Source organism: Amblyraja radiata, chromosome 15 (genome assembly GCF_010909765.2).
Source record: "Amblyraja radiata isolate CabotCenter1 chromosome 15, sAmbRad1.1.pri, whole genome shotgun sequence".
NCBI classification, from domain to species: Eukaryota; Metazoa; Chordata; class Chondrichthyes; order Rajiformes; family Rajidae; genus Amblyraja; species Amblyraja radiata.
The window spans coordinates 40,279,134-40,351,222 of NC_045970.1; the positions used below are offsets into that span (position 1 = coordinate 40,279,134).

The following is a 72,089-nucleotide window of genomic DNA, read 5'->3' on the forward strand; positions in this document are numbered from 1 at the left end:
TTTATTGTATTGTTAATTACTCTATATTATCGGTGTTATTGTGTCTACGGGCCTGTTATGTTGCAGCAAGTAAGAATTTCATTGTTGTATTGCCGGTACATATAACGATTAAACACAGTTGACCTTTGAGGGAAGATCAACACTGCTTTTCCATTGATAACGTGATTTCACTGGAGAGGGTGCAGAGGAGATTCAGCTCTGAAAAGAGATTGCATGGGCTGGAGACACAAGAGTGCAGACACTGGAATATTGTGCAAAAAAACAAACTGCTGGAGCAGGTCAGGTGGCAGGAGGCTGAGCGGGGACCCAATAGAGGTGTATGAAATTATGAGGGGCAGAGATAATGTAGATGGTATTTATCACAAGTATCCATGGCCAGAAGACACAGCTTTAATGTGAGGGTCTTCCCAAAAGCTAGAGTGTAGTCCCAATCTTCCCATCTACCTCATTGTGCATCGTGGACTTTTTCTCTGTAATTGCAACGCTGCAACACTACATTCTGCACTGTATTTTTCTGTTTGCACTACCTGTTGTACTTGTGTACAGCTTGTTGTACTCACGTCCGGTATGATTTGACTGGATAGCACGCAAACAAAAGCTTTTCATTATATTCGGTACATGTGACAATAGTTTGGTTTATTTTAATTGAGATATAGCATTGAAACAGGCCTTTCGGCCCACTGAGTCCATGCCAACCATCAATCACTCATTCACACTAGTTCTATGTTATCCCACTTTCTCATTCACTCATAGGGGTGGGAGATTGCAACCTTCACGTGGTCCACCCTGTTTCGACTAATGCAATCAACCCGACGTGCACAAACAAGATCAAATAGAACAAGTTGAGCTACAACTTTAGGCTGTGCATGCCATATGCAAGAAGAAGAAGATTCACTCCCTACACACTAGGGGCACTTTACAAAGGGCCAATTAACCTCCAACCCCACATGCCTTTGGATGTGGGAGGAAACCGGAGCACCCGGAGGAAACCCATGCGGTTTCATTTCCATACAGACAGCACCCGAGGTCAGGATGGAACCCGGGCCTATGGCACTGTGAGGTAGTGGCTCTATCAGCTGTGCTGTTGTCAACCAATATACTTATGCTATAATAAACCAATACCAAATGGGATTAATGCAGATAGTTAATTGATGGTCGAGATGGAGGTGATGGGCCAAAAGGCCTGATTCTGCGTTGAGCAACTATGAGGCTTCAAATGCCATTCTCACCTCTCAGCAGTAGAACAACAGTTATGAGGATCTGGCCTGCAATTAAAACTAACCGACCTCTAATGTAATGGAATTTTTAACATGCAACTTATCTGGGAGGACAGGTGTTGTGGGGAGGGATGGCCACGGTAATGGCTGCAGAGGCAGTCCACCGCTCATGCAGAGCACCACGCTGGGAGCATGTGTCGAGGCTGGAAAGCTTCCTGCGGCTCCCGGACCAGTCACACTGCTAACACTGGCTGGTGTTGTGCCAGGAGAGATGGTCACGGACGGAAGAGCGCTGTTTCAGAGCTCCGTTAGACATTGGAGCGCTCCCGACGAGCTGGGGACGTCAGATGTGCGGACAGATGTCTGTTTTGAGGAGTGGAGCAGCGTTTGGTTTAAACTCAGACCTGGGAGCAACTATCAACGAGCTGGTGAAGAGAGGGAGGATGTTGCCGGGTCTGTGTGCCAGCAACACAAGTTCTAATCACACCATCGAGTTGAATTGGGTTTTCAAGATGTCTGACAATAAAAACCTGGTCCATAAATACCCCTGTGAGGTTGAAGGATTAGTGTACAAACACTCCGCGGGTCAGGCAGCAGGAGGAACAGAGCTAATGCCTCATGATTTTAGACTTTAAAGATACAGCATGGAAAAAGACTGCGCATTCTTGTTAACATTCTTGAAAAAGACTGTATATTCACCCTATCTATTCCCCTCATGATTGTACACACCTTTAAAGATCGACCCTCAGCCTCCTGCGCTCCATGGAATAAAGTCCTAGCCTGCCCAAACTCTCCCTATAGCTCAGGGCCTCAAGTCCTGGCAAGACCCTCGTAAATCTTCTCAGCACTCTTTCCAGTTTAAGGACATCACTCCTGTAGCAGAGTGACCAAAACTGAAAAACCATCCTCCAAGTGCAGCCTCACTACGGTCTTGTACAACTGCAACATCACATGCCAACTTCTATACTCATTACCCTGACTGATGAGGGCTGACATTCCTAAAGACTCTTGATCATCATGCCCACCTGTGGTGGCACTTTCCGGGAACCATGTACCAGTTCTCCTTGATCCTTCTGCTCTGACAGAGAGCAAACATGTATAATTGTGTAAATACGTAACATTTTATGTTTCAGTATATGCATTCTAGTCTTGCCCAAGCAAAATAATTCATTTACCGCAGGCTCATTTGCAATCACAAAGATCGTAACATCTCTAAAAATGTAACATTCACAGAGCAATAAATAGGCAAAGTCACAAACTGACATGTCATCTGCTCTTTCATGATGCTGCCTGAACTGCTGAGTTCCTCCAGCATTTTGTTTTGGTGCTTGTACGCTTTAGATATTATACAAATATAACAGAAATGCAGGTCAAGCAGCATCTGCTGAGAGAGGAGGTGTCAATCTTTCCTGAGCTTCAAAGTACAGGAGTCACTCAGCGGGTCAGGCAGCATCATGAATGAACAGATGACGTCTCACTTCTGGACTTTTCCTATATATTGCCTTGTGAACGTTATATTTTCAGAAACATTACGATATTTGGAATGTAAATGTGAAACCAGCAGTAAATTAATAATTTTACAACTATAGAATAGAGCTAAACATTCATCCCTGTCCTGTGATTATATACTGTACTGCAACTGTTGCGTTTCATCGATTCACAGAGGTTCTGGGCATTGGTGTTCCTCAATTTTCTCTTTTTCCTGTACAATCAGAAGAGTAATAATGTTTGTAAAATTGAACAAGGACTTGCTTCCCAGCAATCAGTCACTCCTTTATATGACAGCTGATCACATCAAACCAGCAAAAATGACTTTTTCAGGACAGGATTGTTCTTCCCCAGAACAAGAATCTGAAATATAACAGAAAATGCAGGTCAGGCAGCATCTGCAAAGAGAGGTGCAGTCAGCGTTTCCTGAGCATCACAACAAAGTGCTGGAGGAACCCAGCAGGTCGGGCAGCATCATGAATGGACAGATGATGTCTCAGTTTGGGACCTTTCCTCGTTCGCTACCCTTTCTTCATCTCTCTGGCCCCATCAGACAATCGAGTGACTTCAACTGCTAATGCCCCTGTCCCACTTAGGAAACCCGAACGGAAACCTCTGGAGACTTTGTGCCCCTCCCAAGGTTTCCGTGTGGTTCCCGGAGGTTGCAGGTGGTTGCCGGCGGTTGCAGGTAGTGGAAGCAGGTAGGGAGACTGACAAAAACCCTCCGGGAACCGCACGAAACCTTGGGTGGGGCACAAAGTCTCCAGAAGTTTCCGTTCAGGTTTCCTAACTGGGACAGGGGCATAAGTCACCACCTCCCACCTTGTCTCCTGCATGGAGTCTCAAGAAGGTTCCTGACCTGAAACGTCGTCTGTCCATTTCCTCCACGGTTGTTGCCTGATCGAGAGTTCTTCCAGCACTTTGTAGATACAAGGAAATGCAGATGCGGGTTTACAAAGAAAGACACAAAAGAACTCAACAGGTCAGGCACCATCTCTGGAGAACATCGATAGGTGACGTTTTAGGTTGCGATCCTTCTGACATCACCTATCCATATTCTCCAGAGATGCTGCCTGACCTGCTGAGTTACTCCAGCACTTTGGTCTTTCTTTCTTCCATCACTTTGTGTTTTACTCAAGATTCCAGCATCTGCAGCTCCTGCATCTTGAACGTCAATTTAAAGCAGCAAATCTATTTAACTGTCCATAAATGCTGCCTGACCGCCTATTTCAAGCATCTTCTATAATATTTCAGATTTCCAGAGTTATTTATGAAATACTGACTGGTTGCATTACAGCCTGGTTCGGTGTCTCAAATGCCCCAGAACAAACACTACAGGGAGTGGTGGACACTGCCTGGCCCATCACAGGTACCGACCACCACACCATCGAAGGGATCTACAGTAGGCTCTGTCTCAAAAAGGTAGTCAGTGTCATCAAAGACCCACATCACCATGGTCACGTTCTCATCTCGCTGCTACCATCGGGAAGAAGGTACAAGAGCCTGAAAACCGTGACCTGTGGGTTCAAGAACAGCTTCTCCCCAGCAACCACCAAACTCTTGAACATTGCACAACACAAACCTCAGCAACTATGGACTTTGTTTTAGTTGCACGACGGATTTTGATTTTGCACTATTAATATCTGATTACTCAGCATTCCTGATTATTTTTTTATTGCACAATTGGTTACTGAGCAGGTAGTTGAAGCAGGTACATTAACAGCATTTAGGGCACTTGGACAGGTACATGGATAGGAAAGGTTTAGAAATCTGTGCTATTGCATTGTGGACTTGTAAAACTGCAGCAAGTAAGAATTTCATTGTTCTGTTGCTGGTAATCATGACAATTAAACACTCTTGAATCTCATTATTTACACATCTTTCGACAAATCAGTATGAGAAGAAATGACAACATGTGGCACTCAAAAAATAAAGCCTATATTGTTTATAACTAAACATAGATAAAAAGCTGGAACTGTGTGCAATGAGTGGACTTGGTCCACACAATTTTTCACTGTATCTCGTTACAAGTGACAATAACAAAACAGTGCCAGTACTAAAGTGAAATTATTTTCTCTTTCCCGGTTTCTAAAGTGTTCAATAAACTTAAACTCTGAAAATCTATCCCCAGGCTTTTCATGAAATAATTCTGCAAAACCACAAAACAGATATTTAAAAACTGAAAGTAAATGTTCTTGAATTGTTTGACTCAGCTGCTGTGCATCAAAAGTGTTTACTTGTCATATGTACAGGGGACAGAACAATGACATTCTTACCTGCTGCAGCTTAACATGCCTGTAAACACAATAATGCACAGATAAATATACATTAATCAATAATAAATTAATAATCATAATACAAGATAACCATTTACAAAAATGTTGTCAGGACTTGAGGCATTGGAGCACAGGAGGCAAAGGGTGGTCTTATTTAGGTGTACACAAATATGAGGGGATAGATAGGATGAATGCACAAAGTATTTTACCCAGGGCAGGGGAATCCAAAACAAAAGGACATATGTTTAAGGTGAGAGGAGAAAGATTTTATACAAACTTGAGGGGCAATCAGAGGATGGTGAATATATGGAACGAGTTGCCAGAGCAGGTAGTTGAGGCAGGTACATTAACAGCATTTAAGGCACTTGGACAGGTACATGGATAGGAAAAGTTTAGAGATATGGGCCAAACGTGGGCAAATACGACTAGCTTAGGTAGACGAGTTGTGCCGTTGGGCCTGTTTCCATTCTGTACAAATCTATGACTCTATAATCATAATAGTACAAAACCGAAGTCAGTAGTGCAACCAGAGACACAGTCCACAGAAGCTCGAGATCGCAGTGTGGTTCAAGAGCCTGATGGTTGCTGAGAAGAAGCTGTTCTTGAACCTGGAGGTCACGTTTTGTAGACTTCTGTACCTTCGTCTCGATGGTATCAGGCGATGAGTGTGGCCAGGGTTGTTGTGTGGGTCTTTGATGATGCCTTTTTGAGGCAGCGCCTCCTGTAGATCCCTTCGATAGTGGGGAGTTCAGTACGTGTGATGGACCGGGCAGTGTCCGCCACTCTCCGTAACCTCCTTTGTTCCTGAACATGCGAGTTAGCAAACGGAGACGTGATGCAAACAGTCAGTATGCTCTCCACCGTACACCTGTACTAGAGATTTGAGAAAACTTAACTGCATATATTGCAAGGAAGCCGTAAATTCTCACAGCTCATAGGAAGAGATGGGGTATTTCAAGAAGCAACAAATAATTAATTCATTGGGTAAATTTGTTTTTTATAAATACTATTTCAAAACATTGTTTTCGGACGTTAGACTTTTAGATACTTTAAAAAGGAATGTTCAGTCAGACTTTCCAACAGGTTCAACATTACTACAGCTATCACTGCTCATTTACGAGTGGTTAAGTTTGGATTTCCTTCGTTTTCTGTTGGAAATTTTCTGGGCAGTTTCCTTACTTTTGGTTTATATATTCTGTACCGTATTGGGTCTCCAATGTTCTGATGTTTTATTTTATTTTGGTTTGATTGGTGAAGTGTGAAGGCGAGAGTGGTACAGGAAGCGAGTGCTACATTCTCACAAATACAAGGCTTTTAATATATTACTGGTCGCCTTGCACTTGGGAAATCAAGTCCATGTGCATCCTTGAAGTAAGGTACCCAGACAAGCAGGTAATTGGAACATGGAGTGCAAATGTACTTCAGACCTGGCTTTTAAAGTTGTGTGCGCTGATCAATTCCCATGTCAGTTTGAATGGAAAGTTCCAACACACTTTCCCACTGTTGCTTCAGTCTCTTGCCAATAGTCCCTGCTGGATAATCCTTTATCCAAGAGTCGAAGAGCACGGAAACAGGTCCTTTGGCCCAACTTGACCATGCCATCCAAGATGACCCGTCTACGCTAGTCCCATCACTCTAAACCTATCCTCTCCATAAACTTGTCTATCTTAAATATTCTGATACCTGCCTCAACTACCTCCACCAGCAGCACCTTCCATACACCCACCACCCTTTGCGCAAAAAAGTTACTTCTCATTCCTCTTAAATCTTTCCCCCTCACCTTAAACCTATGTCCTTTGGTTTTTGATTCCCCTAATCTGGGCAAAAGACTCTGTGCATTCACTCTATCCATTCACCCTGTGCATATATCCGATCTACCTCTCATGATTTCATACACCTCTATAAGATCACCCCTCATCCTCCTGCGATCCAAGGAATAAAGTCTTAGCTTATTCAACCTCTCCCTACAGCTCAGTCCCTCGAGTCCTGGCACTCCCTTGTCTGCTCTTTACAATGAGGATAGTAGTAAAGAGATTCTTACCTGTAAGAATGGCACAGCACAGGATGGCATGGTGGCACAGTAATAGAATTGCTGCCTTGCAGCGCCAGAGACCTGGGTTTGATCCTGATTGTACAGAGTTTCCCCGTTCACCCTGTGACTGCGTGGGTTTTCCCCGGGTGCTCCGGTTTCCTCCCACATACCAAAGACCTGCAGGTTTGTAGGTTAATTGGCATCTGTAAATTGCCCCTAGAGTGTAGGATAGAACAAGTGTAAGGGTGATCGTTGGTTGGCGCAGACTCAGTGAGCCGAAGGGCCTGTTTCCACGCAGTTTCTCTAAACCAAACTATCCACTTACACATCCAAATGTCTTTTTCAGATGTTCACTGGGTAAATGTAATCAAGAGATGTAATTAGATTTACAGCAATTCCTTAATTTATGAACATTTCCAATGAAGGTATGGACGAGTTGGGCCAATGGGCCCGTTTCCTCATTGTATGGCTGTTTCAGTACGAACAACACTTAATTTTCAAAACTCCAAAGAGAACAGGTGTAACTGTTTTAGTCATTCATGATAGACAGACCTCTCACGCCAGGCACTAGCCTGGTGAATCTTCTTTGGATTGCCTCCAATGTTACATGTTTAGGTAAGGGGACCACACCTGTGTGCAGTATTGCAGGTGGGGCCTCACAAATTGCAGCGTTGGCTCAGTTTTTAAATGGCAAATCCCAGCAACAAAAGACCAACGAGTTATCTTTGTAATTACAGCTGCACCTGCACACTAACGTTTAGTGTTTCAAATACACAATCCCTCCATCTACACTTCATCATTTGCAGTCCATCGCCATTTACAGAACAATCTGCCTCACTGAAGTGCAGGACCTCACACTTTCCCACGTTGAACTCCATTTGTCAAGTTTCTTCCCACTCGGTCAACCTATCTTTATCTGGCTGCAAAGCCCAAATGTCCTCATAATTGTAATATTACAGAGAATGTTACATTACATTTGGCAACTCTGGTATTTTTGAATTATTTTTCCTCTTTACACTATTTGTTGCACTATACTTATGTATGGCTTGATTGCATTCGTGTCTAGTATGATTTAAATGGACAACGCAATAGGTTTTTAACGGTATCTTGGTGAATGTGACAATAAACCAATACTTGAGGGCCAAGGACTAATGGTTGTGGTACTTATTTTGTTCTGTTTTACCAGTCTGAAGTAGACCCAGTGATTCCCACACTTATTCCCACAAGTGTTCGATCCATGTTCACACACACCCACAACACCATCTCTCATCTTGTGCACGAGACTTTAATGATGCACTTTATTGAATGCCTTCTGAAAATCCAAATGCAATGCACCAACGAGTTCCCGTCCTTTAACTCTACTGTTGATTTCCTCAAAAAACTCCAGACAATTTGTTAAAGAGTTTAAGAAGGAACTGCAGATGCTGGAAAATCGAAGGTAGACAAAAATGCTGGAGAAACTCAGTGGGTGAGGCAGCATCTATGGAACGAAGGAAATAGGCACGGACTAGAAGGGCCGAGATGTGGCGGGGCCTGAATGCAATCACCTCCTACAAGGCGAAACCAGGAGGCAGCTCGAATGTCGGCGAAACATCACTCCCTGACGAGCTCAATGCGTTTTACGCACGCTTTGACAGGGAGAATACTGATGTGCCTTCCCGATCTCCCATTCGCTGTGATGGCATTTCAGTCTGTCACAGAGGCCGACGTCAGGAAATCCTTCAGGGGTGAACCCACGAAAACCTGATGGTATACCCGGTCCTGTTCTAAAAACCTGTGCAGACCAACTGGCTGGAGTTTTCACGGACATTTTCGACCTCTCACTTCTGAGGTCTGAGGTCCCCACCTGCTTTAAAAGGGCATCAATTATACCAGTTCCCAAGAAGAGTAAGGTGATGTGCCTCAATGACTATCGACCAGTGGCACTAACGCCGGTGGTGATGAAGTGCTTTGAGAGGTTGATCATGGAGCAAATCAACTCCTACCTCGACAAAAACCTGGACCTACTGCAGTTCGCTTACCGCCACAACAGATCAACGGTGGATGCGATCTCGCTGGCCCTCCACTCCACTCTGGATCACTTGGGCACCAAAAACTCATATGTCAGGCTGTTATTCATCGATTACAGCTCGGCATTTAACACAATCATCCCCTCCAAGCTGGTTACCAAACTCGCAGAACTGGGTCTCTGCGCATCCCTCTGCAATTGGATCCTCGACTTCCTCATTCACAGACAACAGTCTGTTCGTATTGGTGGAAATGTGTCAGCCTCGATAACAATCAGCACGGGAGCACCTCAAGGCTGCGTGCTCAGTCCCCTGCTGTACTCACTCTGTACTCATGACTGCGTAGCCAGTCACAGTGCGAACTCCATCATCAAGTTCGCTGACGACACCACTGTTGTGGGGCGTATCACTGATGGGGATGAGTCAGAGTATAGAAGAGAGATCGAGCAACTGTCCATGTGGTGCCAGCGCAATAACCTGGCCCTCAACACCAGCAAAACCAAGGAACTGATTGTGGACTTTGGACCAAGGAACTGATTGTGGACTTTGGAAGGAGTAGGAGAGGGACCCACAACCCCATTTATATTGATGGTTGAAAGGGTCAAGAGCTTCAAATTCCTGGGCGTGCACATCTCTGAAGATCTTTCCTGGTCCGAGAACACTAATGCAATTATCAAGAAAGCTCATCAGCGCCTCTACTTCCTGAGAAGATTACGGAGAGTCGGTTTGTCAAGGAATACTCTCTCTAACTTCTACAGGTGCACAGTAGAGAGCATGTTGACCGGTTGCATCGTGGCTTGGTTCGTCAATTTGAACGCCCTGGAGAGGAAAAGACTACAAAAAGTAGTAAACACTGCCCAGTCCATCATCGGCTCTGACCTTCCTTTCATCGAGGGGATTTATCGCAGTCGCTGCCTCCAAAAGGCTGGCAGTATCATCAAAGACCCACACCATCCTGGCCACACACTCATCTCCCTGCTACCTTCAGGTAGAAGGTACAGGAGCCTGAAGACTGCAACAACCAGGTTCAGGAATAGCTACTTCCCCACAGCCATCAGCCTATTAAACCTGGCTCGGACAAAATTCTGATTATTAATAACCCATTTTCTGTTATTTGCACTTTATCAGTTTATTTATTCATGTGTGTATATATTTATATTATGGTATATGGACACATCTGTTTTGTAGTAAATGCCTACTATGTTCTGTGTGCTGAAGCAAAGCAAGAATTTCATTGTCCTATCAGGGACACATGACAATAAACTCACTTGAACTTGAACTTGATGGCCTGTTTCCGTGTTGTAATTGCTATATGTTATATGTTAGGCAACGTTTCGGGTCGAAACCTTTCTTCAGACAATTTGTTTATCTGTATGCCCTTTCAGCAAACTGCATCAACTTGGTTTGACTGCTTTAAGATCCTTTATGTTAGTGCCACCTTCACATCATCCAGAGCTCGGCAAGACAGGCAGTATCATGTATGTGATGGATGCTAGGAATAAAGTATCATACAGTCTTTGTATCTTTTATCTTTGTATGATTCGTTGTCAGCTTCCCCTAGCTAACAATGATCTATTCTACATCTTTCTTGATCTTGGTCCCCTTTGATGTCTCGTTTTCCCACCCCAACCGTCCATTTCTCTCTCCCTCTCACCTGACTCTCAGTCTGAAGAAGGATCTCGACCTGAAACTTCACCCATTGCTTCTATCCAGAGATGCTGCCTATCCCACTGAGTTATTCCAGCATTTTATGTCTATCTATCACACTTTGTACATTCATGCTATCTATTTCCCTTGTGATTTTAAACAGGTCAGATTATCCTTCGGCCTACTGCGCTCCAAGGAATAAAGTCCCAGTCTGCTCAACCTCTCCCTGTAGCTCAGGACTTTGAGTCCTGGCAAAATCCTTGTAAATCTTCTCTGCACTCTTTCCAGCTTAATGGCATCTTTCCTCATTAGAGTAGGGGAACCAAAACTGAACACAGTACTCCAATGTGGCCTCACCAACCGTAACTTCATTGACTGTGAGTTATCGACCACATGAAGGCTCTGCAGAAATACAATGCATTTGATTACATTGGGGCGAAGGGGAAGAGTCAACAAGTGTACATGGCCGTAAATTGCTGTAGAAAGGTAACGCCTTAGACTACACTTATTACAGACTTTTGCTGCGTACATTCACTCAGAGGGTAGTGGTATATGGAATGAGCTATCAGGAGGCAGGTACTATAACTACATTGAAAAGACATTTTGACAGGAACATGGATAGGAAAGATTTAGAGAGTTATGGGCCAAACGCAGGCAAACGGGACAAGTGTGGATGGGGCATCTTGTTCGACATGGACAAGTTGAGCCGATGGGGCTGTTTTATGCTGTGTAATTCTATGACATGAAAATATATAACAGATAAACTGGACATTAACCACCATGTCACGTATATGTCAGTGCTGGCTTAAAATATCAGCTACTTTCCTCGGGATATGCAGTTTAGCGTTCGACATGTGGCATTGCTAAATGATGGCGTGAATTTCCCCAGTGCCACCATTACCAGTCCCAAAGCAAATCACTGCCCAGTTCCTCAGCTCTCACTGCCCCTGTCCTCACTGAGCATTTCTCACTTTCCCCGAGCCCAAGAGACACCTCACTCAAAATTGCTACACACACCCAAATTATTCTGACACACCATTCCACTCTAAGCTCCTACAAGGCCTTATATATAATGCCTCACAAGCTTTTCCCTCATTTCCCGTCAGGCAGCAGATACAAAAACTTGAAAGCACGTACCACCAGATTCAGAAACAGCCTCTTCCCAGACTAGCCCCTCTCCCCTCATTTCACCTTCCCCCGCTTCATATCTGCTCTGCCCTGCCCCACCCCTCCTTCCCTCTCCACCTACCCCACCCTCTTGCCAACTCCCTCTCCCCCGGCCCTCGCCCTCCCACCCCAACCTCCCTCCACACCACACAACCTCCTGTGACTCTGCCCCCTCCACATTTCACTATCCCATCCCCCTCCTCACCTCCCCTTCACCCTCGCATCCCAACCTCCTCACTCTGCCTTCTCACATCCATCCCTCCTTACATCACCTTCCCTTCCCATCCCTCACCTTCCCTCTCTCTCTTCTCTGCCCCCTCCCTTTCTTCCCATCCTCCTTCTCGCCCACCACCGTGTGTGTATCAGCCCGCGGCCTTGGCCCTGTGTACATCCCCGGTGTCGGGGCCCTGTGTATATCCCCGGTGTCGGGGCCCTGTGTACATCCCCGGTGTCGGGGCCCTGTGTACATCCCTGGTGTCAGGGCCCTATGTACATCCCTGGTGTCTGGGCCCTGTGTACATCCGCGGTGTCGGGGCCCTGTGTACATCCGCGGTGTCGGGGCCCTGGTGTCGGGGCCCTGTACACATCCCCGGTGTCGGGGCCCTGGTGTCGGGGCCCTGTGTACATCCCTGGTGTCAGGGCCCTGTGTACATCCCTGGTGTCTGGGCCCTGTGTACATCCGCGGTGTCGGGGCCCTGTGTACATCCCCGGTGTCGGGGCCCTGTACACATCCCCGGTGTCGGGGGCCTGGTGTCGGGGCCCTGTGTACATCCCTGGTGTCGGGGCCCTGTGTACATCCCTGGTGTCGGGGCCCTGTGTACATCCCTGGTGTCGGGGCCCTGTGTACATCCCTGGTGTCGGGGCCCTGTGTACATCCCTGGTGTCGGGGCCCTGTGTACATCCCTGGTGTCGGGGCCCTGTGTACAACCCTGGTGTCGGGGCCCTGTGTACATCCCTGGTGTCGGGGCCCTGTGTACATCCCTGGTGTACATGTGAGGTTATCCATTTTGGTGGCAAAAACAGGAAAGCAGACTATTATCTAAATGGTGGCCGACTAGGAAAAGGGGAGATGCAGCGAGACCTGGGTGTCATGGTACACCAGTCATTGAAAGTGGGCATGCAGGTGCAGCAGGCAGTGAAGAAAGCGAATGGTATGTTAGCTTTCATAGCAAAAGGATTTGAGTATAGGAGCAGGGAGGTTCTACTGCAGTTGTACAGGGTCTTGGTGAGACCACACCTGGAGTATTGCGTACAGTTTTGGTCTCCAAATCTGAGGAAGGACATTATTGCCATAGAGGGAGTGCAGAGAAGGTTCACCAGACTGATTCCTGGGATGTCAGGACTGTCTTATGAAGAAAGACTGGATAGACTTGGTTTATACTCTCTAGAATTTAGGAGATTGAGAGGGGATCTTATAGAAACTTACAAAATTCTTAAGGGGTTGGACAGGCTAGATGCAGGAAGATTGCTCCCGATGTTGGGGAAGTCCAGGACAAGGGGTCACAGCTTAAGGATAAGGGGGAAATCCTTTAAAACCGAGATGAGAAGAACTTTTTTCACACAGAGAGTGGTGAATCTCTGGAACTCCCTGCCACAGAGGGTAGTCGAGGCCAGTTCATTGGCTATATTTAAGAGGGAGTTAGATGTGGCCCTTGTGGCTAAAGGGATCAGAGGGTATGGAGAGAAGGCAGGTACGGGATACTGAGTTGGATGATCAGCCATGATCATATTGAATGGCGGTGCAGGCTCGAAGGGCCGAATGGCCTACTCCTGCACCTAATTTCTATGTTTCTATGTTTCTATCCCTGGTGTCGGGGCCCCGGGGCCGAGGCGCGCAACCGCCACCTGGGAATTGTAGTTCCCGCCGCCATGGACCAATGGTATCGGGCGGACCACAGCTCCCAGCAGGCAGCGCGCGGGGAGCAGCGGGCAGTGGCCGCTGGGAGTTGTAGTTCCATGCGCTGGCAGCGTCGCCGACATCGGTCTTCCCAACGAAGGGAGACTGTGTTAATGAAATGTAGTTCCACCCGTGTGTCCTGGTTGCCTTTGGCGACGGGGGCAGAAGATGCGGGAGCCGGTGTGGGGCGGGCCCGGCCTGCGCAGGCTGCCCGAGCGGCGGATCCGCAAGGCCCGCTTCAAGCAGCGCGACCTGCGGGTGCTCGTCGACTCGGTGATGGAGCGGCGGCGGGACATCTTCGGGCAGGGCGGGCGGCCACCCAGTCTACAGAGCCGCCGCCGGGCCTGGATCTTCGTCATGGAACGGGTCAACGCCGTGTCCGGCACCCGGCGCTCCTGGGAGGAGGTGCGCAAGAAGGTGCACGACCTGAAGAAGAGCACCAAGGTGGCGAGGGGTTGTGTGTGAGCGAGGGGAGAGGGTGGAGGGGGAGAGACAGGGTGGTGATGATGATGATGGTGGTGGGCGAGGGCTCATGGCGAGTCGGGGGTGTGTTGTGGGAGGAGAGAGGATGGAGATGGGAGGGGGTAGTGTGGTGGAGGGAGGGGAGGAGCGAGGGTGGAGGTGGGCGAGGGGTGAGGGGCGGGGTGGTGTGGAGGGGCAGATGTGGTGAGGGAGGGTCAAGGATGAGGTTGGGGAGAGGAGAAGTTGTGGTGAGGAAGGGGCGAGGGTGAGGCAGGGAGTTAGAGGAGAGGGATTGTAGGGTGGGAGGAGGATGTGAGGGATAGCAAGGTGGAGGAGGGGAGGGGGCGAGGTGGTAAGAGAGGGGTGTGAGGGTGAGATTGGGGGGAGCAAGGCTGAGGTGAGTGAGGGAGGGGCAAGGATGCAGAGAGGTAGAGTGAGGGCAGGTCAAGAGAGTGTGGGGTGAGGTAGGGTGTGGCAGTGTGAAGTGGAGCGAGGGGGTGGGGCGAGGTGAGGCGAGGGTGGTGCAAGAGGGGATTGGGTGTGGTGGGGACATAGTGATGTGGGTGGGTTTAGGCTCAGTTTTATTATTGTCTCGTGTGCAGAGGTACAGTGAAACAATGTGATTGCGTGCCATGTAGTTAAATAAAACAAACCTCAACTGGGAGTCAATTAACAGAACTTGCCATTATCATTCGGGTTTAGGTTTATTATTGTCACATGTACCATGCTACAGTGAACAGCTTTGTTTTGCATGCTATCCAGTCAAATCAGGTAATACTCTACATGGATACAATCAAACCAAACTCGAGTATAAAAAGTTCTTTGAAGAGTAAAGATACCAGAGTGCAGAATGTGGTTCCCAGCATTGCAGTGTATTGAGAGTGAAGCATGTTTAATTGTCATATGTGCCGACAAAGGAACAATGATGCAAACTCCAATGTCTACAATAAGACCTTAAGACAGGAGCAGAATTAGGCCATTCTGCCCATCGAGTCTACTCCACCATTCAATTATGGTTGATCTATTTTTCCCTCTCAACCCCATTCTCATGTTCACTCCCAATCGATGGACGGCGGGCCAAAGGGAGCATTACTATGCTGTAACATTTAATCAATTCAATCAATCAAAAATCATTCTATGTATAGGAGGGAACTGCAGATGCTGGTTTAAACCGAAGATAGACGCAAAAAGGTGGAGTAACTCAGCAGGACAGGCAGCATCTGGAGAGAAGGAATGGGTGGCGTTTCAGGTCGAGACCCTTCTTCAGACCATTCTATTCTAATCTGCACTCTTTTATCTTCAAAGGAGAAACTGGCCTATAATAGGAGGTCGCGCCAACTACCAGGGGGCGGCCGGCCGGTTGTCAAAGCCCTGACCGAGTTTGAGAATGACATGCTTGCTCTCTTTGGAAAGGAAACCTTCGAGGGATTTGACCCAGGAGACCTTGCAGTAACATCGCAACTGAGCGGTGAGTATGTGTGGCCGCTTGCGGTGTGACAGGAATGGGTCCACTCACCGTAGACACAAAGAACTGCAGGTGCTGGTTAATACACAAAACGACACGAAGTGCTGGAGTAACTCAGCGGATCAGGCAGTATCTCTGGAGAACATGGACAAGTGACTTTTGGGTCGAGACCTTTCTTCAGGCTGAAGAAGCGTCTCAACCCGAAATGTCACCTATCCGTGTTCTCCAGGATGCTGCCTGACCCGCTGAGTTACTCCAACACTTTGTGTCCTTGAGTCTATTGAGCGCATTGGCATCGCATAGGTTCATCTGCTGGTTGTACTGAAGCGGAAAGGGTGTGGACTTCCGCACTCACGCCTTGCCTTCTCCGTCTCTCCGCAGACCAGGGGGAAACGAGTGGATCATCCACCGTTGCTGCAAATCGTCGCTGCACGCCCGAGTTCCAAATATCCTCAGCCCGCCCTGAAGCAGGCACCAGTACAGGCACGCCCACCGCAGGAGATGGTAGTGCGGAGGATGAGGAGGCACTGGGTGAGTCACTGGATGTTGGTGAGGAAGGAGCGGGACCGATCCTAGTGGAGGAGGATGAGAGGTCTTCTTCATTTGAAGACTGGAGACCCACTGTACTGGGGTCACCGATGGAGGCAGATGCAGACACTGATCTGAGTGGGCCTGCCTTCAAACGCAGGCTGTTGGAGCACGAGTTCAGTGTCGAGCAGAGGTTGGCCTCCATTCACACCACCGTGGAAGATGGCATGGTCATGTTGGACCAGCGGCTGAGTGCTCTGCAGTCTGCCATCGTGCAGTTGTCAATGCCAGTGGCCTCTGCAGTGGAAACCTCCCTAACACAGGCCTTGGAAACAGTCGGCACCTCGCTCGTGAATGCCCATACCTCTGCCATTGAGGCTTTAGGCTCCAAGCTCCAAGAAGCCATCAAGGCGGGCTTCGTCTCGCTGGGAGAAAGTCTGCAGGAGACCATGGCGGAAGGGTTCCAGAGTTTCATCGAAGCCCAGTGCTCGGTGCTCACACAGGTTATGGGTCAGCGTGACAAGATGGCCTCCAGCAGTGGATCAACGCAATCTCGGCCTGCAGGCGGTCACTCCGGCAAAGGCTCGCTGCCGACCAAGCATCCTCCACAGGCGGCTGGAGGTGCCGCCCCGGATAGGTTGGAATCCAAAGCAGCTCAGCACCAGAGACCTCTGGCACAGATGCAGGTTCATCAGGGTTAGATGCCGGTACAATTTGCAGGACCTGTGTGTGCTCTACGTGGCTCCCCAGTTGGTCGGGTGGTGCAGACGAGCTGAAGGATCAGCACTGTGTGACTCTGCCTCCTCCCGGCCTCAGTCTCGCTGCCCTCAACCCCGTCGCAGTCCCACTGACCGACCCATCGCTGGAGCTCGGCGCAGTGAGTTCACCCGGACCGCTCCCCCACCAAGCACAGCCTCTGCTCGGTGTGGAGCTGTTGAAGATGTGCGTTTGTTTTAAAATTGGAGTTTTTAAAGTTTTTTGGGCAAGGTCAGGAAAGTAAATGCTGGCTGGCGGTGTGACTTGCTCCATGGTCAGGCCAGTGGGGCAGGGAGAGTGAAACTGGAGCGGGCAGGTGAGGCAGGGAGGTCAATAGCAGGCTGGATGTGGTGCAGGTGAGTGGGCAGACATAGAACGGTGTAGGATAACACGCCAGACATTCACCCTTCCCCAGTTCCCATTACTAATTCAAATCTTTTTATACCTGGTCGATGCTGCTGGGCTTGGGAATGCCTGACTCTGCTTGTCCAAATAGAGGTATAATGTTGTTTGGTAAAGCAAATGCTTAAAGCTTCCTTCTGATATTCGTGGACTTTTACTACCTGGGTTTTATTTATCTATTTCATTATCACATGCAGGAGTATTCTATGGGAGCTTTAAGCGTTTATATTTCACAGGCTAATAATATCACCCTAAAAAAATGACTCGATGTGCTTAAGGACGGCACAGTGGTGCAGGAGTAGTGGTTGAGTTGCTGTTTGGATGATTTCATGGTGGTTTGAGCAGATGAAGCAGGAAGGTACCGAGAAGGGTTGCCACGATTTCCTGTATTAGTTACGCTGAGCAGAAGGAAACAGAAAGATAGATGACATATTTGCCCCCATTGAAGTAACCGCGTGGCCTTGAGATTAGCGGAGTGTTGGCAGGTGGATTTAATCCCGACAAGCTTAAGGTGTTGCATATTGGGAGTCAAATAGAGGTAGGACTAACAGTAACGGAAGGACATTAAGGGATGCTGATGAACAGAGACAGCTTGGTATTCAAGTCCAAATCTCCCCAAAACATAGATAGGGTAGTGAAGGAGTTGTGTGGTATGCTTGGGTCAACTTCTGTTGCAGCTGGGTGGATGTGATGGCACAGTGAGGGCACCTGCATGGTGCCATCTTGGGAAGGTCACAACTTGACCTGCTTCACTCAAGTTGACCTCAGTATCTTAGGACAGAATAGTACAGGCCCTTCAGCCCACACTATATGTGCTGACCACGATGCCAAGATAAACTAATCTCCTCTGCCTGCATGAGATCCATATCCCTCCATTCCCTGCATATTCACATGCCTATCCAAAAGTCTCTTAAACGCCACTATTGTATGACTCCACCACCACCCCTGGCAGCAAGTTCCAGGTAACCCTCTCGAAACATAGAAACAGAAAATAAGTTCGGGAATAGTCAGCACTGGCTTTTTCCCCATATTCCTTGATTCCACTAGCCCTTGGAGCTAAATCTAACTCTCTCTTGAAAACATCCAGTGAATTGGCCTCCGTTGCCTTCTGTGGCAGAGAATTCCACAGATTCACAACTCTCTGGGTGAAAACGTTTTTCCTCATCACAGTCCTAAATGGCCTACCCCTTATTCTTAAACTGTGACCCCTGGTTCTGGACTCCCTGAAAATCGGGAACATTTTTCCTGTCTCTGCCAATGTCCAATCCTCTAAGAATGTTACATATTTCTATAAGATCCTCTCTCATCCTTCTAAATTCCAGTGAATGAAAGCCCAGTCGACCCATTCTTTCATCATGCGTCAGTCCCGTAATCCTGGGAATTAACCTGGTGAACCTACGCTGCACTCCCTCAATAGCAATAATGTCCTTCCTCAAATTAGGAGACCAAAATTACACAAAATGCTACAGGTACGGTCTCACAACTGCAGTAGGATCTCCTTGCTCCTAAACTCAAATCCTCTCGCAATGAAGGCTTTCTTCACTGCCTGCTGAACCTGCATGCTTACTTTCAGTGACTGAAGTACAAGCACACCAAGGTCCTGTTGCACCTTCTGTTCTACTAATCCCTGTGATCTTCATAGGTCAGTGTATAAGTTATAAAAGTTGGGAGGTTTTGTTGCAAGTTTGCAAAACATTGGTTAGGCTGCACTTGAGGTACTGTGTGCATTTCTAGTCCAGAGGAAGGATAGGAACTACTGGAGAGACTGGAGGAACTTCACCAGATGCTCTGTCGATTGGAGGACTTCAGTTAAAGGGAGAGCTTGGACAGGCTAGGATTGCCCTTCCGAGATAAAGAAGGCTGAGGGGAAGGTATCTAAACTCATGAGAGACATACGTAGGGTAGGTGCTCAGAACCTGTTTCCCAAGGTAGGGCTATCAAAAACAAGAGGGCATCGGTTTAAGATGAGAGATAGATGTTTTAAAAGGTATCGAAGGGGAAAGTTTTTGACACAGAATGGTTGACATCTACATCTGACCGTGAGAAGGTGGTGGAATCAGATACAATCACCATATTTCTTTCAAGATGGCGGTGGTGGAAGGCAAAGGTGAAAGTCGGCGGCTGTGAGCAGTCCGTGAGCTCACTTCCCGCACCCTTGGAAAGCACCCTAAAGTTCCATGAGTGGCTTGGGAAGTGGGACACGGCGACCTAGACACATGGAAGTGGAGGGGCGGGGTGGTTGGGGGCGGTGGTGTTGATGGAGGAGACCACTGGAGACCCTGCAACAGCCGGGCAAGCGAGCGGATGGAGCGCAGCCTGCGCCAGCTGCATTGAGCGGTGGTGGAAGGAGCCGACTGCATCGCGCTGGGCCAGTCCGACCCCTACTTCACCCATCCTGTGCCGCCCAGACACCGGGCCTTAAAGTGAGAAAATAAGAAACTGCTGATCTCCTTGGACCAAGATTGGACTTTTCGGAAACTTGGAAGTTGCAAAATAGTGCCGGAACTGTTCCAGAAGAGGATCTGAGGAAGGGTACCGGCCCAAAACATCGTCTGTCCACTCCCTCTACAGATGCTGCCTGACACGCTGAGTCCCTCCAGCCCTTTGCTTCTTGCCGAATGTTGTCCTAATTCCCCTACAAAGCTGCAAAAGAGGTTTTGCATTTGGAATGACATCATCCCATTGGATTCAAAGGCAGAATTCAACAGGAAGTGGCCAGTCAAATCACCCGACTGGTGTGAGCTGGCCGGGGAAATGGTCACAACATGATTTATTCTGGATTAAACCAATTTTCATCATTGTCGAAAGAAAGAATGGTATGTGATCCAATTTTACACACCAAGGTGCTCAGAATATTGCATTGCACAGGAATGAGATTTATAAAACACATATTCGTGAGCCTGTCTTGAAATTGTATTATTATTGAATAGATACCGTGCCTTCATAATGTTTGGGACAAAGACCCATCATTTATTTATTTGCCTCTGTACTGCACAATTTGAGAATTGTAATAGAAAAAAATCACAATCAGATTTTAATAAAGGCCATTTTTATACATTTTCGTTTCACCATGCAGAAATTACAGCAGTGTTTATACACGGTCTCCCCCCATTTCAGGGCACCACAATGTTTGGGACAAAGCAATGTCATGTAAATGAAAGTAGTCATGTTTAGTATTTTGTTGCATATCCTTTGCATGCAATGACTGGTTGAAGTCTGCGATTCATCGACATCACCAGTTGCTGGGTGTCTTCTCTGGTGATGCTCTGCTAGGCCTGTATTGCAGCCATCTTTAGCTTATGCTTGTTTTGGGGGCTAGTCCCCTTCAGTTTTCTCTTCAGCATATACAAGACATGCTCAATTGGGTTCAGATCGGGTGATTGACTTGGCCATTCAAGAATTGACCATTTTTTAGCTTTGATAAACTCCTTTGTTGCTTTAGCAGTATGTTTGGGATCATTGTCTTGCTGTAGAATCAGCCGCAGGCCAATGAGTTTTGAGGCATTTGTTTGAACTTGAGCAGATAGGATGTATCTATACACTTCAGAATTCATTATGCTACTACCATCAGCAGTTGTATCATCAATGAAGATAAAGTGAGCCAGTACCTTCAGCAGCCATACATGCCCAGGCCATAACATCCCCCACCATGTTTCACAGATGAGGTGGTCTGCTTTGGACCTTGGGCAGTTCCTTCTCTTCTCCATACTTTGCTCTTGCCATCACTCTGATATACTGTAAGTTAATATTTGTCTCATCTGTCCACAACATATTTTTCCAGAGCTGTGGTTGCTCTTTTAAGTACTTCTTGGCAAATTATAACCTGGCCATCTATTTTTGCAGCTAACCAGTGGTTTGCATCTTGCAGTGTAGCCTCTGTATTTCTGTTCATGAAGTCTTTTGTGGACAGTGGTCATTGACAACTCAACTCCTGTAGAGTGTTTCAGATCTGTCAGGTGTTTGGGGATTTTTCTTTATTATAGAGAGAATTCTTCTGTCATCAGCTGTAGAGGTCTTTCTTGGCCTGCCAGTCCCTTTGCGATTAGTAAGCTCACCAGTGCTCTCTTTCTTCTTAATGATGCTCCAAACAGTTGATTTTGGTAAGCCTAAGGTTTGGCTGATGTCTCTAACAGTTTAATTCTTGTTTCTCAGTCTCATAATGGCTTCTTGATTGAAAGACCAGCTGGCACTGATGATGGCTGCCACCTTGTACTGTTCCTTGCTGTTTTGTATGTGTTTGTTCGTTGTGTCGTCTGTGAAAATCCCACAAGGATCACTTTCATGAGAGAGGTATTCATTAACATCAGACATACGGTACCTCCAAACATCGGTCCGGATTTCTCTCACTCGCTGGATTATTTGGACATACCCGTCGGCGGGGCTGTGGCTGTGTTCAAGTTCTTGAGACGGAGTGGAGCACTCACCCGACTCCGGCGACGAGGATTACGCACACCGTTCCCAAGTATATTCCTTGCAAATCTATATTCTCTCAACAACAAAGTGGACGAACTGCAACTCCTGCGCCAGACAACAAGGACTTCTCTCAAGCCGCTGCCCTGTGCTTCACTGAGACCTGGCTGTGTGAGTCAACCCCGGACAATGCGCTGCAACTGGCTGGCTTTAAACTACATAGAGTGGACCACAAAGCAGAGGCAGTGGAGAAATCAAGAGGCGGTGGAATATGCAGCTATACTAACCAGGACTGGTGCAGCAAGATCACGGTAATGTCAAACTTCTGTTCTCCCAATCTAGAATCTTTCTTTATAAACTGCAAACCCTTTTATTCTCCGAGGGAATTGACATCTTTTATTCTCGCTGGAGTTTACATCCCCGCCCGAGCATGCGTACGAGCGGCGCAAACGCAACCCAAACGCAAACGCAAAAGGAACAGCTTCATCCCCACAGCCATCAGGCTATTAAACTTGGCTCGGATAAAACTCTGAACATTAATAGCCAAATATTCTGTTTATTTGCACTTTATCAGTTTAATTATTCATGTGTGTATATATTTATGCAATGGTATATGGACACACTGATCTGTTCAGTATTCGTGCCTACTATGTTCTGGTGTGCTAAAGCAAAGCAAGAATTTCATTGTCCTATCAGGGACACATGACAATAAAACTCTCTTGAACTCTGACCAGGTAATGAGGCTAGAGAGTGACTTCATGGACTCCATGGTCATTGTTTTGGGGCACTTTAACAAGGTTAACCTGAGCTGAGAGCTTCCAAAGTACAGACTTCATGTTACCTGCCCCACCAGAGGGGAGAGAACACTCGATCACTGTTACACTTCAATCAAGAACGCAAATCACTCGGTTCCCCGGGCGGTTCTGGGTCTCTCTGATCATTGTCTAGTTCACCTCATTCCGACCTACAGGCAGAAACTAAAATCTGCTAAGCCTGTGGTTAGAACAACGAAAAGATGGGACAAGCGAGGGCATTGAGAACCTACAGTCCTGCTTTGACTGCACTGATTGGAATGTGTTCAGGGAAGCAACCACAAGCCTCGAGGAATATACAGACACTGTGACATCATATGTCAGCTTTTGTGAGGACAGTTGCATTCCCACTAGGACCAGGATCTGGTTCAACAACGCCAAGCCCTGGTTTACAGCAGAACTCGGACAGCTCCGCCAGTCTAAAGATGAGGCCTACAGGAGCGGGGATGCAGACCTCCACAGGCAGGCCAAGTACAAGCTGAGAAGAGGAATCAGAGCTGCCAAGGAAAGGTACTCTGAGAAGTTGAGGAGCAACTTCTCAGCTAATGACTCATCTTCAGTTTGAAAGGGCTTGCAAGAAATCACTAGCTACAAGAGGGAACCCCCCCCCCCCCCCCCCCCATCCTTGGACAATTGTCAGCTGACCAACGACCTGAACGAGTTCTACAGATTCGATAAACAGAAACTTAACCCTGGTACCCCCTCACCAATGACCACTTCACACCTACTCACTGCAAAGATTGGACCCTTCCCCACCCACTCCTCCCCAATCACCACTTCACACCTACTTACAGCCTGACTCCGGTCTGCAAAGACTGGGCCCTCGTCCACTATCCACCCCCTCCTTGCTGCCCAACATCAGCCTGGCCATGTTTCCATCACCAACAATAGAAATTGAGGAGGGGGAGAGGCTATTCAGAAGACAGAAAAGCTGGAACTGACAGTGTTTCCCCATCTACCCTCAAGCTCAAGGGTACTGGTCTACACAGACATTTCATGCAGTCCCTGCAAACCTGTACTGTCCCTGCCTGCTTCAGACTCTCTCACTATTGTCCCTGTACCCAAAAAGACAAGGATTACTGGTCTTAATGACTACAGGTCTGTCGTACTGACCTCTGCAGTCTTGAAGACCCTTGAAAGACGTGCTGGCCCAGCTGAAAAATATCACAGACCTCTGCAGTTTGCATACTGGGCCAATAGATCAGTGGATGATGCAGTCAACCTAGGCCTGCACTTCATCTTCCAGCACCTAGACCGCCAGGGGACCTATGCAAGGATTTTGTTTGTGGATTTTAGCTCTGCATTCAACACCATTGTGCCAGAGCTACTACACTCCAAACTCTCCCAGTTGACTGGGCCTGAACCCTTCTGTCAGACATGAAGCAGCATGTGAGGTGGGTAAAGCACATCTTGGACCCGCAGACCCTCAGTATAGGCGCACCGCAAGGCTGCCTACTCTCCCCTCTCCTTTAGTCTCTCTACACCAATGATTGCACCTCCGCAGACTCCTCTGTCAAGCTTCTCAAGTTTGCGGATGACACAACACTGATTGGACTGATCCAGGATGAGAAGGAATCTGGCTACAGACAGGAAGTGACACAGCTGTGAAGCCATGTGTCCCAAACATTATGGTACCCTGAAATGAGGGGTGGGACTGTGTATAAACACAGCTGTAATTTCTACTTGGTGAAACCAAAATGTATAAAAATACCCTTAAATAAAATCTGACAATGTGCACTTTTACCACATGTGATTTTTTCTATTACAAATCTCAAATTGTGGAGTACAGAGGCTAATAAATAAATGATGGGTCTTTTTCTCAAACATTATGGAGGGCACTGGAGATGTTTGAGCACTTTAAATAAATGTTAAGGGTACAAATATCACTATGATGTATCCCAATGTCTGTTCTTTGCTGTCTTCATATTCATCTGGGCTCTCGGTCTTAAGTCCTTGCTCGCTGTCTTTCCTGGATGTCAGAGATGTTTAGGTTTAGATTTGCTAATGTCACGTGTACCGAGATACAGTGAAAAAGTTTGTTTTACATGCTATCCAAACAAATCAGATCCACCCTGCATACATATAATCAGTTCAAACTTAAGAACAATAGATGCAAACATGGGTGGAACACTGGCGCAGCGGTAGAGTTAATGCCTCACAGCACCAGAGACCCGGGTTCAATCCTGACTATGGGTGCTGTCTGTAGGGAGTGCTAGTGTACAGGGTGATCGCTGGTCGGCGCGGACTCATAGAAACATAGATAGAAAATAGGTGCAGGAGGAGGCCATTCGGCCCTTCGAGCCAGCAGCGCCATTCATTGTGATCATGGCTGATCGTCCCCTATCAATAACCCGTGCCTGCCTTCACTCCATATCCCTTGACTCCACTAGCCCCTAGAGCTCTATCTAACTCTCTCTTAAATCCATCCAGTGATTTGGCCTCCACTGCCCTCTGTGGCAGGGTATTCCATAAATTCACAACTCTCTGGGTAAAAAAGTTTTTTCTCACCTCAGTCTTAAATGACCTCCCCTTTATTCGAAGACTGTGGCCCCTGGTTCTGGACTCGCCCAACATTGGGAACATTTTTCCTGCATCTAGCGGAACAGGTCCATCGACTCGGTGGGCTGATGGACCTGTTTCCATTCTGTATGTCTAAAGTCTAAAGATAGAGCAAAGGGGAAGATACAGAGTGCAGAGTATACATAGTTTTCAGCATTATTGCGCATCAGTTCCAGATAAAAGGTCCAATGTCCGCAATGGGGTAGAGATGTGAATCAGACAGTAGCCTGGCTTATGGAGGGACCGTTAAGAAGTTTGATAATAGAGGTGAGGAGACTGTTCCTGGATCTGCTGGTGTGTGCTTTCAAGTTTCTGCACCTTCTGCTGGGCGGGAGCGGGTTGAGGAGAGAATGGTCTTGTTGTCTCTGCAGCTGTTTCCATCCACTAAGAGGTCAGAATCAAGCCTGGGTTTCTGATGCCGCACAGTCCTTGGCTGCTGGCTGTAGGCACATCCTTCCTATCACTGCGTGGGTTTGCTCCGGGCGCCCCAGTTTCCTCCCACATCCCAAAGACGTGTAGGTTGATAGATTAATTGGCCTCTGAAAATTGCCCCAAGTGTGTAAGGATAAGAAAGTGGGATAATGTAGAACTAGTGTGAACGGATGATCGATGGTCGGTGTGGGCTTGGTGGGCCAAAGAGCCTGTTTTTATGCTGCATCTCTAAACTAAACTAAAAGAGGCATTAAGCCAATTTCCATTTAAACCTCCTTCTTCCTCCCTTAAACGTACGCCCTGTTGTTTTTAATACCCCTGTGGTGATATGAATGCCCCGATCAGTGGTAGGTATCTGGAAACAGCTGCCTCGGGAGGTAGTTGATATATATCAACATTTCAAATACATTTAGACAGGTACATGGATGGGAAAGGTTTATAGAGATATGGGCCAAATGCGGGCAGGTGGGACTAGTGCAGATGGGGCACCTTGGTAAGCATGGGCAAGTTGGGCTGAAGGGCCCGTTTCTGTGCTGTGTGACTCGACGATGCATTGACTCTCCCATGGGGTAAAAGGTTCTTGACTACCTACCCTAGGTATGTCTCTCATGATCTCACCCCTCAGACGCGTCCACTCCAGCAAAAACAAGCCCAGCCTGTCTGAAATCTCCCCACAACTGAAGTCCTACGATCCTGATGAATTACTTTTAAACAGTGACCCCCCCCTAGTTCTGGACTCGCCAAACAAAGGAAACATCCTCTCCATATCCACCATGTGGAGCCCCCCAGGATCCTGTGCGTTTCGACCAAGAACACCTCTTGCTCTTCTAGTCCGCTAACTATTTACCACCGTACCCAATGAAGCATTGGCCCAGTGCTCAATTCTGTGGAGAGCGGCTCATCTGAGCAGTTTTTAATCATGATTCACAGTTCACATCCAGCTCCTTTCTATGGGCAGTTGTTTGACTCACTGCTCCTCTGAGTAAAATCTTTCTTACAGTATTTTGCTCTGCTCTGCCCAATTTTGTGCTGACATCCTCCAGTTTGTGAAGACAGTTGTAACCAAATTATCTGTGTTTAAAATTGAAGCTGCTGGAACCCATTGCTTCTCTGGACTTTGAAAGAGAGCCATGCCTTACCTCGCTCAGTCATGCCTTCATAGAATTAGCGGGCTATTACAGCCCAAACTCAGTCCTATTTAATCACCACTTCCAAATAAAAATGATACAGAGGCACTGGGGAAGTCGCAAAATAAGATTTACAAGAACAGCAGCCGAACTGAAGGACTATAACTATCAGGAATTGCCAGGATAAATGTGGGTCTTATTGTCAGAAGTGAGAAAGTGATGTCTGACCTGACAGATATCTTTAAGATTATGAAGGCCTTTGATAGAGTGGACCTTGAGAATATGTTTCCACTCGTAAGGGAGTCCAAAACCGCCGGCCATAAATATCAGATTGTTGTTAATAAATCCGCTGGGGACTTCAGCAGAAACTTGAGAGAAACACAAAGTGCTGGAGTATCTCAGCAGGTCAGACAACGTCTATGGAGGTGAGTAGAATGCAATGTTTCGGGTCGGGACCCTTCTTCAGACTGATGCAGTGCTTGGTTATAGTTTAGGGGTACAGCATAGAAACAGGCCTTTCAGCCCACTGAGTCCACGCACAACCAGCAATCGCACGTTCACTATTTCTATCCTGCACACTAGGGACAATTTACAGAAGCTAATTAATCTGCTTTCGAATGTGGGAGGAAACCAGAGAACCCGGAAAAACCCCATGTGGTCACAGGGGGAATGTACTAATTCTGTACAGGCAGCACCCGTGGTTAGGATGGAGCCTGGGTCTCTGGTACTGTAAGGCAGCAACTCGACCGCTGTGCCTCCGTGCCAAATGGGGAGGTGGGGGGGAAGAGATAGCTGGAAAGGGGAGGTTGGGGCGGGACAACACCTGGCAAACAATAGGTGGATACAGGTAAGGGTGGGTGGGGGGGCATTGATTGGCAGCTAGGTGGAATAAGTGACAAAGGTTAGAGGTGAAAAGGAGACAAAAGGGTGCCAGATAAGGAGAGGTGGAGGAGTGAAATGTAAAGCTGGAGAGAGGATTGAAAAGTCATTTTCAACTTAATCGGATTCTGTTGAAAATTGTCCGCTGCCCCCTGTTGCAGGATGGGGGCAGGGGAAGGGGAAAGGGGGGGGGATAAGAAGGAATTTATTTCGTCAGAGGGTGGTCAATCTGTGGAATTCATTGCCACAGAAGGCTGTGGAGGCCAAGTCATTGGATATTTTTAAAGCGGAGTTTGACAGATTCATGATTAGTAAGGGTATCAGGGGTTACGGGGAGAAGGCAGGAGAATGGGGTTGAGACGGGACGATAGATCAGCCATGCTTGAATAGGAGAATAGATTTGATGGGCCGAATGGCCTTATTCTGCTCCTATAAGCTATGAAAAGTGAAATGTGGGACACGGGGTTCGGAGATGAGTGAATGGAGAAGCGGAAAGGAGCAGCGTGACTGGATGGTATGTGATATCTCTCCTTCGTGAAGATAGAACCAAAGTAGAAGCATAGAGGTGTACAGTGTAGAAACGGGCCTTGCAGCCCACTGTTGGTGGTGTTTATGACAATTAAACACTCTTGACTGGCAGTCTAATTGAGTTTCCAGAGTTTATCCTCCTTGGTTTGAGTGGCAGAGGAGAGACTGAGTTACTGAAACTGGTGCCACATACCTAATGCCTCCCTCTCAGAGAGTCATGGAGACACATAGCACAGAAACAGGCCCTTCGGCCCAACTTGTCCATGCCCGCCAAGTCCCTAAACTAGTCCCATTTGCCTGCATTTGGCCCATATCCTTCCAAATCTTTCCTATCCCTATACCTGTCCATAGGTCTTTTCTGAAGAAGGGTTCCCCTTCTTCAAACGTCACCCATCCTTTTTCTCCTGGGAGATGCTGCCTGGCCCACTAAGTCACTCCAGCACTCTGTGTCTATCACACGCCTTGTAAAGTTCATTCCAAAATTTTTAATGATTTGAATTTCCAGACTCCAATTGCTCTCCAGTCCTTTGCAAAATATATGATTTACATAAGCAATCTGCATGAAAAGCCAATACCTTTTTAACGGCTGTGAGGGAAGATGAGGATGATTTATGAGAACTGAAAGGTGCTGGTGTGTGTTATGAAAAATTTATCAACTGTGTAAAACCTTCTTTTAAGATCATACGTTGCTGGGGAACAGGATGTTGATTAATGGCTCGCTCCTGTTCACTGGAAGATATGTGAGTTCCAATCGCACTATAAGTCAATGGGCAGTTAATCTGCCCCTGTCAGTATATGTATTGGCAAATTAGACATTTGCTAGCAGAGGTTTATTAATTATGGAATGCAGTTATAAAGGGAATACTTGATTATTTGAAGAGAGGCAAGTGAGTTGGGTTTATTCAGCAAAGTTCTCTCATTTTATACCCTGAACTGCGCTGACATTAGGCTCATTAAATGGAGGCAAACGCACACTAGCTCTGGATGCACAGCCATGGTGAAGGCAGGCCCACTCTCTGCTCCGCGAACCTGCTTCCGATGGAACTCAATTTCAGAAAGCACGTAATAGACGTACCTGACAATACACACACAGTGCTGGAGTGACTCAGTGGGTCATGCAGCATCTCTGGAGAAAAAGGACGGATGACGCTTCGGGTAGGAACCCTTCTTCAGACTGAAAGTGGAGGGGAGGTAGATAGAAGTGGGAAAAGGTCAGAACCAAGGCCGAAGACCAGGCCTAGGCCAGGCGCCAGCCCTCGGACACCTCCTCCTACTCACCCCTGGACCATGACCCCACAGATGAGACCAGGCTATTATCTCTCAGACCTCCTCTGATTTTATCACTTCCGGCTGCCAACCCTCCACTGTATGTTCTGGACTTTCCCTACTTCTAGTTCCCTCTCCTCCAATTTCATGCTGCCTGACTCGCTGAGTTACTCCAGCACTTTATATCTTGGGTATAAACTAGCTTCTGCAGTTCCTTTCTACGCAACAGACGCACCTATTTAGCGGAAAGTGAAAACACAACTAGATAGAGAGGTGCATAAGGTATAGAAACAAAGAACTGCAGATGCTGGTTAATACACAAAAGGGCACAAAGTGCTGGAGTAACACACCAGGTCAGGTGGCATCTCTGGAGAACACGGAGAGGTGTTCTATGGTGGGGAGTCTGGTCTGTGTGATAGACTGGGTTATATCCACAACTCTGCAATTTTTTGCAGCCTTGGGCAGAGCTCTTCCTGAACCAAGCTGTGATGCATCCCGATAAGATGCTTTCTACAGTGCATCTGTAGCAGATCTAATTAGTCTGTTTTCTTCAATATTCGACAGCGGAGCAAGTAGAGGTAGAGGTTCTGTATTGATAGGCCCCAGAATATCATAGGTCACCCTTACATTTCCTTGCTGGTTGGTTATTAATTCCATGCAGCACCGTGATAATCAATGCTAACTGGTTTTGCGCTCATGAAAGCCAGTTCTGTTCTGACCCAGTTACTTTGATGTAGTTCACCTCAGTACGTCGATAGTTTGCGCAGCTAATATGCCTGGCAATAAATAGCAATTATTAAAGGTCCCGTGAATGTTTGTCTCAATCACACCGCAGTTTTTTTGTTGTTGCAAATAGTCCCTACCACCAATTGAGTCGGGAACAAGGGGCGCAGCGGTAGAGCTACTGCCTCACAGCGCCAGAGACCCGGGCTCGATCCTGACCACGGGTGCTGTCTGTATGGAGTTTGTACATTCTCCCTGTGACGTGGGTTTCCTCCGGATGCCTCCCACACGCCAAACACGTACAGGTTTGTAGGTTTGTTGACTTTGTAAGTTGAAAATTGTCCCTAGTGTGTAGGATCTTCGTGTGTATGGCGTGCACAGCCTAAAGTTGTAGAACAACTTGTTCTATTTGATTGTGTACGCCAGGTTGATTGCATTCGTCGAAACAGGGCGGACCATGTGGAGGTTGCAATCTCCCACCCCAGCGTGTAGGATAGTACTAGTGTACAGGGTGATTTCTGGTTGGTGCGGACTCGGTGGGCAGAAGGGCTATATCTCTAAACTAAACTAAACTGAAGACGGCATTGAGCTTACAACCATCACAAAGCAGGATTCCAAGTAGACCAATCCTTGGCATCCTTACCTGTGGATGTTGTCACTGAAACCAGAAACGTGGTTGGTAGTTGAATCAGTTGGTAGAAACACATCTCGTGGGTTATTTCTATTAGTTTGCTTTGTGACTGAACCACAACATGGATTGTCAGCCCATGGTAACAGTCAGTATCCCACCAGTCAGTTCTCTGCCCTAAAGTCCACACATCTTGACACATCTGTCAAGGCCTTTTGAAATGTTCCCTCTTGGAATGTGGGCTGACATTCCTGGCTTTCAGTGAGATGCTGGAAGTTGCTGACTTGGCAGAAACAAGGAACTGCGGATTCTGGTTTGCAAAAATGGACACAAGGTGCTGGAGTAACTCAGCGGGTCAAGTAGCATCTCTGGAGAAAATGCTGTTGTGACCTTTTCGATCGGGACCCTTCTTCAGACTGAAATTGGGTGGGGGGGGGAAAGAAAAGTGGAAGAGAGGAGAGGCAGGACAAAATGTTGCAGACACAGGCAGGGGGGGAGGGGGAGTGATAGGCAGATGCTTGGACAAAGGTCAAAGGAGATTAAGACCAAAGGTGTGAGACAAAAGGATTGAAGAGTTGTGAATTGTGAAGCCAGATGAGTAGTGTGGGGGGAGGGGGGAGAGAGAGGCGCGAGTCCAGGTAGTTCTTGGGGGAGAGGGGGGTGGGGCAATAGGGTGTAGGGGAGAAAGGGGAGGTGGAGAGGTGTGGAGAATGTAATGTTCCTACTGTTGGGGGATAACCTACCCAAGTGGAATATGAGGAGCTGTTCTATTGGGTTGTATCTCAACTTGGTTTGGCAACTGCTCTGCCCAAGCCCACAAGAAATTGTAGAGCGTTGTGGATGTGGCCCAGTCCATCATACAGACCAGATTCCCCACCACTGACTCCATCTACATTTCACGCTGCCTAGGAAAAATAGCCAACATGATCAGACATAATATGACGTACCACCCCGGTCATTCCTTCTTCTCCCTGCTCTCATCCAGCAGGAGGTATAGAAGCTTGAAAGTGCACACCACCAGACTCAGAAACAGCTTCTTCCCCCCTGTTATCAGGCTTCTGAAGGTCCTTTAAACTGCCAGGGTACTGCAATGACTGGTAGATTCAATGACTGCCTGCATAACTCTCTGGGGCCGATAATTCCAAACATTTCCAACCCTTTGGAACAAAAGACTTATTAAGCTGAGAAAGTCGTCCCTCAGGGTCCCATTAAATCTAGAGGGCACAGGTTTAAGGTGCGAGGGGAAAGATTTAATAGGAACCTGAGGGCAACGTGTTTTTACACAGAGGGTGGTGGGTATATGGAATGAGCTGCCAGAGGAGGTAGTTGGAGTAGGTACAATGACAATATTTAAACGGTCCAAAGTGCTGGAGTAACTCAGCGGGTCAGGCAGCATTTCTAAAGATCAAGGACAAGGAGATATTTCGGGTTGGGACCCTTCTTCAGACATTTAAAAGACATTTGGACAGGTACATGGATAGGAAAGGTTTAGTGGAATATGGGCCAAATGTGGGGAAAATTGTAGAAACTATTTGATTAGAAGCATCACCTATCCATAGGGAGTCATAGAGTCATACAGCATGGAAACAGGCCCTTTGGCCCAACTTGCCGATGCTGACCAACATGCCCATCCACCTGCCTACGTTTGGCCCTTATCCCTCTAAACCTATTCTATCCATATACCTGTCTAAATGTTTCTTAAATGTTGCGATTGTACCTGCCTCAACTGACCTCCCCTGGCACCTCGTTCCATACACATACCACCCTTTGTGGTATAAAAGTTACCCCTCAGGTTCCTATTAAATCTTTCCCCCCCCCCCCCCTCACCTTCAATCTATATCCTTTGATTCTTGATTCCCCAACTCTGGCAAAAAGACGCTGTGCATTTTACCCGGCCAATTCCTCAAATGATTTTGTAGACTTTCATAATTTTGTACATGACAGTGTACAAAATCATGTTTCCCCGGAGATGCTGCCTGACCTGCTGAGTTACTCCAGCACTTTGTGCCTTTGTTTATAGGAGGTTGGAAGTCGTTTAGAAGGTCAGCATGGACGAGCTGGGCTGAAGGGCCTGTTTCGGTGCTGTGTGACTCTATGGCTGGGTGGTGACATCCACCCCCAGGGTACAGGTGGAATGTACAGAATGTCCCGATGCACTAACTACACCATCAGGTAGTGGGTAGCTGATGTGTTTGCCTCTGCAACAAACACTGGGTCTCCCAAATTGATTAATGGCCGCATTCTCACCTCTGTAAACACTAATCTGCTAATTGTTTATCTTAATGTGTCAGTGGGACACCTCATTACTCAATAAGCAGCAGAATCAGACGCTGGAGATATCACGGTGCCCCATCTCACTACTTCCCCTGCTACTGTCGAGCTGCTGCTGCTGGTATCGATCCTGAGCCGCCGGCTTCCCCTGGGCTGTTGGTGTGTGTGTGTGTACACCTTGCGTCAGCACTCAGAGACCCGCAGTCACCGAGGTGATGATATATATCTCCCCATCTGCCAGCAGCCCAGTCTTTGTTCATTCTCCCTGGGTCTGTGGCAGCCCCTGCCCGTCCCTCCCTGCCCTGCAGGTGGCAGTGCTGAGTCACAGAGATGCCATCTCCAAGCCTGCCTCACACCCTCATCAGTGTCCCATCAGCTAGAGACCCATCCAGCCCCGACACCCCTCCCCATCTCTGTCACCCCCTCCTGCTCCTACACCCCTCCCTGTCTCTATAACTCCTGCTGGCCCATCACTGTCTCTGTGACTCCTCAGGCCCCTGCAGCCCTCAATATCTCCGTAACCCCCTCTGGCTCCTACACCCATCACAGCCTCTGTAACCCTCTCCGGCTCTGCACTCCTCCTTGTTTCAACATCCCCTCCCCATCTCTGCAGATCCCTCTAGCCCCGACACCCCTCCCTGTCTCTGAATCTCCCTCTACATCAGGTGTGGCAGGCAGTTTTTAACAGGACAACCCCATCAAAGCCTAGATGTTAAGGTGGAAAGAGTGTAGAGAGGATTTACAAAGATGTTGCCAGGACTCTGAGCTGTAGGGAGAGGTTTGGCAGGCTAGGACTTTATTTCTTGGAGCGCAGGAGGATGTGGGGTGATCTTATGGAGGTGTATAAAATCATGAGGCGCATAGCTAGTGCTAGGGGAATCAAGAGGTAGATGGGGCATGTTAAATTGGAGTACTTTGAGAGATTGTGTGGCACAGTGGCGCAGCAGTAGAGTTGCTGCCTTACAGCACCAGAGAACCGGGTTAGACCCTGACTAATGGCCGCTGTCTGTATGGAGTTTGCACGTTCTCGCTGCGACCGCTTGGGTTTTCTCCGGGAGCACTGGTTTCCTCCCACGCTCCAAAGATGTACATGTTTGTAGGTTAATTTGGCTTTGGTAAAATTGTACATTGTCCCTACTGTACATACGTGGTGATCGCTAGTCGGTGCAGATCCGGTTGGCAGATTCGAACGGCCTGTTTCTTGCTGGATCTCTAAAGTCTAAAGTCATCTTCCCCACTGCTATCAGACTCCTGAACTAATCACCCCTTACACACGAGGTGCTGCCTCGTACTCTTAACTCTACCTCATACGGTGATTCCATTATTGCACTTTTATTTTATTTTGTGCTACTCGGATGTTGCATCATAATCCTGCACCATATTGTGGTTTTGCATCTGTTGTTGTATTTATCATTACTATATGTACACTGTTTACTCGGTGAGCTTCATGTGAGCAAGGAGTTTGGGATATTTAAGAGGGAATTAGATGTGGCCCTTGTGGCTAAAGGGATCAGGGGGTATGGAGAGAAGGCAGGTACAGGATACTGAGTTGGATGATCAGCCATGATCATATTGAATGGCGGTGCAGGCTCGAAGGGCCGAATGGCCTACTCCTGCACCTATTTTCTATGTTTCTATGGTATAGTTTATGTTCTCGTGTACCGAACTACAGTGAAAAGCTTTTTTGTTGCGTGCTATCCAGTCAGTGGAAAGACTATATATGATTACAATCGAGCCATCCACAATGTACAGATACATGATAAAGGGAATCATGTTTAGTGCAAGATAAAGTCCAATAAAGTCCGATTACAGATACTCCGAGGGTCTCCAATGAATCTGAGAGTCTCCAATCTCATTGCTGCCTGGTGTTTTTGTTAATAAACAAATCTAATTTGATAAGAAACTAATTTAAATCTGAATCTTGAGGTGCATAAAAGTGGATAGATCACCACTACCTGTCCAAGTGCATCCTGTGTGATTGAGGGAAGCAAGGGAAAAGATTCTGGGGGCCACAAGGATGTTTCTGGGACTGTAGGGTTTGAATTATAAGGAGAGTACTAGATAGGCTGGGTCACAAAGTGCTGGAGTAACACAACGGGTCAGGCAACATCTCTGGAGAACACGGGGAGGTGATGTTTCGGTTGGGGCCCTTCTTCAGGCTGGGCTGTTTTCTCTGGAGTAAAGGAGGCAGAGGGATGACCTTATAAAATCAGAAGTCATGAGGGGCGTAAGTAGGTGACAGTCCTTTTCCCAGGGTAGAGGGGTCTACAAACTAGAGGGCATAGGTTTTAGATAAATGGGGCAAGATTTAAAGGGAATGATCCCCATGATGGACCGAGCAGTGTCTAGCACTCTGTGTAGCCTCCTTTGTTCATGGGTATTGGAGTTGCTGATCCAGGCTGTGATGCAACCAGTCAGTGTTCTCCGTACCAAGACTCTGTCCAAGACTGTGCTTCTCGTCAATGGAGCAGAATGCTTGCAGAAGCTGAATGGGGACTCTGCAGTTGTAGTTGCTGGTTTACACAAAAGGCAACAACTCAAAGGGTCTGAAGAAGGGGCCCAATCAAAAAACTCACCTATGCCTGTCCTCTAGAGATGCTGCTGCCTGACCCGCTGAGTTACTCCAGCATTTTGTGTCCTGTTGGGACTTGGTAATTGTCAGGAAGGGGAGGATAGATCGAACGTGGTGGAAGACAGAGTTATTTAAGGAGGGAATTCCAGAGTTTGGGTCAAGACGATGGTGGGACAAAGGAAATGGGGGTCAGTTAAGTGATGTGAACGAGATTGTTGTGTTTGTCTACGAGAGGAATGCACGCGAAGGAGTTAGTCCAATGGGACTGATGACTAGTGGAAGTGAATGGATCCATTAAACCTGGTCAATGGGAATGAATGGAAAGTGTTTCTTCCGTTGGGATTGTCACCCAGTGGGGTTGAATTGGAATGGACTGGGTTCAAAAGGACTGAATGGGAAGGGATGGGTGCGTGGATTGCAAGAATGAATGGGGGTTTTGATATAATGAGCTTGTATGATATGGGAGTCAATGTTCATAAGTTCATTAGTCTTGGGAGCAGAGTTGGACCAGCCTATCGTCTACGCTGCCATTCAATCATGCCTAGTCTATCTTTCCCATATAACCTAATTCCACTGCCTTCTCCGCACAATCCTTATTAATCAAGAATCTGACAATCTCTGCCTTAGCTATACCCAAAGATGGCCTTCACAACTGTCTGTGGGAATGAATTCCACAGATTCGCCACCCTCTGGCTAACGAAGGGTATGGAGAGGATGGGTTTGGAGGAAGGGTTTGGAGGAAGGGTTTGTAGGGTATAGATTGAAGGGACGGTTTGAAGGGACGGTTTGGAGGATGGGTTTGGAGGATGGGTTTGGAGCCAGATTCAGCAAGGCGGCGGCAGGCTGATGAGCACTATGTGTAACAGTGGGAGCTGGATAGTTTCCAGAGCTTTGTGCTGTAAAGCAGTTTGATGTGCTACAGGAAAATGATTTCAGTAAACACAACAGGCTGATTTCCTTGCCTTGATTAAAGTCCTTCGGAGTAAATTGCATATAATTTCTGCATGTTGAATGTATCTGTGAAATGGCTCTATTGACAGATCGAGGGTCGATAGAAGGAATGAGCTGTCAGGAGCGAGATACCGATGTCACCCGCAATGAGCTGTGCATTTTTAACTGTTTTGCTCTGAAACAGATGCCTCGCAGCCTCAGGCTGCTGCTAAGGTGAGGACAAGCAAATATTCTTTATTAACATTTCATTCCAGCTCCCTACAAGACGTAAATTAGATGCAGTGTTAAAGTGGGTAGATTGCAGAAATATGTCACAGTGATGGCGCTGCCTTGGACAGCTCACATCATCCTGCAGTGATGCTCATTATAGATCTTATTTAGCCAGCATTAACTAGCTCACACTTATCACCCGACTTATTTACATGCACTGTTGTTATCACAGAAGCCTTCCAAGGTTAATCTATAATTCTGAGTGCGTGCATACATGTATGTAGATGTGATGTGCGCCTGTGACTTTGTGTGTGTGTGTGTGTGTGTGTGTGTGTGTGTGTGTGTGTGTGTGTGTGTGTGTGTGTGTGTGTGTGTGTGTGTGTGTGTGTGTGTGTGTGTGTGTGTGGTTTATGGATAGGACAGGTTTTAAGGGATATGGGCTAATGACAGGCAGGTGGGACTAGCGTGGATATGGCACCGTGGGCGTTGGGCCGAAGGGCCTGTTTCCGTGCAGTATGACCATGTAGCTCTGTGTGTACAGAGTCATGGATTCATAAAGCACAAAAACAGACCCTTCGGCCAAATTTGTGGATGCTGACCATGGGGTCCCATCAATGCAAGTCCTACCTGCCCGTGATTAGCCCATATCCCTCTAACCCCTTTTGTCAGTGTGTGTGTGTGTGTGTGTGTGTGTGTGTGTGTGTGTGTGCGCGCATGGGCTCTGTGAGTGATTGTGTTTTTGTGTGCGTGCACAGTGTGTATGGGTATGTATACGCCTTATATATGTGTGTGCATGTGTATGTGGGGAGTATATGTCTGTGTGTGACTCTGTGTGTGTGTGTATGTGAGTGTGTGTGTGGGCTGTGTGTGTGTTTGTGGGCAGTGTGTGTTTGTGGGCAGTGTGTGTTTGTGGGCAGTGTGTGTGTTTGTGGACAGTATGTGTGTGTGGGTGGGTGTGTGTTTGTGGGCAGTGCGTGTGAGTGTGTGCATGGGCTCTATGTGAGTGTGTGCAGTGTTTATGTTTTTGTGTATACGCCTTATATAAGTGTGTGCATGTGTATGTGGGGAGTGTTTGTGTGCCACTGTGTGTGGGCAGTGTGTGTATGTGAGTGTGTGTGTGGGCTGTGTGTGTGTGCAGTGTGTGTTTGTGGACAGTGTGTGTGTGTGTGCGCGCGCAGTGTGTTTGTGTGTGTGTGTGTGTGCGCGCGCAGTGTGTGTTTGTGTATGTGTGTGTGCGCAGTGTGTGTTTGTGGACATTGTGTGTGTGTGTGTATGTGTGGACAGTGTGTGTGTGAACATCAGTGTAGGCTTACAGATGATGGTGGAGGTGGAAAGTGTGTGGGGAAGAAACACAAGCAGGTTGGCCAATGGAAATATGACGTATGGTTACGTAGAATTTATTAACCTCGATTCATTCGGGATCAATCCCACAGACTTCATCAAGAGCCCTTTCACTATCATCAAGGCCGCTGCATGTACCATCAAGGATCTCCACCATCTGGGCCATGGCCTCTTCTCGCTGCTACCGTCGGGCAGGAGGTACAAAAGCCCCACACCACCAGGTTCACGAACAGTTACTCTCCTACAACCACCAGGTTCTTGAACTGACCCACACAACCCAAATCCTACCTCGGAAACGGAACAGACCGACCCCCTCTTGCACTGCTGGGGACTTGTTATCTAATTGAGTTTTGCACCAAATGTCTTGATTTTTGTCCCTTTTTCTTTTCACTGTCTTGTACAATTTATGTGTAATTTGTGTATAATTTATGTTCCAGTGTATTGTCTGAGTCCATGTGCCTGTGATGCTGCTGCAAGCAATATATCCATTGTACCTGAACCTCACCGTGCTTGTACATCTGACAATAAACTCAACAATCTCAGGCATCTCAAATCCTTCTCTCCTTACCTGACAACCTTATGTCACCTCTCCACCTCCAGCCTTTGTCACTTATTCCACCCATCTGCCAATCACTCCCCCCCCACCCCCTCGCACCGATCACATGGCAGAAAAAAAAGACACAAAGTGCTGGAGTAACTCACTGAGTCAGGCTCCATCTAAGGAGAACATGGGTAGGTAACGTTTCGGGTCGGAACCCTCCTTCAGACTTCCTTATCGCTTGCCAGACTTTGTCCCACCCCCACCTCTCTTTTCCAGCTCCCCCCCACTCCATCAGTGTGAAGAAGGCTCCAGACACGAACAATCACCTATCCATGTCCTTCAATGTTGCCTGATCTTCTGAGTTATTCCAAGAAGACAAGAGTCACCTATGTTTTATTGTCATATGTCTTGAACAATGAAATTCTTACTAGCAGCAGTACAAGACTGTAAAGATAGTACTCTGTAAATACAATAACATTCTGCAAATTAAAAAAAGCACACGCAGATACTGTAACTAAACAAACAATACTAGTGCAAAGTCCCAAATATCGTGTCCCAAGTCTATGTACTTTAGAGATTTTTGGAGATTGTTGTGTATAATAGGTGCTGGTTTAATTGCTGGTTGTAGAGATGAAACTGCTCCTGAAATTGGACGTTACAGTTTTCAGGTTCCTGTACCTTCTTCTCGATGGTAGCAGTGAGATGAGAGCATGGCCAGGGTGGTGTGGGTCTCTGATGATATTGGCTGCCTTTTTGAGGCAACGCCTCCTGCAGATCCCTTGGATGGTGGGGAGGTCAGTACCCGCGACCACACTCAGGTATCGCAACTATTAATTTGTTGCAGGGAGGAGCCGTTACTGTGGCCTCTGTCTGGCCTTGTAGAGGTGTCCCATGTGGTGTCCACGTGGGGACACTCGGAACACCACGCACCAAATTAATGATCCCAATTTCCACTTTGCAGTGAGGTTAAACTGTTAATTACTCATCTAAATCTATCAGCTCAACTCATTATTCACTGACACCCTGGCTGAATGACACACATTTCTTCAGTTTTAATTGGCCTATGAATCTGAGTCATTTATTAAGGGTTAGCCAAAATTTACAAAACAGAAGCATTCATTCAGGCAAAGAGCTGAGACTGGTTTGGTTTGGATTTTGTTTGGTATTGGCATTGGCTTATTATTGTCACGTGTACCAAGATATAGTTTAAAAGTTTTGTTTGCGAGCTATCCAATTATATAAAATCATACCGTACAAACAAGCCGTACACAAGTACAACAGGTAGTACAAAGAGAAAAATACCAGAGTGCGGAATATAGTGTGACAGTTACAGAGAAAAAGACAGGGGCGGCACAGTGACACAGTGGTAGAGTGGTTGCCTCACAGTGCCAGAGATTCAGGTTCGATTCTGACCACGGGTGCTGTCTGTACGGAGTTTGTACATTCTCTCTGTGACCGCGTGTGTTTTCTCCAGGTACTCCGGGTTTCCTCCCACATTCCAAAGACGTGCAGGATTGTAGGTTAATTGGCTTTGGTAAAATTGTAACATTGTCCCCTGTGTGTAGGATAGTGCTACGATACGGGGTGATCACAGGTCGGTGCGGATTCGGTGGACCGAAGGGCCTGTTTCAGTGCTGTATCTCTAAAGTAGTCTTGTAAAGACTAAAATAAAGTAACAGAGAAAAAGTCCAATTTCTGCGATGAGGTAGGTTGGAAGATCGGGACTACACCCTAGCTTATGTGAGGACCGTTCACTAATCTGATAAGAAGCTGTTCCTCAATTTGGTGGTATGCGCTTTCAAGTTTCTGTATCGTTGGCCAGGTGAGAGAAGGGAAAAGAGGGAATGACCAGGACGTGAGTGGTCCTTGATTATGTTGCCTGCTTTACCAAGGCAGCGTGAAATGTACAGCCCATGCCTGGAACTAGTCTGGTGGATCTAACTCTCAGCTCCCAAATCTTCAGCTGTGTGAACGGCTTTATGTAGGAACTGGATCCAAAATCCTACAGTGTTCCTAAAGCTGGAAAATCTGAAATCGAGGAGAATCTTGTCTTTGAAGCTTCCACCCTTGGAGAACAGGCATGTGCCCCCTGCCCCTGCCCCCGTCTGCCCACATAACCTGTGCCCGCTGAGATTCTGTCAAACAGCCAAGGTTTTGAGAAAACACCTGCTGTTTATCATGTCCTGGATGTGTCCTCCAAACGCCACCAGATTTTTGTCAAGGAAGTATTTTTATAATGAGGACGTTCACAGTAAAATACAAATAGGGGGTGGCCTTTTACCTGCATTTTGTTGCCCAAAGTGTTTATGCATTGGAATACAGGCAAGCTGGAAAGAGTGCAGAGAAGATTCACGAGGATGTTGCCAGGACTGAGTTACAGGGAGAGGTTGGGCAGGCTAGGATTCTATTGCTCAGAGCGCAGGAGGAAGAGGGGTGATCTTATGGAGGTGCATAAAATAACGAGGGAAATGGATAGGGTGAATGCACAGTCTTTTTCAGGAACTTGAACAAGAGCATTTTTCCGCGCTGTATCTTTGAATTCTGAAGTCTAAAAGACTTGAGGCAGTAGCTCTGTTCCTCCCACCGCCTGTCGGGGAATCGAGAACCAGAAGACATAGGTTTAAGGTGAGAGGGGGAAAGATTAAATAGGAACCTGAGGGGAAACTTTTTCACACAGAGGGGGTGGATACAATGGAATGAATTGCCAGAGGAAGTAGTTGAGGCAGGTATAATAATATGCAGACATAGAAAATAGGTGCAGGAGTAGGCCATTCGGCCCTTCGAGCCTGCACCGCCATTCAATATGATCATGGCTGATCATCCAACTCAGTATCCTGTACCTGCGTTTTTGTAAGTTTCTATAAGATCCCCCCTCAATCTTCTAAATTCTAGTGAGTACAAACCGAGCCTATCCAGTCTTTCTTCATATGAAAGTCCTGACATCCCAGGAATCAGTCTGGTGAACCTTCTCTGTACTGCCTCTACGGCAAGAATGTCTTTCCTCAGATTAGGAGACCAAAACTGTACGCAATACTCCAGACAAATATAATAATAGACAAAGACAATGGACAGGTACATGAATAGGGAAGGCTTGGGTTTAATATTGTCACCTATACCAAGATTTGTTTTGCATATTATACAGATCAGATCAGATATACTTTACAATCAAGCCAAACTCAAGTACAATGGATAGAACAAAGGGAATACTCGGGCGGCACAGTGGCCCACTGGTATAGTTGCTGGTTTACAGCGCCGGAGACCCTGGTTCGATCCTGACTACGGGTGCTGTATGTACGGAGTTTGAACGTTCCTCTCCTCATCCTATCAACTTCACCCCCTCAGCCCTTCTTCTCCTCGCCCTCTCTCCTCGCTTCCTTCCTACCGGGCTAGGCTGCACCGTGGAACCTCGGAGGGGGCTAGAGACGGGCGAGGGGATTCAGTTTCTGTTTGAAGGTCGGATTACTCTGGCCAGTGTGAAATAAAACGTGTATGAAAGGTTTCCGCCGCGCTCTCTGACGGGAGCAGCGCAATCAATGAACCGTTTACGATGCCATGGCAGAGGTGAGGCATGTTGTCTCCGCTGCTCGGGAATAAAAAGTATCGCTGACACTTCCTTTGAATTTTACGAGGCCAGGTGTAAAGGGTCCGGATTAAACGATGCCGCCCGCTCCCCGCCTGGGCTCATAACCTGGGAGAACCAGAGACATTTGTATTGTGTTACTCTGCACTATCGCCTTACCGAGCCCAGCGTGGCAGTGCCGGCTGAGCTCAGAGGACAGTCTGGTCCTGGGGAGTGTCCGCACTGGATCACTCCCTCACCTCCTCACCACCTCCTTGCTTCATCACCTCCTCTCCTCACCCCCCTCTTTTCCTCACTCCCTCTTCTCCCCACCCCCTCCCCTCCTCACCACCTCCTCTTCTCACCATATCCTTGCTTCACCACCTCCTCTTCTCGCCCCTCCTCTCCTCATCCCTCCACTCCGCACCCCCTCCACACCACACCCCCTCTTCTCCTCCCTCACCCCCTTCCCTCCACTCTGCACCCCCTCCACTCCTCACCCTCTCTTCTCCTCACCCCTCCTCCTTCACCCCCTCCACTCCTCACCCCTCCTCCCGCATTCGATCCCCTCACCCCTCCCCTCCTCATACCCTCCACTCCTCACCCCCTTCTGCTCACCCCCTCCTATCCTCACTCCATCTCCTCCTCACCCCCTCAACTCCTTCACCCCCACAGCCCCTCCTCTCCTCACCCCACCCAGTCCTGACCCCTCACCTTCCTCCACTCCACACCTTTTCCCTTCTCCTCCCTCAACCTCTTCATGTCCCTCATCCCCTTCACCCTCACCCTACTCGTCACCCCCACCCTCTCCTCATCCCCTCCACCCTCTCCTCACCCCCTTCGCCTTCTCTCCCCCTCCCATCCACACCTCCTTGTCTCCTCACCTCATCCCTTCCTCTCCTTACCCCCTCAACCTCCCCTCCTCCTCCTCCTCTCGCCCCCCCTCAGCCCATCCTCTCCAACAGGCCCAGCACTTTAGATGTAGGTTTATATTGTCACGTCTAGTGAGGTGCAGCAAATGTTTAGTTTTGCATGCTAGCCAAACAGACCAGATATATACTACATAAATACAATCGAGTCATCCTCAGATACAATAGGTAGAGCAAAGGGGAAGATACATTGCAGATTATGGTCCTCGGCTCCATGGACAATGTATGTGTGACTGCACGGAGAAAGCTTTAGAAGATGGAGGAGATTCCGTATGCCAACAAATACCCTATTGAACAGAGCACAATGACTGGTTGCATCATGGCCAGGAGCAAAGGAGCCTACAGAGAGTGGTGGATACTGCCCGGACCATCATGGGTACTGACCCCCCTCCTCCCCCCCATCATCAAAGGGATCTACAGGAGGTGTTGACTCCCTTTTCCTGACACTTCCTCTACACCGTCCCATCACACACTCCTGGGGTCAGACACAGAGTGAAGCTCCCTCTACACTGCCCGAAAACATTCGCTGAAAGAGACTTGTGCTGATGTGTCCCCAAACCACGAGAGGTTTTTTTCTGGGATTTGGAGCTTGATGTGACAGAGGCAGGGCAGCAAATCTCACCAGTCAGCCTTGCTGGGCAAGTATTTATCACCAAGGTGTAGCGTGTGGCAGCACTCTGGGAGCGTGTGATGGAGTTACGATGGGAGAGCGATGTTTGAGGGTGATGTCTAGTGAACTTACTGATGTCACCTGCATCTCTGTGGGGCTGTGATTCTTCTCCTGCTCCGTTGATGGATATGTTAGCAAGCACACAGCTTCTATTTCTTGTATCCCTTTCCCTGCTATGTTTATTTATTGATCGGATAAGCCCTGTGGCACAAGCGAGGCATCTGAAGGATGCAGATCTCTGTCTACGGCTGTGTCGGGAGGAAGGTGGATGTGAGGGGAGAGAGGGGGGAAAAGGGAGGTGGAGGGAGAGGAAGGGATGGAGAGAGAGAGAAAGGAGGGAGACAGAGAAAGAGAGAGGGAGAGAGAGAAATGAGAGACAGAGGGAGAAAGAGAGAGACCTAGAGAGAGAGAGAGAGATATGCAGAGAAGGGAGAGAGGTCGCCAGAGAGGGAGAAAGAAAGAGAGAGGGAGAGGGGAAGAGGGGTATGGAGGGAGAAAGGTCTAGAGAGAGAGAGAGAGAGAGAGAGAGAGAGAGAGAGAGAGAGAGAGAGAGAGAGAGAGAGAGAGAGAGAGAGAGAGAGAGAGAGAGAGAGAGAGAGAGAGAGAGAGAGAGAGAGAGAGAGAGAGAAAGAAAGAGAGGCAGAGGCATGGGGAGGAAGCGAGAGAGAGCACGAGATCTAGACAGAATGGAGGACAAAGGAATGAGGGAGAAAGAGTGTGGAGAGAGGTATGGAGAGAGACAGAGAGAGAGGGAGACAGTAAAGATAGAGTGGAACTGAGTGTAAACTAAAGATAGACCAAAGGATTGGTGAAAATAGAGAGAAAGGGAAAGATAAGAATGAATTAGTGGGTGTTGAGGACAGGAACTTTGTCCAGGCACTGGGTGCCTGGCTCCACACATGAGCGCATCTCCTGGTCTGATTGAGATCTTGTGGCCACTGTTACCAGTCTACTGAACTGCCCTCCCATAAGCTTGTGTAGTCCTGATCTTCCAACGTAGCTCACCGCAGACCTTTTACTTTTTCTCTGTCACTGTAACACTTCATCCTGCCCTCTGGTATTTTTCTCTTTGCACTGCCTGTTGTACTTGTGATTGTACCCATGTGTGGTATGATTTAACTGGTTAGCAGGCACGTATCTCAACAGACATGACAATAATAAACCAATACCAATACTTTTTCTATCCCATGTCCCTGTCCAAATGCCTTTTAAATGTTGTTATGCTACCTGCCTCAGCTACCTGCTCTGGCAGCTCGTTCCATAAACCCACCGCCCTCTGTGTTAAAAGCTTACCCCTCAGGTTCCCAGCAGGACAAGGGATGGCAAATCAAACTCCTGCAGATCCCTTCCATGGTGGGGAGGTCAGTATCTGCGATGGACCGGGCAGTGTCCACCGCTCTCTGTAGTAGAAACAAGGAACTGCAGATGCTGGTTTACAAAACAAGGAAGACACAAAGTGCTGGAGTAACTCAGCGGGCCAGGCAGCATCTCTAGAACATGGATAGGTGACGTTTTGGGTCAGGACCCTTCTTCAGACTGATTGTAGGAGGATGGGGGAAGAATGCTGGAAGCTGGAAGCCTGCTTTGTTCATGAGCATTGGAGTTACCAAAGCAGTCTGTTAATGGCCAGTATGGAGAGAATAGGGTGAATGGTCTTATCATGCTCTGGGTTCCATAAACACCTTGCTCAGTCTTGAGGGGTCGGAGGAAATTGAAAGGGCTTTGCAAGATGCCCATGGAATGGTTCAGGGTACAGGTGCCATCAGAAGTATCTGCCAAAGTGAAGTGTTGCCCAGTCTCTGGGTCTTCACAAGGCAGCCTCCTACTCCCCAGGGAAATGTCCCAGCCCACCCTATGAGTCAGGGTGTCAGGGGTTATGGGGAGAAGGCAGGAGAATAGGGTTGAGGGGGAAAATAGATCAGCCTTGTTTGAATGGCGGAGTAGACTTGATGGGCTGAATGGCCTTACTCCGCTCCTGGAACTTATGAACTTATTCACCCTCTCCTTTTAACAAGCCCTCCAGACCCAGTAACATCCTTATGAATCTCCACCTTGTCCAGCTTTATCCAGATTAATAATATTCTTGAGCTTAACGTTAGTACATCCACCAATGTAAAGCACTTTGGCCAACGAGAGTTGTTTTTTTAATGTGCTATATAAATAAAAGTGACTTGACTTGACTTGACTTAATTTAGTTTGGAGATGCAGAGCGGAAACAGGTACGCGTTGGCCAGCGATCACCACAGTAGCACAATCCTACACACTAGGAACAATTTACAGAAGGCAATTTACCTACAAATCTGTACGTCTTTTGAGTGTGGGAGGAAACCGGAGCACCCGGAGAAAACCGATGCGGTCACAGGGAGAACGTACAAACTCCGTACAAACAACACCTGCAACCAGGATCAAAACCCGGGTCTCTGACGCTGTAAGGCAACTGCTGCACCATCGTACCTCCCAATAGACTCTCCATTATAAGGAGAGTCTGGATGGGTGGGACATTTCTCTCCCTAGAAAGTAAGAGATGAAGAGGTGACCTTATGCAAGTTTATAAAATGGATAAAGTGAATAGTGGTCATCCTTTGCCCAGGGTAGGGGAGGATAAAACCAGAGAGTGCGGGTTTAAGGCAAAAGGGGAAAGGTTTAATAGGAACCTGAGGGACAACCTTTTCACACAGAAGGTGGTGGGTGTATGGAACGTACTGCCAGAAGGAGGTAGATGAAGCAGGTGTAACTCAGCGGGTCAGACAGCAAATCTGGAGAAAAAGGATGGGTGATGTTTTGGGTCGGGATCATTCTTCAGAAGAAGGTCTGAAGAAGCCTCCTGACCCGAAACGTTACCCATCCATTTTTTCCAGAGATGCTTCCTGACCCGTGAATTACTCCAGCACTTTGTGTCAGTGTTTGGTATAAACCAGCATCTGCAGTTCTTTGTTTTATGCCATGACCGTCCCTTATCCATCTGCACAGAGCCTGTATCCATCCATTCCCTGCATATCCATGAATCTATCCAAACATCATTTAAATGCCACTAACATACTGTATCTGCCTCCACCACCACCTCTGACAGCACATTCCACGCACCCACCCTTCTGTGAATAAAAATCTGCCCATGCCCATCTCCTTTAAACTGCCCCTCTCTCCTTAAAGGTAGGCCCTCTAGTATCCTGGGAAAAAGGTTCTGACTGTCTACCCTATCAATGCCTCTCATAATTTTATATACTTCTATCAGTTCTCCCTGCATCCTCCGGCCTTCCAGTTAAAACAATTCAAGTCTGTCCAACCCTGTAGCTAAAACCCTCTAACGCAGGCATCATTCTGGTAAACCTCCTCTGCACGCTTTCCAAAGCCTCCACATTCTTGCTGTAACCAGAACTGTGATCAGCAGCGGCACAGTGGCACAGAGGTAGAGTTGCTGCCTTATGCCACCAGAGAGTGCTGTCTGGAAGGAGTTTGCACGTTTTCCCTGTGACCACGTGGGTTTTCTCCGGGTGCTCCAGTTTCCTCCCAAACCAAATGCATACACGTTTGTAGGTGAATTGGCTTCTGTAAATTGTCCCTGGTGTGTGGGATATTGTTCATGTAAGGGGTGATCGCTGGTCTGCGCGGACGAGGTGGGCCGAAGGGCCTGTTTTCACGCTGTATCTCTAAACTTAAAAAAACGAAACTGCAAGATGGGTCATCTTGGACGGCATGGTCAGGTTGGGCCGAATGGCATTCCTGCGCCATACGACTCTGTGAGTGTACGAATGAGGGATGGTATTGAGATAGTGTCTCAATCCCATCGCCCGCTGTAAATATGGCCGCTATCTGCCGTCATTCTGGCTCCGAGATGAGTGAACTGGCAGCCTGACTAAATTATTCAAAACTGTTGTAATATTCCATGTTTCTGTTAAAACAAAATCAAAGCCCCAAAAAAATCAGCTGAAAGGAAGAGAATGGCTCAGTAGCTGGAGGAGGCAGAGGTAATTTGAATTTGTAATGGAGGGGGATGAGAAAGTAATATGTTTCTCAATGTTGTGAGTTCTTCCAGCAGACATATGCTAAATCTCTTATAATGAAAGAATGTGCCAATGTCAATTACACAACTTTGAAGTGGTTGGAGGCAATGTTTTAGCACATTTTTGAAATTATTGCATAAAGACTTCCATCAACACAACTCATAAATATGAAAAGGAAAGTGAGATTACATTATAAATTTGAACAATATGAATGTCCTTCGCCGGGTGAGAAGGCAGTTTCCCAAGAACATTCATCAAATGGGCCATATTTCAAAAATTTGCATAGTGATTTGGTTGCAGACGTGAAATTCTCTTCCTGACTGCTTTGATCGCAAGGATAGAGAGAGGTGACCTCTCCGCTGAAAGTCCTGCCTTTTAGATTCAGTTCAGAGCGTTTCAGAGCACTTTGCAGCCAATGCGATACTTTTGACTTTCGCTTACTGGGTCATTGCGAACCGTGCCATTTTGTACAAGGCAAACGTGTTGATGGACCAGGCATCTACCCCAGGCAGATATCGGCCAAAACCCCATCTCTTTGAAGAGCAGCGAGCATCTTCTATGTGGAAAAGCTGAGAGGGATGTAGGCAGGATGAATGCACAGAGTCTTTTTCCCCAGGGTAACGAATCAAGAACTAGAGGTGGTAGGCTTCAGGTGAGAGGGGAAAGATTTAGTCATCGAGTCATAGAGTCATACAGTGGTGAAACAGGCCCTTCGGCCCATCCTGCCCACTCTGACCAACATGCCCCATCTACACTAGTCCCACCTGCCTGCATTTGGCCCATATCCCTCTAAACCTATCCTATCCATGTACATGTCAAAATGTTTCTTAAATGTTGTGATAGTACCTGCTTCAACTATGGCAGTTTGTTCCATACACCCACAACCCTCTGGTTCCTATTAAATCTTTCCCCCCTAACCTTAAACCTACGAATGTCATTTGGTTCTCAATTCCCCTTCTCTGGTTAAAGGACTAAAAGACTAAGCGTTGACCCGATCTCTTCCTCTCATGATTTTATACACCTCTATAAGATCATCCATCATCCTCCTGCGCTCCAAGGAATAAAGTCCTGGGATCCTAGACAAATTGATAAATAATAATAATAAATTTTATTTATGGGCGCCTTTCAAGAGTCTCAAGGACACCTAAGATAAAGTGGATCCACAACTTGCCCACAGGAGGCAGAGGTGAACGGTGAGGGGATGCCTTTGCGGTTGGAGGTTTTTGACCAGTGTTGTACCACAGGAAGTGGTGCCGGGACCATTGATATTGGTTACATACATAAACAACATGGATATGTTTGCAATATGATGAGTAAGTCTGCGGAAACCATCCGCATCTTCAAGGCCAGCTGCGGGAGAGGTAGAAGGATGAGGAGACATCTCATTGAAACGTACCGAATAATGAAAGGCCTGGATAGAGTGGATATGGAGAGGATGTTTCCACTAGTGGCGGGGTCCAGGACCAGAGGCCAAAGCCTGAAATAGAATGAAAAGATGTCCTTAAGAAAGGAGATGAGGAGGAATTTGTTCAGTTGGAGGGTGGTGAATCTGTGGAATTCATTGCAGCGGAGGCCATCAATGGATATTTTTATGGCGGAGATGAATAGATTCTGATCAGTAAAGGTGTCAAAGGTTTTGGGGAGAAGGCAGGAAAATGGGGTTGAGAGGGAAAGATTGACAAGCTACGATTGAATGGTGGAGTAGATTGGCCGAATGGACTATTTCTGCTCCTACGACTTATGAACTATGAATGGTAGGGCTCTGGGGAGGATTGAGGTCAAGCTGGACAATGGATCTCTAAAGCTGACAACACAAGTAGATATGGTGGTGACGTCTGAGGAGATGCTTGTTTTCATTGGCCATGGTGTAGAATAACAGGGGTGGCTTGTTCCAGCTTTTTAACACATTGATGAGGCCGCGGCTGGAGTATGGTGAGCATATCTGGCCACCGCATTGTTGGGGGGAGATTCACCAGGTGCTTGGAGTAGGGGAGTAGTCACAGAGTAATGCCCCTGTCCCACTTAGGAAACCTGAACGGAAACCTCTGGAGACTTTGCGCCCCACCCAAGGTTTCCGTGCGGTTCCCGGAGGTTTTTGTCAGTCTCCCTACCTGCTTCCACTACCTGCAACCACATACAACCTCCAAGAACCGCACGGAAACCTTGGGTGGGGCGCAAAGTCTCCAGAGGTTTCCGTTCAGGTTTCCTAAGTGGGACAGGGGCATAACGGTTTGCGTTCCGAATGTTTCATGCATCCGTAGAGCGTTGAGATAGAGCCAAGGATACAGGTGGGCCGAAGGGCCTGTTTCTATCTCCGAAGTAAAGTAAAGTCGAAGCAGACAGAAGGGCCGGCAGCAGACAGACAGAGAGAGGAGCAGGAACGTTACCCATTGGGAGATGTCAATTTTCAAGGACAATATAACAGAATTTTTTAATCTCTTAAACATGGATAAGTTAGTGGGAGACTGACAGCTGATCAATCAGGCAGACAAACGGTGCAGAGAACAGACGGTTTGCTGGGGGACTGAGTGGGATAATGTAATATTCTAATAGAATTCAAACACTCTTTAAACTAACAGGACTAACAACTCTATCACGTCATGCAAGAGAGATTATGAGACACTGTACGTACAATGCAGAATCAGATCATATCATAAAACAACCCATGCTGTTCATACAATTAGAGGGCAGGTCGCCTGTTAGCTCATTATCCAAGCATTTTGTTTGTATCTTTCCATTGTGTCATTTTTTTTATTTGCATGCTTCACATTTGCCCGCAGCTAGCTGGATCTGGGATTGTTTTAACTATCTCCACTGAGTCTGGGCCTCTATTCCGTCCTGTCTCAGGGCCCGAAGGGCGTGGGCTCGAAGCCCACACGACGTGAGAGACCGACCTTACTTCAGCAGAGGACCATGTGTCACAAAAAACAACCTCCCTTCCATTGACTCCATCTACACCTCACGCTGCCTCGGCAAGGCCTCCAGCATAATCAGGGGCCACTCTCCACCCCGTACAGGTTTCCATGCTGTATGAGTCATAGACTCATATTTAGACTCTATGACTCTGTGAGAAGGTCCCCTCTCCAAACCATCACCGGAACCCAGCAACAAACCAAAACCTCAGAAGAAGAAGCCAAGAAGGGTCCCGAACGAAAACATCATCAGTTCATTCCCTCCACAGATGCAGCCGGACCCGCTAGGTTCCGCCAGCACTTTGTGTTTTGCCCAAGACCCCAGCATCTGCTGCCTCTTGAGTGTCTCCATTTCCCGAACATCAATCTGAAACAGTAAAGAAAAAGGACACAAAGCACTGGTGTAACTCAGTGGATCAAGCATCATCTCCGGTGAACATGGATAGGTGAATCAGTCTGAAGAAGGGTCCCAACACGAAACATCACCTATTCACGTTCTCCAGAGATGCTGTCTGACTCGCTGGTTTTCTCCAACGCTTTGTGTTTTACTCAAGATTCCAGCATCTGCAGTTCCTTGTGTCACCAAGACCTCCCTTGGCAGGAGGTGAGGGGGACATTCCCAGTCAGATCGTTCCTGGACTGCCAGAGTCCCTCTTAAATCTCTCCCCTCTCACCTCAAGCCTGTGCTCTCTAGTTTCAGAATCCTCTACCCATGGGAAAAAGACGGTGAGCATTCACTTTATCCATGCCCCTCATGATATGTAATGAACCGGATTTGATAAGGGAACTCAAGGTAAAGGAACCATTAGAAGGTGGCGACCACAACATGATAAGTTTTATTCTGCAATTTGAGAGGGAGAAGGTGAAATCGGATGCGTCAGTTTTGCAGCTGAGCAAAGGGGACGACAGAGGCATGAGAGAGGAGCTGGCCAAAGTTGACTGGAAAGGGACCCTAGCAGGGATGATGGTGGAACAGCAATGGCAGGAATTTCTGGGAATAATTCGGAAGATGCAGGATCTTTTTATTCCAAAAAGGAAGAAAGATTCTTGGGGGAGAAAGAGGTGACCTTGGCTGACAAGGAAAGTCAAGGACAGTATAAAACTAAAAGAGAAGGAATAAAACATAGTAAAGATTAGTGGGAAGCCAGAGGATTGGGAAGCTTTTAAAGAACAACAGAAGGTAACTCAGAATGTAATGGGGAGAAAAGATGAAATACAACGGTAAGCTAGCCAATAATATAAAAGAGGATAGCAAGAGTTTCTTCAGTTATATAAAGAGTAAGAAAGAGGCAAGATTGGACGTTGGACTGCTGGAGAATGATGCAGGAGAAGTGATAATGGGGAATAAAGAAATGGCAGAGGAGTTGAACTACCTTTTTGCATCAGTCTTCACAGTAGAAGACACCAGCAACGTGCCTGAAATTCAAGAGAGTCAGGGGATGGAAGTTATTGTAGTGGCTATTACAAAGGAGAAGAGAAGGTGCTTGGGAAGCTGAAAGGGCTGAAGGTGGATAGGTCACCTGGACCAGATGGACTGCACCCTAAGATTCTGAAAGAGATTGTGGAGGAATTGACAGTGATATTTCAAAAATCATAAGAGGCAGGAGAGGTCCCAGATGATTGGAAAATTGCCAATCGTACCCCGCTGCACAAGAAGGGAGCAAAGCAGAATAGTGGGAACTATAGGCCGGTTACTCACTTCGGTGAATGGTAAGATTTTAGAGTCCACTATAAAGGATGAGGTTACAGAGTACTGAGAAGTTCAGGATAAAATAGGCCGAAGTCAGCATGGCTTCGTGAAGGGAAGGTCTTGCTTGACAATTTGCTGGAATTCCTTGCAGAAGCAGGACAGACAAAGGAGAGTGAGTAGGTGTTGTTTACTTAGATTTTCAGAAAGCCTTTGATAAGTTGCCATACTGCCAAGGAAGATGAGAGCCCACGGTATCAAAGATTCTAGCATGGATAGCAGGTTGGCTGGATGGCAGAAGGCAAAGAGTGGCAATAAAGGGGGCTTTTTCTGGTTGGCTGCCAGTGACTAGAGGAGTTCCGCAAGGGTCGGTGCTGGGGTTCGCTACTCTTCACGTTGTATATTAATGATTTGGACGAGGGGACTGAAGGCTTTGTGTCCAAGTTTGTCTATGACACGAAAATAGGTGGAAGGGCAGGTAGTGTAGAGAAAGCAAGGAGTCTGTAGAAGGACTTGGACAGGTTGGGAGAGTGGGCAGAGGAGTGATAGATAGAATATAGTGTAGCAAAGTGTGGAGTCATGCATTTTGGTGGTAGGAATAAAGGTGTAGACTATTTTCTAAATGGGGAGAGAATACTGGAATCGGAGGTGCAAAGAAACTTGGGAGTGCTGGTGCAGCATTCCCAAAATGTTAAGTTAATCTTCAAGTTGAATCGGTAGTAATGAAAGCAAACTCAATGCTAACATTTATTTCAAGAGGGCTTGTATACAAAAACAGGGATGTAATGCTGAGGTTCTATAAGGCACTGGTAAGGCCGCATTTCAAATATTGTGAGCAATTTTGGGCACCATATCTGAGGAAGGGTGTGCTGGCTCTGGAGAGGGTACAGAGGAGTTTTACAAAAATGATCCCAGGAATGAGTATGTTAACCTATGATGAGGGTTTGTCAGCACTGGGCCTGTACTCGCAGAAGTTTAGAAGAATGAGGGGGGACCTCATTGAAACGTACAGAATAGTGAAAGGCTTGGGTAGAGTGGATGTGGAGAGGATGTTTCCACTTTCCTAGGACTAGAGGTCATGGCCTCAGAATTAATTAGGAAGATGAGGGGAAATGTCTTTAGGGTGGGAAATGTGTGGAATTCTTTGCCACAGAAGGTTGTGGAGGCCGTCAGAGCTAGATAGAATCTTGATTAATACAGGAAATGGGTAGAAGGCAGGAGAATGGAGTTCGGAGGCAGATATAGATCAGCCATGATTGAATGGCGGAGTAGACCTGATGTGCTGAATGGCCTAGTTCTACTCCTATCACTTCTGACCTTATGATCTTGTACACCTCAACAATGTCACCCCTCAGCCTCCTACACTCCAATGAAAACAATCCCAGCCTATCCAACCTCTCTCTGTAACTCAAGTCCACAATGTAACATCCCAGTGATTCTCTTCTGCACCCTCTCCAACTCAGTGACATCCTCCCTATGTCTGGGCGATCAGAACTGCACACAGAACTCCAAGTGTGGTCTCACCAACGACTTGTACAGCTGCATCATGATGTCCCAACTTTTGTACTCTGCACCCTTCCCAATGAAGGCAAGTGTGCCAAACGCCTCCTTCACCACCCTGTCCACCTGAATGAATGAATGAATGAATGAATGAATGAATGAATGAATGAATGAATCATACGTTATTATTCCATGTGACATGTCACAGTGAGATTCTTTGCATATACAAGGTATGCAAAGAGTCGCCACATGAAGGGCACCGCCAAAGTATTAAATTTAGTCCCCAATGGTCCCCCTCTGTTCTTGGCGCCCCTACCCACCACGCTGGGTCCCCCTTTGGTCTCGTTGGCCTCCACATGCCGGGACCACCTTTATTCTCGCCGGCCCCCCACTCTGGGGGAACCATGTAACAGGACTCTCAGTCCCAGGCTAGGGGAGCAGAAGCAACCGGCGTGCATTTATATAGGGTCTTTGGTGGCCTCAAGCCCTTCGCGGCTGTGCGGAGATGATCGGAGTAGCAGCTCATCCTCTCGGCTTCTGACAGACACTGTTGGACCGTCAGATGATGCATCCTCTACCCCGGTCTGCACGGCGAGAGAGAGAGAGAGAGAGAGAGCTTCTGATTAACTCTGCACATCCTCGTAGGCAGGAACCCATTACAAAATATCTCCAGGCACCTGCCTGATGTGTAAAGGTTTTATTGAAATAAAATATAGAAACATTCTGTCACTCGTGCTGCTGCCTGTATTAATAATTACGCATCTCATGAGAGTGAGTTATAAGATGCTTTTAACATCAGCTTCAAGTGTGCTTTGTAGAATAACAAGAAGGTTTCATCAGTTATTACCCTGCCGACTCTTTTATCTTCTCTTGTCATTTTGCTACTTATAGAATAATGTTGAATATATCTGCACCTTTCATCTCCCGACTCTGTTTCTGGGAGCTTGCTGTGTAGAGATCGATCGATGTCTTCGGCATGTTGACCACTGATCAACCGGACTCCTGAAGTAGAGAGCACACTAACCAGTTGCATCAAGGCCTAGTTCGGTAACTCGAACACCCAGGAATGAAGGAGAGACTATAGAGAATGGTGGACACTGCCCGGTCCATCACAGGTACTGACCTCCCCACCATCAAAGGGATCTACAGGAGGCGCTACCTCAAAAAGGTAGCCGGCATCATCAAAGACCCGCACCACCCTGGCCACGCTCTCATCTCACTGCTACCATTGGAAACAAGGTACATAGAAACATAGAAACATAGAAAATAGGTGCAGGAGTAGGCCATTCGGCCCTTCGAGCCTGCACCGCCATTCAATATGATCATGGCTGATCATCCAACTCAGTATCCCGTACCTGCCTTCTCTCCATACCCTCTGATCCCCTTAGCCACAAGGGCCACATCTAACTCCCTCTAAAATATAGTCAATGAACTGGCCTCAACTACCTTCTGTGGCAGAGAATTCCAGAGATTCACCACTCTCTGTGTGAAATTTTTTTTTCTCATCTCGGTCCTAAAGGATTTCCCCCTTATCCTTAAACTGTGACCCCTTGTCCTGTCCTTGTACAGGAGCCTGAAGCCTGAAAACCGTGACCTCCAGGTTCAAGAACAGCTTCTTCCCAGCAACCTATCTTTAATAATATCCTGTATCTGTACACTGTGGATGGCTTGATTGTAATCTTGTAAAGCCTTTCCGCTGACTGTATAACATGCAACCAAAGAGCTTTTCACTGTACCTCGGTACACGTGACAATAAATGTAACCAAAGCATCAGGCTCTTGCACGCTGCACAACACTAACCTCAGCAACCTGGGCCGCGGCCTGGAAGAAGGAGCCCACCAAGCCAGCCCCTCCTCGACCACCGAACACCAGAGAGGGGGAGGATGGAGCTGGCGACCATGACGGACGCCACGGACAAGGAGCGAGGCCGGCAGGAGAGGAGAAGGAATCAGGGTTTTGCTTACCGCGCCCTCGAGGTCAGCTGCGAGAGGCACCCCCGGGAAACAAGGGCGAGGAGAGGGTGGTCCGCTGGTCGATCCACACGTCCAAGGGAAGGTGACAGCTAGAGGGCCCGCAGTAGCCTGGGGCTTTCCTGGATCGGGACCTGCTCATACAACTAGAGCATTGACTGGGACTCGGAAAATGGCGCCAAAACTTGCTGCTTCTTGCACATAGGATGAGTAGACTATTCCTGTACACTTGAAAATTGGGGATGTACGTAGGCATGGCAATACTCTACTGGATTACTCTATTAACTGTTTACTTGCCCCGTACAGTCAAACGCCCAACACCTCACCTCTCAGTAGAGTTGCTGCCTCACGGCGCCAGACTCCCGGGATTAATCCTGACCATAGGTGCTGACTGTACGGAGTTTGTACATTGTCCCCGTGGCCGCGTGGGTTTTCTCCGGGGGCTCCTTCTACACTCCAAAGATGTGCAGGTTTGTAGGTTAATTGGCTTGGGTGAAATTGCAATATTGTCCCTAGTGTTTCGGATAGTGTTAGTGTATGGAGTGATTGCTGGTCGGAGCGGACTCGGTGGGCCGGAGGGCCTGTTTCTGCGCTGTATCTCTAGTCTAAAACAATCTCACACCTCATCCCTCCTAACATTAAACTCTATCCTGACCCTCCCCCCACACTCTGGACAATCCCTCTTTCCCGAGGCCGCGGGTGTTTTCAGGAAGGGCCATAATTTGTAGGTCTTCAATGAGCGAAGGTGATGGATGGTGCCGCAGTCGGTGTAGACACGCTGGTTAATATCGGCCGCTCTTTATGAATCCCTGCAGAACGACCAGGGAAACCTGAGACGGATTTTGTCTTTAATGTTTGGGTATCAAACATGAGAAAAGTTTATTTACAACTTCATGGCTGTGGCTTTAAACTTCTGACACATTTGTTGGGAAGATTTACTAACTGGTCATTAACTGTCTGTCGGTGTCGGCATCTTAATCCGGGAATACTGCCCACACTTCCCCCCCTGGGGTCAATTCCTACAGACATCAAACAGGGCTACGACTCACAATCAACCCTCGACGCCTCCACACCTTGAGACTTTGGACAGTATGGAAACAGGCACATGGGTATGGGTTGATCAACGAGTCGGTGTCAACCAGTAATCAACCCGTACACTAGCACTATCCTACACACGAGAGACGATTTACAATTTTTTACCGAAGCCAATTAACCAACAAACCTGTGCATCTTTTGAATGTAGGAGGAAGCTAGAGCACCCGGAGAAAACCTTTGCGGTCACAGAGTAAATGTACCAACTCCATACAGACAGCCCCTGAGGTCAGGATCGAACCCAGATCTCTGGCGCTGTAAGGCACCAATTGTACCGCTGTGCCACTGTGTCGCCCTTTCTTCTTCCCCCTACCCTTTCAGTATGAAGAAGGGTCCCACCCGAAACGTCACCTATCCAAGTTCTCTAGAGATGCTGCCTGACCTGCTGAGGTACTCCAGCACTTTTGTGTTTTTTTCTTTTGTAAACTAGCATCTGCAGTTCCTTATTTCCACGTGAAGTATTTCCTTTGGCTTCCTAATTCTCACCTGGACAAAGGCAGCTCCATGTATGTGTCCAATGCAAGCATAGTGACCACAATTGCCCTCCTCACTACCCCCACCCGCCCCCCTCCCCCCACTCCCCACCTCCTGATCCTGTGTGGAACCCTCTCTGGGAGGTTGCAGGCACCTGATGATTCACGAATCAGATGCAACCTGTTTAGGGGCGGCACATTGGTGTAGCGATAGAGTTGCTGCCTCACAGCGCCAGAGACCCGGGTTCGATCCTGACTACGAGTGTTGTCTGTATGGACTTCGAACATTCTCCCCGTGGATGCATGGGTTTTCTCTGGGTGCTCCGGTTTCCTCCCACACTCGAAAGACGTTCAGGTTTGTAGGCTAATTGGGTTCTGTAAAATTGCAAATTGTCCCTAGTGTGTGCAGGATAGAACTAGTATGAACGGGTGATCGCTGGTCGGCGCGGACTAGGTGGGCCGAAGGGCCCGTTTCCGCACTATATCTAAACTAAACTAAACTATACAGTGCAAGCCCTGGATCAGATAGCCAGGTACACACAGATAGACCAGGCGTTAGTAATGCCCTCCTGAACCAGACTAACTAATCCTCTCTCGTCCGCAACCGGGACAGCTTGGGCCTAAGCCTTGGCTTTAGGAGCAGGTCAGAGGGTAACCCAGCGGAGACAGATGAAGGCAAGGCTCCCCCAGCCCCCAGCCCCTCTCAGCTGTTCTCATCATTTTTTCCCATCGCTGCTTCAAATAAATGCTAAAGTGGTCATTTTGCTTCAGGGTTTAAAATAAACTGGATTAGCAGTTGGGAGACAGGTGACAGGACGAGAGGTGGTTGACAGCAAGGCCTGGCTGAACAGGGTGAATGTAGGCCCCAGAGAGGCCAGGGCCTGGAGAGAGGAGTATGCCCCAGAGAGGCCTGGGCCTAGTGGGGGGAAGTAGGCCCCAGAGAGGCCTGGGCCTAGTGGGGGGAGTAGGCCCCAGAGAGGCCTGGGCCTAGTGGGGGGAAGTAGGCCCCAGAGAGGCCTGGGACTGGAAAGGAGGAGGTAGGCCCCAATAAAGCCTGGGACTGCAGTGTGAAAATAAGCACCAGTGCTTAGGTTAATAGTAAGCCCAGGGTAGAGAAGGCCTTTCCCCCCCTTGCACCCTTGGTGAGATTATCCACATCTATCAACCCATCTCCAACAAGCTTATTCCGGTTTCACCGGGCTAACCCCAGAGCTACACTCTTCAACACTGGAACCTTCCATAGGTCTCTCCAGCGCCATCTCAGGAACCCTCCCATCTTTCATGCTGCAGGGAGCGGTAGAGTCGCTATCTTATAGAGCTTGTAGCACCAGAGACCGGGATTCAAACCCGACTATGGGTTTTCTCTGAGATCTTCGTTTCCTCCCACACTCCAAAGTCATACAGGTGAGTGCATTGGCTTGATATAAATATAAATTGTCCCTAGTGTGTGTAGGATAGTGTTAATGTGTGGGGATTGCTGGTCGGTGCGGACTCAGTGGGTCGAAAGGCCTGTTTCCGTGCTGCATCTCTAAACTAAAGTAAACTAAACTGGATGTGTGATTCCAGAGGCCGGATCCTCTGCAATGAGTGACTCATCTCCTGTCAACCTCCGGTCTTCCCACCAGCAGGATGAAGCTCTCTCTCCGTTATCTGGGTGAGTGCATCTCCAACACCACTCAGGAAGTTCACACCATCTAGTGGACTCTATTGTCCTTAAGTCATTAGGTTGGAAAGGGTGCAGAAGAGATTCACCAGGATGTCACTCACCTGGGCTTCAGGCTTGAGTTTTACACTTAATATTTTAGGGATACAACACGGAAACAGGCCCTTTTCTCCCACCAAGTCTGCGCCGCCCAGCAATCACCCCGTACCAATGTTAACCTACAAACCCGCAAGTCTTTGGAGTGTGGGAGGAAACCGGAGCACTCAGAGAAAACATACGGAGAAAATATGTCAAGTTAAGTCAAGTCAAGAGAGTTTATTGTCATGTGTCCATGACAGGACAATGAAATTCTTGCTTTGCTTCAGCACAACAGAACATGGTAGGCATTGACTACAAAACAGATCAGTGTGTCCATATACCATTATATACGTAAATACACACATGTATAAATAAACTGATAAAGTGCAAATAACAGATAATGAACTATTAATGTTCAGAGTTTTGTCCGAGCCAAGTTTAATAGCCTGATGGCTGTGGGGAAGTAGCTATTCCTGAACCAGGTCGTTGCAGTCTTCAGGGAGAACGTACAAGCTCCGTACAGTCAGCACCCATGGTCAGGATCTAACCAGGACCTCTGGCACCGTGAGGCAGCAACTCTACCTCTGTGCCACTGTGCTGCCCAGAGTTATAGGGAGAGGCTGGATAGGCTAAGACTTTTTCTTTGGCTGCGGGGTGACCTTGTTGAGGTGGACAAGATCATGATGAGCATGGATAAATGCATAGAGTTATACAACGCAGAAACAGGCCCTTCACCCCAACTTGCCCACGCCGACTAACATCCCTCATCTGCACTCGTCCCATCTGCCTAAGTTTGGCCAATATCCCTCTAACCCTTTCTTATCCATGTACCTGTCCAAATGGTTTTTAAACATTGTGATAGTACCTATGAATGCTCACAGTCTTTTTCACAAGACACTGGCTTAAGGTGAGAAGGAAGACTTTAAAAAGGGTCCTCACTCCTCAGAGGTAACTTTTTCACACAGAGGGTAGTCCGTATCTGGAACCAGCTGTCAGAGGAATCTATAGTAGCAGATACAATGACGACTTTTGGACAGATGTATGTGGATAGGAATAGTTTAAAGGGATGTGGGCCAAATGGGACTGGCTTTGATGGGGTATCTCGGTCAGAATGGATTTGGATTGAAGGGCCTGTTTCCATGCTGTATGAATCTGACTTCACGAGGATCACAGAACTTCCTCCCTCTGAGCTTCTCAGCAGATGGGCAGCCGTTCAAACAGACCGCTCGCCCTACCCTCCCAGGGGCAACTAGCGAGGGGCAAAGGTATTTCCAGTAACATTCGGATCCCATGAATGGAATGGAAACAGTGCAGCCAGCGCAAAGGGCTGGCCTGAGTTGTGCGTAATGAGGTGTTGGCACCAACACAACGTCAAGCTCAATGTGTCTGTAACTGCAAATGGGTCACAGGCTGTGTGTGTGTGCGCATTTGTGTGTGTGTTTCTGTGTGTGTGTGTGTGTGTGTGTGTGTGTGTGTGTGTTTCTATGTGTGTGTTAGTGTGTGTGTTTCTGTGCGTGCGTGCGTCTGTGTGTGTGTGTGTGCGCATGTGTCTGTGTGTTTGTGTGTGTGTGTATTTGTGTGTGTGAGCGTGTGTGTGTGAGCATGTGTGTGTTTTGTGTGTGTGTGCTTGCGGGCATGTGTGTGTGTGTGTGCGCGTGCGTACGCACATGCATGTGTATATGCGTGCGTGTGTGTACATTGATCAGTGTTACTCAGGTAACCAAATGGCCACGGGTATAGCTAGAGGGGCGGGAGGTGTAGGATAATGAACTCAAGAGAGCAGAGCAAATTTTGAACGAATCTGTTGTTAAATACATAGACAAGATAACATGTAGAAAGCAGACAAAATGTAGTACGGTGGCTTTGTATAAAGTGTGCTTCAGACAGATTATTTACAAAACCCCAAGCCACACACCAATGACTGAGCATAGAATCGCACCGCAGCAGAAAAGTTCTGCCTCAGCTTCCTATTCCATCTTTCCCCTCTCACTTCAAACCTGTGTCCCCTGGTTCATAGGAACACCCTCCACCCTCTGTAGGTGCTCACAGCACAGGGATGAGCCCTTCGGCCCACAATTCCGGCATCTGCAGTTCCTTGCCTCTCCGGCATTTGATCTCGTCGTGTGATGTGCCTGCGGGATACTTTGCAGCATTGGAGAAGTTGTTGCCTTGTGAGGAGCTAATAAGCCATTGGCACAGAATTCATCCCTGGCACCCCCTCCCTTCACCAACTAACCGCCTGACTGGATTCCTGATAAATCATTCATGACATCTCCACACATATCCAACATTTATGAAATTGCATCCTTGTGCTGTCACTGTTTTATAAAATTCATCAGCTAGAGGTTCACTGCCATAGGGACAGGCTGCAGGGACAGCCCTTTGAGTGAATCGCCAGGACATACAGCCCCGAAACAGGCCATTCGGCCCAACAAGCCCGTGCTGGGACATAAGTCTGGGACACAACGGCTACTGGGAAAATGCTGGGAACTATAGGCTGGTGAGTTTAACACCTGTAGTCGGAAAGTTAAGTGAGAGTATTCTGAGGGATAGGATATACAAGCATTTTAGATGGACAAGGGCTGATTAGGGATAGTCAGTATTGCTTTTGTACGTGGGAGGTCGTGTCTCACAAATCAGATTGAGTTTTTTGAAGACGTGACTAAAAAGGTTGACGAGGGCAGGGTTGTAGATGTTGTATACATAGATTTCAGTAAGGCATTCAACAAGGTTCTGCATGGTAAGCTGCTCTGGAAGGTTAGATTGCATGGCATCCAAGGAGAGAGATGAATGGATATAAAATTGGCTTCATGAAAGGAAGCAGAGGGTGATGGTGGAAGGTTGCTTCTCGGACTTGGAGGCCTGTGACTAGTAGTGTGCCTCAGGGTTCGGTGCTGGGCCCGTTACTGTTTGCCATCTGTATCAGTGATATGGATGAGAACATGCAGGTACAGGGCAAGATTAGCAAGTTTGCTGATGATACAAAAGTGGGTGGTTTTGCAGATAGTGAAGATGGTTGTGAAAAATTGCAGCAGGATCTTGATCAATTGGCCAGGTGGGCTAAGGAATGGTTGATGGAATTTAATGGAGGTGTTATGTATTAATAAGTATTAAGAATTGCAAGTTGCAATTTGAGATGTTGCATTTTGGGAAGACTAACATGGGCAGGACCTACACAGTAAATGGTAGGACTCTGAGGAGTGTTGTAGAGCAGAGGGATCTATGAGTGCAGGTGCATAGTTCCTTGAAGGTCCAGCAGATAAGGTGGACAATAAGGCTTTTGGCACATTGGCCTTCATCAGTCAGAGTATTGAGTGTAGAGTTTTGGAGGTTACGTTGCAGTTGTATAAGACATTGGTGAAACTGCATTTAGAGTATTGTGTTCAGTTCTGGGCACCATGTTCTAGGAAAGGTGTTGTCAAGCTGGAAGGTACAAAGACGATTTATGAGGATGTTGCCAGGACTAGAGGGTCTGAGCTGTAGGGAGAGGTTGAGTAGGCTGAGACTCTATTCCTTGGAGCGCAGGAGGATGAGAGGTGATCTTATAGAAGTGTATAAAATCATGAGATTAATAGATTGGGTAGATGTACAGAGTCTCTTGCCTAGAGTAGGGGAATCAAGGACCAGAGGACGTAGATTTAAGGTGAAGGGGAAAAGATTTAATAGAAATCTGAGGGGTACATTTTTCAGACAAAGGGTGGTGGGTGTATGGAACAAGCTGTCAGAGGTGGTAGTTGAGGCAGGGACTATCCCAACGTTTAAGAAACAGTTATACAGGTGCATGGATAGGTCAGGTTTGAGGGATATGGACCAAACGCAGGCAGGTGGGACCTGCCTAGCTGGGACATGTTGGCCGGTGTAGGCAAGTTGGGTCGAAGTGCCGGTTTCCACGCTGTATCACTCAATTACTCTATAAGTTCATCGTGAACTGTTTTCCCATTCTATGTCCCTCTTCTCACTCTACTTGTCCAGCCTCCCTTAAAATGCATCCTCCCGACTCACATGGAGATTGAGACTTTAGACATACAGCGTGGAAACAGGCCCTTCGGCCCACTGAGTCCGTGCTGACCAGCGATTACCCCATACACCCCGTACTATTCTACACACTTGGGACAATTTTACAATGTTAATGAAGACTATTAATCTACAAACCTGTGCGTCTTTGGAGTGTGGGAGAAAACTGGAGTACCCGGAGAAAGTCCACGCAGTCATGGCGAGAATGTACAAACTCCATACTGGCAGCACCCGTAGTTAGGATCGAACCTGGGTCTCTGCCGCTGTGAGGCAGTAACTTTACTGCTGCTCACTCTGCCGCCAGAGTTGGTCTTGGCACCATGTTCAGCATGGACATTGTGGGCTGAGGGGCCTGTTCCTGTATTGTACTGTTCTATGTTCTATGATACCCCGGGAATGGATGGATATGGATCACGTGCGGGCAGAGGAGGTTAGTTTGATTTGGCATCAAGTTCAGCATGGACATTGTGGGCTGAAGGGCCTGTTCCCGTGTTGCACTGTTCTGTAAATGTGTAAGTTAACGAAGGAGCAGCAGGGAGGTGGAGTTAGACCCCGAGGCTGCTGGTAGATGCAGGGGTCCCAGTCCTTCAGTGACCAGTGAGTTGCTGCCTCACAGCACCAGAGACCCAGGTTCGATCCTGACTACGGGTGCTGTCTTGTACAGTGTATGCGCATTTTCCCTGCGTCCGCGTGGGTTTTCTCCGGGTGCTCCGAAACACTCCCACATCCCAAAAACATTCAGGTTTTCAGGATAATTGACCTGCAACATTGTAAATTGTCCCGAGTGTGTAGGATAGTGCTAGTGTAGTGGGGAGGTCGCTGGCCGTCACAGACCCGAAGGGCCGAAGGGCCCGATTCAGGGCTGTGTCTCCACAGTGTAAAGACCGCTCTCGGCCCAGCCTCCCCAGCCAGTGCGGTCCCAGCCCTGGCTCTCGACAGCTGCCCCGGTTATCAGCCGCGGCCGCATTCCCCTCGAGTTCAACCCTAGTCCTGAAATCCAACCTCACCACATCGCGTGTCAAAGGATCTCTCAGCCAGAGGCAGAGTGTGCTCCCTACAACCCTCACAGAAACATTCCTCCCGCTTACACCCTAATCACCGCCTCAAATGGTGACAGGCCTCACTTATAACCACCCTGGCACCAAATCAAAGGCTCGTTATCTGAGGGATCGGACGCCTAAGTATAGCTTTGCGTCGCATTAGATCTCATTAACCGAGGAGTGTTGGCTTAATATAGACCGCATTAACACAGCGATCTTCAACTTGGCAACACCACCGGCCCTGCTAAAGGGAGCTGTTGGAATCGGCTATATTTAGACGAGGTCCTGACAAGGTCCAATTAATCCTGCAACACCACGTTTCAGCGTGTAGGAAGGTAATGCAGATGCTGGTATCTATACCGAAGATAGACATAAAGTGCTGGAGTATCTCAGTTGGTCAGCTTGCATTGCTGCAGAAAAAGGAAGGGTGGCGTTTTGGCTCGGGACCCTTCCTCGGTTTCAGTGTGGATTGGCGTATAACACTTGCTATCTTGGCAACCGAATAGTCTTATCCACGACACCCTCTTGAGTTTATATAGCACTCTTTAAACACACATACACACAAAAGTTGATTTTGAGAGTTTAGCGATACAACATGGAAACAGGCCCTTCGGCCCACCGAGCCTACCCCGTCCAGCGATCACCCGTTGACACCTATTCTGTTTCCATCACTTTCCCTTTCACTATCTTTAAACTAGCGCGAACAAGTGATTGGTTGTTCGCGTGGGCCGAAGGGCATGTTTCATCCTGTATCTTTTAAAACTATGTTTAAATTGGTCGTAGTAGGGGTGTAGTATTGTCCGAATAAGGGTCCTGACGTGAAACGTCCATCCATCTTCTCCAGAGATGCTGCCTGCCGCGGACGAAAATATCACCGACTTCAAACCACTTTTCTCAGCCTCGGCTCGTGAAATGGCCAAATGGGAGAAAACGCTATCAAAACATAGGGTCAGGGATCTTAAATGCACCCGATAAGTGTGATATCCAGAAATATGAACAAACACAGCGGCGCAGCGGGTAGAACCGCTGCCTCACGATGCCACGGCCATGGGTTCGATCCTATCCTCGGGTGCTGTGTGTGTGTGGAGTTTGCCATTTCCTGCATATCCACGCGTCGGTCTAAAACTCCTAAACGCCGCTATCGTATCTGCCTCCACCACCACCCCTGGCAGTGAGCTCCAGGCACTCACCACCCTTTGGGTAAAGAACTTCCCTTGCATATCTCAATTAAACTTTCCCCTCTTACCTTAAAGCTATGCTATGCTTTAAGGTAGGAGGTTGTGGCTGTCTACCATATCTATGATATAAAGGTTCTGGCTGTCTACCATATCTATGCCTCTCGTCATTATATATACTTCTATCAGTTCTCCCCTCAACCTCCGGCATTCGAGAGAAAACATTCCAGGTGTAAGTGGAAAGACAATACATGATTACAACCAGGCCGTCCACATTGTTCAGGTACACTACAACATTCGGTGCAAAGATAAATAGCTGTTCCCGCATTGTTTCTCCGTGACTCTGTTGGGGCTCGGGTACAGTCTGTACGGAGTTTGCACGTTCTCCCGGTGACTGCCTGGGTTTCCTCCGGGTGCTCCGGTTTCCACCCACAATCTGAAGACGTGCAGGTTTGTAGGTTAATTGGCCCTCTGTAAATTGCCCCTAGTGTGTAAGGAGTGGATGAGAAAGTGGGATAACATAGTGTGAACGGGTGATCGATGGTTGGCGTGGATCTAAGACCGTAGGACCATAAGACATAGGAGCAGAATTAGGACATCCAGCTCATCGAATCTGCTCTACCATTCCATTCCCCCATCAACTCCATTCTCCAGCCTTCTCCCTGCAACTTTTGACACCCTTACTAATCAAGAACCTACCAATCTCCGCTTTGAAAACACCCACAGACTTGGCCTCCACCGCAGTCTGTGGCAATGGCCTCTCCCCATCCAGACTATCTAGGCCTTTCTGGGTGGGCTGAAGGGCCAGCTTCCATGCTGTATTCCTGAACGAAACTAAACTGTTAGTAGTCGCATAATGCCTCATGAGTGCCTTAATGCCTAAACGTTTGAGAAACACCTAGACAGGTACATGTATAGAACAGCTTGAGAGGGTTATTGGCCAAACGCAGGCAGGTGGGGCTAGTGTAGATGGGACATGTTGGTCGGTGTGGGCAGGTTGGGCTGAAGGGTCTGTTTCCACGCTGCATGACTGTGTGAATCTATGACTATGAGTGAGTCTTCATGACAATTATACGGAGATGGATTTCACCAACAGCAGTTAATAATGTAATAAATGGTTTACCCCTGAAGTTGGGTGGATGGGGCCTGTTGGCAACCCGGTGAAAACTGAGCTGGCATGAAGGGATATTGAAGCGGGATATTACCGGCCGCAGATTAATGATTGGAGCACAGCTCCCGTGCCACGCGTGCCTCTGGCCATGGAGCGGGGATTAGGGGGAGTGCTCCCCGCCAGCCGACAGACTCCTCAGTAACGAGCTGGGTGTCGGGTTACTGACACACGGCACGGCGCGCAGCACAATTCATTCACATCACAGCCGACAGGCTAACCGTGCCGAGCACACAGTCCCAGATTGATGGTGGCTGGGAGGTGCGTGGACTGCACTCTCACTGAACCTTAGGCCTGACGGGACACTTGCATCTCCAAGCTCCCGCTGCCCCTCGCCCACGCACCGCACCCCCCCCCCCCTCTTCCCCACCGTTGGACCCCAGTCACCAGAGCTGCCCCTTCACTTCGCCCCCCCCCCCCCTTCTTTAGTTTAGTTTACTTTTGAGATAAAGCGCAAAAACAGGCCCTTCTGCCCACCAAACCCGCGCCGACCAGCGATCCCCATACACTAGCACTACCCTACACACAAGGGACAATTTACAATTTACAGCAGCCAATTATCCTATAAACCTGCACGTCTTTGGAGTGTGTGAGGAAACCGGAGCACCCGGAGAAAACCCACGCAGTCACAGGGCGAACGTACAAACTCTGTACAGACAGCACCCATAGTCAGGTTCGAAACCTGGTCTCTGGAGCTGTGAGGCAGCAAATCTGCCATTGCGCCATTGTGCCGGCCCGCTCTTTCCTCTCCTCCCTATACTCCCATGCTGCCAACATTGAGGCACAAGAAACTGTAGCTGCTGGAATCTTGATCAAAACACAAAATGCTGAAGGCACTCAGCGGGTCAGGCAGCGTCTGTGGAGGGAATGGACAGGTGAAATTTGAACTCTTCGCCCCGGAAGGAAGGAGACTACAGAAAGTGTTGGACACTGCCTGGTCCATCACCGGTACTGACCATCCCACCATCAATTTGATCTACAGGAGGTGCTGCCTTAAAAAGGCAGCCAGCATCATCAAAGACCCACACCACCCTGGCCAAGCTCTCATCTCGCTGCTACCATCGGGAAGAAGGCACAGGAGCCTGAAAACCGTGACCTCCAGGTTCAGGAACAGCTTCTTCCCAGCAACCATCAGGCTCTTGAACACTGCACAACACGAACCTCAGCAACTATGATCTTCTAAGGACTGTATATTTGGTTGAACTATGGACTTCAGTTTTGCACAATTATGGCTACCCTGCATTATGACATCAATCTATTGTACTATTGATTATTATATATTTTTTGTATGTTATTGCATTAATGGGCCTGTTAATCCGCAACAATGATAATGTCATTATTTAGTTGCTATATTTATGACTATTAAACACTCTTGACTTAATTATTGACTCTTAATTTGTGATGTGGATGTCCAATGGAGATATAAAAGAATAAAACAGGAATAAATTGAAGTAAAAACTAATAAAACAGGAATAAGTTTAGTTTAGTTGAATTTGGTTTATCGTGACATGTACCGAGGAACAGTGAAGAGGTTTTGTTGCATACTATCAAGTCAACTATACATGATTATAAACAAGCCGTCCACAGTGTACATATATAGGATGCACACAAAAATGCTGGAGATACTCAGCGGGTGCAGCAGCATCTATGGAGCGAAGGAGATAGGCAACGTTTCGATTTTCCAGCATCTGCAGTTCCTTCTTAAATACATATATAGGATAAATGGAACAATGTTTAGTGCAAGATAAAGTCCAGTAAAATCTGATTACAGGTAGTCCGAGGTGGATTGTAGCTCAGGGCCGCTCTCTAGTTAGTGATAGGATGGTTCAGTTGCCTGATAACAGATGGGAAGAAAGTGACCCTGAATCTGGAGTTATGTGTTTTCACACTTCTGTACCTCTTGCCTGATGGGAGAGGGGCGAAGAGGGAATGTCCGGGGATGAGATTCATCCTTGATAATGATGGTGGCCTTGCCGAGGCAGCGTGAAGTGTAAATGGGGTAAATGGAAGAGGTTGGTTTGTGTGATGCCTGGGACTGCGTGCCCAATAATTAAAAATTGTAAAGTAATTCATAGAATCGTAGAACTCTAAAGCATGGAAACAAGTCTCTCAGCACAACATGTCCATGCCTCATCTACGGTCGTCCTATTGACCTGCAAAAGAAGGAACAACTCAGCGGGTCAGGCAGAATCTCTGTAGGACATGGATAGGAGACCTTTCTTCAGACTGAGGTTGTTTTATTATCCAGCATCGTAAGTTCCTTATTTCTCCAGTGAAGACATGGTGAAAAAAGCCTTGGGATGTTTCCTCTCAGTTCCCGGGTGTGTGGGGGTGTCGCTGAGGCAAGGAATTAGCTCCCATCACTATTCTTAGGAAGGGAAGTCCGGGAACCCTCTGAGTTTCAGGCTGAGCCCCTTCACGATGACCCACTAAGGATTCCCGGGTATCAATGGATCCACCGCACTGTTACTGACAACTGCTCTTTAGTCCAGGGACCCGGCTGATCCTGGATAGAGCTGCTTCACTGGGGCCTTTAGAGATACTGTGTGGTACAAGTACAGAGTGTGGAAACAGGCCCTCCGGCCCACCGAGTCCGTGATCACCCCGTACACCAGCAATATTCTACGCACTAAGGACAATTCACATAGGCAGACATGAGGGAGCGCCGCACTGTGGGAGGGGCGGTAATGAGGGAGCGCCGCACTGGGGGAGGGGCGGTAATGAGGGAGCGCCGCACTGTGGGAGGGGCGGTAATGAGGGAGCGCCGCACTGGGGGAGGGACAGTATTGAGGGGCAGTACAATGCTTATTTTGAGTAACTTTGCCGTTTTAACATCGTAAAAAATGCTTAGATTTTTGGAACAGATGTGAATGGTTTTTGTAAGCAGATACACCTCGGTGTGACCTGGATCATTCAGGCTCTGTGCACTGTGGGTTCTGGAAGCCCAGAAATAATTTGTCTCAGCGAGAGGTTAAACGTCACGGCTCCATGCCTATTATACACGGAGCTTCACATTTCAACAGGGATCAACTGTGACACACCGTCCCGACCAGCGGGCACATACACCCCACAGAGGGGAGGGAGGGAGGGGGTCGAAGAGTGTAGGGGATCTGAGGGAGAGGGGTCTAAGCACAGAGGTCGGTGGGGAAGACAAGTCTGGGTGAGAGAGGTCTGTGGGGGAGAGGAGTCAGTGGGGAGAGGGGTCAGTGGAGAGATGAGTCAATGAGGGGCGGGTCAGTGAGAGAGGTGGGATTGAGGAAGAGCCATGGCTGAACCAATCTCACCATGCGCCGTCTCGGTTGAGGGCTAGGCCGCTGCGGGCTCGGGTTGTATCTCTGGGACAACGTGCGGGCAAGTCTCCATCGTTGGAGCTGAGCTCCTCGAGAGATCATCGCCGGTGCCTCGTTCTCCGCACACACGTGGCTCTCCATTTCCCCAGACGGGGGTGTGGAATGATGCTCCATCATGCACATTTCACCTACTGTTCAAACTGATCAGATCAACTCACGAATCTCTGCTTTAACACAACGTCCAGTCAATACCCAGGACTGCAGAGAAAAAAAAGTGCAAGGTTTGCAATGAGGTGGTTTGGTAGATCGGGCCGACACCCTTGTTTATGGGAGGAGCGATAACAGCAGGGAAGAAGCTGTTACTGAATCAGGTGTTACGTGTTTTCAGGCTTCTGTATCTACTGCCAAATTTAGTTTAGTTTAGAGAGACAGCGCGGAAGCAGGCTCTTCGGCCCACCGGGACCACACCGACCAGTGATCCCCGCATATTAACACTATCCCACACACACACACTAGGGACAATTTTTACATTTACCAAGCCAATTAACTTACAAACCTGAACGTCATTTGAGTGTGGGAGGAAACTGAAGATCTCGGAGCAAACCCATGCAGGTCACGGGGAGGGTGTACAAACTCCGTACAGACAGCACCCGTGGTCAGGATCGAACCCGGGTCTCTGGCTCTGTAAGTCAGTAACTCTACCGCTGCGCTAAGTCTAAAGTATGGAAGGTTTGTATCCTCCATCATAGATGCACGGCTCCTGACGTGGCCGGGTTGGATAGAGTCACACAGTGTGGAAACAGGACCTTTGGCCCAACTTGCCCACACCGACCAAGAAGTCCCATCTACACTAGTCCCACCTGCCTGTGTTTGGTCCATATCCCTCCAAACCTACCCTGTCGATGTACCTGTCTAAATCTTACACGTTGCGATAGTACTTGTCTCAACTACGTGCTCCGGCAGCCCGTTCCATACACCTACCACCCTTTGTGTAAAAAAGTTAGCCCTCACGATCTGACAGCCATCGTATTTGCTCCGTAACTTGACAATCAGCTCCCCTTGACCCTGGGTGTAAACCAGTATCCATCACCTCTGGTCTACAGGATGAATTCACCGAGTCTCTCCCAACCTCCTGAGGATACAGCTGCTCCAGACCTTCAATGAGTTGCTCAAGCAAGCTGACAATGGTTCAGTCCTTCCTCAGCGCCAGTGAACTAGCTGGATCCTCGTGGGTTCTTAAGAACATAAAGAATGTACAGATGAATGCAATAAAGAGCGACAAACGGTCTTCATTGAAAAGGGCGTTGAGTACAGAAGTTGGAACATCATGATGCAGCTGTACATGTCGTTCGTGAGACCACACTTGGAGTTTTGCGTGCAGTTTTGGTCGCCCAGCTGCCCAAGGGTGTCATTGCGTGTGTAGAAAGGATCTGCCGATGTTGGTATGTACGGAAGATCGACACAAAGTGCTGGAGTAACTCAGTGGGTCAGACAGCATCTCTGGAGAAAAAGGATGGGTGATGTTTTGGGTCGGGATTCTTCTTCAGACCGAGGAACCGTCTATCCCAGGATGTTATTAAGTTGGAAAGGGTGCAGAAGAGATTCACCATGATGTTACCAGGGCTTAATCTGCACTCTCTCTGTAAGTGCAACACTATAAGGCTAGACCACTACATTCTGCAGTCTGGTATTTTTCTCTTTACACTACCTGTAGTTCTTGTAGGTAGCTCCCGTCTCTCGTTGTGCAGAAGACACAACAGCTTGAGAGCGCGGACCACTAGATTCAGGAACATCTTATTCTCCACTGATATCAGACTACTGAACGGTCCTTCCATAAACTAGGGTGTAGCTCCGATCTTCCAACCTACCTCATTGGGGACACTGGACTTTTTCTCTGTAACTGTAACACTACAACCAAAGATCATATAGCAAGCTATCTTTGCTATAACGCTGTAACACTACATTCTGCACGCTGGTATTTTCCTCTTTGCGCTACCTGTTGTACTTGTGTGCGGCTTGATTGTATTCATGCAAGGAATTGTGTTATATGGAAAGCACGCACACAATGTTTTTCATTCTATCTCAGTACACGTGACAATAATAAACCAAAACGAATAATCAGAAACAGATTATGGAACGAGATATATCGACAATAAAAGTGATGGAGACTGAGGGGTCACCTTTCCGTGTTCTCCGGAGATGCTGCTTGACGCGCTGAGTTACTCCAGCACTTTGTGTCTTTTTTTTCCAAACGAGCGCCTGTAGTTCCTTGTTT

The 72,089-nt window shown here is 47.8% G+C and overlaps 1 protein-coding gene and 1 long non-coding RNA gene across 2 annotated transcripts; both read left to right on the forward strand.

Moving 5' to 3' along the window:
* Positions 1-13,761: 13,761 nt before the first annotated feature.
* LOC116981273 lies at positions 13,762-17,153 on the forward strand. The gene is made up of 3 exons (XM_033034171.1): positions 13,762-14,174; positions 15,498-15,660; positions 16,039-17,153. Exons 1-3 carry the CDS (start codon positions 13,899-13,901, stop codon positions 16,884-16,886), a joined length of 1,287 nt encoding a protein of 428 aa, XP_032890062.1. The 5' UTR covers positions 13,762-13,898; the 3' UTR covers positions 16,887-17,153.
* Positions 17,154-35,426: 18,273 nt separating this feature from the next.
* On the forward strand, positions 35,427-38,596 carry LOC116981274. The gene is made up of 2 exons (XR_004414200.1): positions 35,427-36,714; positions 38,145-38,596. It is a non-coding gene; the product is annotated as an uncharacterized LOC116981274 (long non-coding RNA).
* The last annotated feature ends 33,493 nt before the right edge of the window (positions 38,597-72,089 follow it).

Bases quoted from the DNA above. Each gene is read 5' to 3' on its own strand.
- LOC116981273 (XM_033034171.1), top strand. From the start codon at position 13,899: ATGCGGGAGCCGGTGTGGGGCGGGCCCGGCCTGCGCAGGCTGCCCGAG. The intron at 14,175-15,497 runs GTGGCGAGGGGT...TTATCTTCAAAG, and splicing joins ACCTGAAGAAGAGCACCAAG to GAGAAACTGGCCTATAATAG. The intron at 15,661-16,038 runs GTGAGTATGTGT...GTCTCTCCGCAG, and splicing joins AGTAACATCGCAACTGAGCG to ACCAGGGGGAAACGAGTGGA.